General features: G+C 38.9%; 2 protein-coding genes and 2 long non-coding RNA genes across 6 annotated transcripts; 3 read left to right on the forward strand and 1 right to left on the reverse strand.

Moving 5' to 3' along the window:
• Window positions 1-10,440: 10,440 nt before the first annotated feature.
• On the forward strand, window positions 10,441-13,626 carry fxyd11 (FXYD domain containing ion transport regulator 11). The gene is made up of 7 exons (XM_067449543.1): window positions 10,441-10,526; window positions 12,321-12,365; window positions 12,730-12,762; window positions 12,867-12,881; window positions 13,000-13,074; window positions 13,178-13,202; window positions 13,307-13,626. The coding sequence occupies exons 2-7, from the start codon at window positions 12,332-12,334 to the stop codon at window positions 13,332-13,334; spliced, it is 210 nt and encodes a 69-aa protein (XP_067305644.1). The 5' UTR covers window positions 10,441-10,526; window positions 12,321-12,331; the 3' UTR covers window positions 13,335-13,626.
• Window positions 13,627-14,246: 620 nt separating this feature from the next.
• On the forward strand, window positions 14,247-30,139 carry fxyd3 (FXYD domain containing ion transport regulator 3). Its single transcript, XM_067447996.1, has 8 exons — window positions 14,247-14,406; window positions 24,487-24,537; window positions 24,765-24,800; window positions 24,908-24,940; window positions 25,046-25,120; window positions 28,081-28,117; window positions 28,230-28,273; window positions 29,446-30,139. The coding sequence occupies exons 2-8, from the start codon at window positions 24,504-24,506 to the stop codon at window positions 29,463-29,465; spliced, it is 279 nt and encodes a 92-aa protein (XP_067304097.1). The 5' UTR covers window positions 14,247-14,406; window positions 24,487-24,503; the 3' UTR covers window positions 29,466-30,139.
• LOC137082664 (uncharacterized) lies at window positions 14,982-21,243 on the reverse strand. 2 transcript variants are annotated; one of them, XR_010906386.1, is made up of 4 exons: window positions 20,957-21,243; window positions 20,457-20,542; window positions 19,737-19,856; window positions 14,982-15,189 (listed from the first exon to the last, which is right to left on the reverse strand). It is a non-coding gene; the product is annotated as an uncharacterized lncRNA (long non-coding RNA). The 2 variants fall into 2 exon arrangements; XR_010906385.1 differs by lacking the exon at window positions 20,457-20,542.
• Window positions 30,140-42,838: 12,699 nt separating the features above from the next.
• On the forward strand, window positions 42,839-45,191 carry LOC137083589 (uncharacterized). 2 transcript variants are annotated; one of them, XR_010906532.1, is made up of 4 exons: window positions 42,839-43,266; window positions 43,792-43,966; window positions 44,555-44,714; window positions 44,884-45,191. It is a non-coding gene; the product is annotated as an uncharacterized lncRNA (long non-coding RNA). The 2 variants fall into 2 exon arrangements; XR_010906531.1 differs by having other exon boundaries at window positions 42,839-43,966.
• Window positions 45,192-59,696: the final 14,505 nt, after the last annotated feature.

The following is a 59,696-nucleotide window of genomic DNA, read 5'->3' on the forward strand; positions in this document are numbered from 1 at the left end:
AATAAGTTACCTGGTTGCCTTAAAATTTTAAGTTCATTGAAATAAAAAAATTTAGTTAACACAATGAATTTTTTTTGAGAATCGACAACCTTTATTCAAATATTATTAAAAGATTTTGCAAGCATATTGGGTAATTGTGTGTGTTTTATTTGTGATGACAGTGAAACATGCCAAATTGTGCTATTTTCATGATTTATCATTTTTATGTGGTTCAGATCCAGTAATATTTTGAGTTTCTTTTTATTTACCCAATTTCCTTCATTGTCTCTAACTAAAAATTAAGGCAACTAGGTTACTTACTTTTTTAAACCAACAATAATTTTTTACAGTGCATGACCTGAAGTGAAGTGCAGCGTTTCAGCAAAGCGCCATCAACTGTTCCAGATATGAAAAATTGCTTTTTTTGCTTATAACTTCAGAACCGTTTGACCAAAAATCATAAAAGTGATCTCATTCGATTCAGGATGTCATGAGTTGAATGATATCCAGTTTTACCTTATCCACAATTTTGGCTGTCGGCCATTTTGAATTATGTGGTCAAACGCTGTATTTTATGAACACATGAACCACGATGCCCTGAATGATCCTGAGAAGTTTTGAAACAGCGCCACCTAGTGGATAATTATATAATTATATTAATATAAGACGAGGTTTGCGTCCTAAAAATAGGTTAAAAAATGGGGGCTCATCTTATATTCGCAATATAAATCACGGGGGAAAGTGAGAAATCAGGGGGAAACAGACGAGGGCGCCAACACCATAGGCTAAGTAATTAGTGACAGTGTAATGAATTAAATTAACAGTAAAGTTTTGCACTGCTGTTCTTATTGCAACCCTTATTGTTTCAAGACTTTAATGTCAGATGTGTTTGATTAAAAGCTGATGGTTATTCTCTATCTATTTTCACAGTACCACAATTACATACATACATAGGCCTGCATAATTATTGTATTTTTGTGAAAAGGTTATTCATTATTGCCACTTATTCATTTATTTCTGAACTCATTGACAGTGCACTTTATTTTGTGACAAATTCATCCAAATATTTAATGAATTATGTTCAAATGTTTTTTCAAATGTATTTTCTGTTGAAAACTAGATGGGGGGGGGGGGGGGGGGGGATGGGTGTCCAATAGGGACTTTTTATCTAACAATATTTTTTTTCTCTCAATTATGAGTTACAAAGTTATAATTGTTAGATATAAACTGAGAATTCAGAGAAATAAAGTCATAATTGTGAGAAAAAAAGTCAATTGTATGGAGCCCCTAAAAGGGGTCACAATTCCAACTTTTTTGTTGCAATTGCTAGTTTATGTTAGCCTGACAAGCCAGACCCACATCAAGATGTTTGGTCTGGAAACTCACCATTGACAGGGCTCAATCCGAGGGGCGGGATAAACGGTTGTCTTTCAAACTCCCTCTGCATGCAATAGGATAGCGCTACCACCAACCAGAGCAACAAAGGTGAAGGGGAGCTCGTTGACAGACTAAACTTTCGCCGTATCCGGTCGGCTAAACTCTGAACACATCTTCCCTTCTTAAGAATGACTTCAGTGCCGTTCTTTGTTCTTTTCTCAGAGAAAAGCTTAACTCCAAGTCTTCCAGAGTCGCGGTCAAAGCTGATTCGAAAGACCGCCGTTCGCCAGTTTCCGTATAAAAGTCAGGGCCCGTATTTAAGTGTCTCAGCGTCTTAAGTGCTGAGAATTCATGAAATTTACTGTTCGAAATGTTTGACGACAAGCAGTTAATCAAACAGTATCGTTTGGACAGAGCAGGCATCTTTTTCAGAGCTGGTTAATGTTGGGCTTTATAATAATAATAATAAATAAAAAAACGCTGTTTGACTAATTCAGCACGCAGTAGCGATCGCTTCTTCCTCCTGCCAGTTCGGTTTTCTTTTGGAATCCATAGTGGCTGATTATATTTAAAAAAAATCTATGCTAGGCAGGTTAGCACAGTTTAAAAATTGTAATTAAGACATGGATGAAAACATGTTTATCTTTCATTTCAAATGTGTATATTATAATGTATTCTCTTGAAAACTGTCAAATGTGTTTTGAAAGCAAACTCCTCTAAGAAACCACCATTCAATTAGCCTAGAAATCTAGACGCACCCTAGCGGCAGCAAATCTAATCTGCCCGCGAGTGTCGTCTAGCAACTCTCAATACCCTTCTGAGCTGTATTCGCCTAACTCTTGCCGGGCCAATCACATCGTGTATAGAGTCGGTGGGCGGGGCCATAATGACGACGGCCGAGTTGCGTTTGCGTGCTTCTAATAAACACAAAAAACTGGCGAACAGCGGTCTTTCGAATCAGCTTTGACTGTGACTCTGGAAGACTTGGAGTTGAGCTTTTCTCTGAGAAAAGGACAAAGAACGGCACTGAAGTCATTCTTAAAAAGGGAAGATGTGTTCAGAGTTTTGCCGTCCGGATACGGTGAATGTTTAAACTATCAACAAGCTCTGTTTCACCTTCGTTGCTCTGGTTGGTTTGTAGCGCTATCCTATCGCGTGCAGAGGGAGTTTGAAAGACAACCGTTTATCCCGCCCCTCGGATTGAGCCCTGTTTCCAGACCAAACATCTTGATGTGAATCTGGCTTGTCAGGCTAACATTCAATGTCAATTAATCTGAGAATATTCTTAAATATGAACATATATTCAGTCATTGGTTCATGCCTATGACATCATCCAAAATCCCGTTTGTGGCACAGCAAAGTGTCGTAAATCAACTCTAAGACTGACACTTAAGATTTAGTCCTACATTTTACTTAAAGTAAGATTGGGACGCTTGATAACTAACTTTTAAGCGCACATTTGAGCCAATAATTCTTTTACTCTGAAGTCAATTCTTAGCAGTGTTCTTGTGAGTAATTCTAAGATGTTTGATAAATACGGGCCCAGATTTGCCAGATAAAAAGTCATAATTACCTTTTGTATTTTTATTTTTCAGTGGCGGATAGCCTCTATAACCACTAAATGATCATAAATCTTTCTTCTTTTCTCAGTCAATGAAAGCGTACTGTTATAAAAAGTCCAGTGGAGATGTAGCTGTTTGGGAACTCGCAGGAACATCATTAGATGACAACGGCACTATTTTTTTGTGCAGGGCCAATGGTGCTGATGACAAAATTGGAACCCTTTATGTATACGGTATGTTACTAGCAATTAAAAGTGTGTGTAAGTAAACAGACAGTTGCCTTCATGTCTCTCTGTGTGTCTCTCAGCGAATGATTCTTTCTATGCAAAGCTGATCGGATACGTTATCGGAGGATTCTTAGCTGCCCTCATTACCATCGTTGTGGCTTATATCCTGTTGAAAAGATCCGAGAAAGTGCAGCGATGCTTCAGTAAGTTTCTTGTTACTCATGTAATTTGCACATTTGGTTCTAAATGTTTGACTTGAATTTATGTTAAGTTACAGACAGGTTTTTGCTAAACTTTGGTCTCGTTTTTCTGCGTTTTTAGGGTCGGTGGGTGGAATGCAAGAAGATGTGCAATCGCCGCAAACAAAGCAATACTGAAACCCCTCTCATGCTTCTTATAAACAACTGTGGATTTGAAGGGTTTGTAATAATATAGGACAAATATAATATATGTAATATACAACATACAGTACAAATATCTTCTGTACCATAGATTTGCCAGAAGGGCCTGTGTTTCTGCAGGTTTCATTCTTGTCCAGTTGGGGGCGTCTTTGTTATTCTGTTTGCAGCATTAATTTCCTAATAGGGCATGTTCCTGGTTCAACACCCTTTTTTTTTTTTTTTGGTCATGGAGGAACATTCTTATTAAACTATCATAATGGTGTTCCTATTTCTAACCCTAACTTTCCATAATGTTTATCTTACAAAGATCAGACTATTTAATCATGGATCTGCTGTTTAATAAGTAGTCAAGTACTTTATGTCATTGTCATACCTATACTGTTTACGACATGCACTCCCCCCCCCCCCCCTTATTGAATGTAAATGACACAATTTTAAGTTGTTAATTACATTTGTTTTATACTGCTTTAAGAGGCTAAATGACAACAATTTCAGGACACAAACTGAGCCTTTTGGATTGTACTGAGTAGATCAATAGTAGATGGGTCAATATTGACACAGGTGGTTCTCTGCACCCTGGAACGACTGTGCTTCTATTCTGCGACGTTTTCCATTGTTGATATCAGTCCATGAGCATTTTAGTTTAGTTTCTAAAGATTTTCCCAGAAACGTTGAATTTGAGCCTTTTAAAGCTTTGGGTATTTGCATATGTGCTCCAGCACACTCACAAAAGGTCACATTACAGCACACATCATAATCAACTGGTTTAGGTTATAGTCAGATTTAAATGTAATGCTATATGATATTTTCAGAATGCGTTCATAATTAAAAAAGTAAACATTATATGTAAATGAAAAAATATTCACAATTCTGCATTTCAAATCAGATTAGACAGTCAAATATAAAACACTTGTTATTTTTAATCTACATTTTTCTGAATTTGAATGCTTCTTGTTCTCTTGAGAATGACGTCACTTTCTCATTGGAGACTGATGCTGTTTGCAAAAAATAATTACAGTAATTTCTAAATTAACTTATTATCTTCTATTTAGATTTGTGTAATTCCATTAACCTCATCACAACCCAGTAGCATTATTAAGGCTTTATCAGCATTTGCTTTTCATAAAGGTGATTATCATGTATAGAGATGTTTGTGTGGGGTCAACCTGACCCCAGTAAGAATACATTTTAGAATAATACAATAAAACATATTAAAACCAACAAGTGGCAGATGTGTAGTGTATTACTACAGTGTGTACATCAATAAAATAAATTGCCATGTGAGAATTCATTGCATTTACTCATGTTTCCAAGATCCCCAACAGGTTATTATTATATTTTTTTTCAATGTTTGTAGAAAAAAAAAGTTCAAATTTAGTTTATAGACCGTCTTCAAAAGATTAGTTCTTATTTTGCCGGTCTTAGTTCATGTGACAGATTCACATTCACAGCACAAATACTGATGAAAGAGTCACGTAAGCCGTGGATTCACCGACAGTTTGTCCACATGAAATCTTTCAGATGACTGCGTTTGCTGGAGATGCCCTGGAGAGCAGCTCCTCCCTGCCTGCCTTCGCACTCTTAAATACTATGGTTAGGAAATATAATTTATTCTGCAATGGTGCAGTAGGGCAAATTTTTGTTCTTATTGTGCATGATTGAAACGGGTACTGTAAAAAAATAAAAGAATCCACCTATAGCTGGAGTTTATCAGAGCTTGTCGAGAGATGAGATGGAAGCCTACATAATTTTGTTGTTGTTTCGTTTGCAGTGATAAAGGTGATTCTTCAAGTGCACCCCCTAAAAATTAACATATACTTGCACGTTTGAGAGATTTTAGCATGTGAACTTCTGCAAATAAGCTCATCTCATTTCTCTATTTCAGAATAGAATGCATTGAAAAATCATGAAAACTTGTTATTATTTAAATTTGTTTAAATAATTGTCTATATTGTCAAAAGTTTTGGGACATCTGCCTTTACATATGGAACAATATTCCAGATAATATTCAAAAGGAATTGTAAATTGTACTTGCAATTGCATTTCCAATTTGTGCACGCATACATTGTGACATAATGGAAACATAATGGATTGCTCTTTCCGTGTATGTAGTAACATGTCTGCCAAATTTCAAATGGAAATGCATAGTCCGTTTGCAATTGCATCTCCAATGTCTTACGAGGTATGACCCTGCCATTTTGGAATAGCAATAGAAAATCACCCATTGGCTATTTCACTTCCTCCGCATCCTGCCACAACCTACACAATATATAAATGGAATCTAAATCCCCTTTGCACTTGCATTTCCGATGCCTAACACAGTCAACTGTCAGTCAGTCTTGAGGACAGGGTTTATTGATATAGTCGGAAAGTATGCCACACCCTTCTCAGTTCCCAGTTCTTAAAGTTCACAGTTCGTGTAAATTCACATTTACATTTAATCATTTAGCAGACGCTTTTATCCAAAGAGGAGAGCAATAGAAGCAACTAAACAAACAAGGGCAACAGCATGCAAGTGCTGTAAGGAAGTCTTAGTTAATCGAACAGTACACAAACAAAGGTTTTGTTTTTTTAAATAAACAGAAAATTAAATTGGCTAGGTAAGTGATAATCTTTATTGGTCAGATGCAGCTGGAAAAGATGTGTCTTAAGATGTTTTTTAAAAATGGCTACAGACTCAGCTGCTCGAATTGAGATCGACAGGGCAGGTCGTTCCACCAGGTGGGAACGGTCCAGGAAAAGGCTGTGAGAGTGATTTCATGCCTCTTTGGGATTGAACCACGAGGCGTCATTCAGTTGCAGAACGCAAGCTTCTGGAGAGTGTGTAAGTCCGAACAAGCGAGTCTAGGTATATTGGTGCAGAACCGGTGGTTGCTTTGTAGGCGAGCACCAGTGTCTTGAATTTGATGCGAGCGGCCATTGGCAGCCAGTGCAAACGGATGAAGAGAGGCGTGAGGTGCGATCTCTTTGGCTCGTTGAAGACCATTCTCGCCACTGCATTCTGGATTTGGGGTTTGATAGAGCATGCAGGAAGGCCAGCTAGAAGAGCATTACAATAGTCCATTCTGGAGAGAACAAGAGCTTGGACCAGGAGTTGAGCAGCCTGTTCTGTTAGGAAGGGTCTAATCTTCACATTTATATTTTCCCACATTAATTTCATATGTCTAGTTGGTACAATAACGTGTTGTTGTTTCATTAATACTAGGGCTATGCGCTATTGAAGAAAAATGCGGTATGCAATATTTTGTTAAATAATACGATATGCGATACGATATTGCTCTTAGTGTGTAAAATCTATTTGAATGATATAAAAACAATAATTTAAAAACTGAGAATGAAACCATTTGTTTCTCACATTCTTTCTGGGAAAAGAAAGCATCGCTACAACTTCTGAAAGTGACCAGATGTTTTTTAGCAAACATTTATGTCACAAATCGTTTACGTTTCGGTGTGTGTGTTTGTGTGTCAGACAGTGTAAGACTGCAAGTTATTGTTTTTCGCAAATTAATGCGTTTAATAACTCTATTTAACGTCAAGCAAGTCCCATAAGTAACAGTCGTGTGCCCAGTCTATTCTCTTCTCTATGCGCCGATCTAAAACGTACGCTTTTAACAATGTTAAAGTAGCCTATTAAAATCATTCAGATATTGCGTGCTGGTGCGATATGCATATTGCGATATGTACATTTGCGATATTTCTGTAATTTCAGTATATTGCACAGCCCTAATTAATACGGTGTATACTTTTTTTTCTTAATTTCCCCAAAAAGAATGGACGTAAACTATGACAACATGCCCCATAGGTGGGGTACATTGTAACACGTGAGGGGCACATTGTAACATGACGATATGACAGCTTAAAATGTTATCTGATTTAATACAAATATATATACAAGACAAACTAAAATATTTTGTTAATACAATTCAATGATCATTTTTTTATATAAAATAATGGCATTATTTAATAATTAAAAATAAACTCATTTTCATCAGGCTAGCATCTGTAGAAAGTTTTAAACCATGTGTGTCACAACTAGCCCCGCGTTAGGGTGTGCCTTACTAACCCCTACTACTGTTAGTCACTGAATGTACTTTTAATATTTTTTTTTAGGTGAGAATGTAGTTATTTAGACCTCAAATATGTGACTCCTACATAGTGTCTATTTGATAATTTTTTTAGATGCTTTCGAAGATAAAGCTGGCTCTAGGGCCAACCAGAGCTGCATTTCCCAAAAGCACTGTAAGCCTAAGTTGATCGTAGAGACCATTGGTGGCAATTGTTCTACGATCAAGTCCAGGACTCCTCCTAGAGCTGGCCTCCTGGGCAACCTAAGCAATCGATGGAGAAGGGCCTTGGTTCGAGTGGTGACCAAGAAGCTGATGGTCACTCTAGTTGAACTCCGTGATAATATATATGGCGATGGGAGAAAAATAACAGAAGAACACACATCACTGCAACACTCAGGCCTTAATGGCAGCGTGGCCAGAATCAAGCCTCTCCTCAGTGAAGACACAATAAAAACCCACTTGGAAATTGCAAAAAAGCACCTAAAGGACTCTTAGCCTGAGAAACAATACTCTCTGCTCTGATGAAACTCGGTTCCAAGCAATATGTATGAAGGAAACCAGGCACTGCTCATCACCTGCACAATACCATCCCAACAGTAAAGTGTGGTGGTAGCAGCATCATGCTGTGGGGGTGTTTTTCAACGGCAGGGTCTAGAAGGAAAACTCTTCTTCAGGGTAGAGGGAAAACTCAACACAGCAAAATATAGTTTGCCTTAATGAAACCGAAGTCTGGAGCATTCAGAACCTTGGACTGGGCAGAAGGTTCACCTTTCAACAGGACAATGACCCTAAGCTCACAGCTAAGACAATGTAAGAGTGGACTTATAGACAACTCTGTGAATGCTCTTGAATGGCCCAACCAGAGACTGGACTTGAACCCAATCAAACATCTCTGGAGAGACCTGACCACCAGCCCATTCCACCTGAAAGAGCTTGAGACGATACGAGGAGAAGAATGGCAGAAAATAGCCAAATGCAGATCTGTAAAGCTTATCACATCATACCAACAAAAATAAATGAGGCTGTAAAGGTGCAACTAAGTACTGAGTTAAAGGTACAAATACTTATGCAATGTACTTATTTCAGTTTTCCTTTTTTAATAAATTTGCAGAAAAAAAAGTAATTTAAAATAAAGTTAACATAAAGCAGAACCAAAACAAAAAGGGGTATTAATACTTTCACAAGGCACTGTATATGTAGTATATATTCAAATTCTTTATATTTTTATATATTTTCAGAATCTCCAATCTCATAAATATATAGGCTACATTTTCACAATAAACTAAATATATTTAAAATATTTAGATATTGTATATTTATTATATAAATATTATTAAACAGTAATATTCTTATATATTTAATGTTTTTGTTTAATATACTATACTACTATACTATAATATATTTAATAATATATTTATTACATATATATATATATATATATATATAAATATATATATATATATTAGGGCCGGGACTTTAACTCGTTAATTAAGATTAATTAATTACGTGACTTTAACGCGTTAATTAATTACGCAAAAAAATTAAAAATTTAACCGCATTTATTTTTGCACCGCGGAACGTTTTTCAATTAATCAGTTTCGACGGACTGATTATACTGGAACACCAACTAGCGCTCCGGAGTCAAGACAACAACAAACCTTGGGTGCGTCTCAATCAGCTCCCTAGTTCAGTAGTCAGGGCACTGATCAGGGAGTCAGCCCATTGACTTATGTCCTGATCAGTGCCCTGACTAGTGAACTAGGGAGCTGATTGAGACGCAAGGCATGAGTGAACATGAACGAAGAAGCTGATGAGACCGCTTTGCTCGGCCCCGTGGATGGGAAATTTTGTTTTAAAAAACGAAAGAATGGAAGCGTCGTCAAGAGCACGGTTGTGTGCAAGCTATACAACAAGGAATTTGCATATCACCGCAGTACATCGAGCCTCAAATATCACAAATATGCTTTTGCTACACTTAATGGCAAACATTGCGCTGGTCTGCTGGACTGAAATAAATAAACAATATTTTGTTGATTAAGCTTATGTATTCAGTCATTATTCAATGGTATACTAAAAATACATGTGATTACTATTATTACAAATTACTTCTCATTGTTCTCAGGTAAAATATTTATATGCGATTAAAATGCTATTAATTTCGATTAATTAATTACAAAGCCTCTAATTAATTTTTTTAATCGAGTCCCGGCCCTAATATATATATATATATATATATATATATATATATATATATATATATATATATATATATATATATATATATATATATATATATATATATATATATATATATATATATATATATATATATATATATATATATATATATATATATATATATATATATATATATATATAAGGGCCGGGACTCGATTAAAAAAATTAATCTAATTAATTAGAGGCTTTGTAATTAATATTACATATATATATATATATATATATCTTTTTACAATATATGTATAAGTATAACATACTTTGTTTAATTTAATTGAAGACCCCCAAACCCCACACACACTATTTGCCCACAGTGTCACATTACTGTTGACTGTGGGGTAAAGGAAATTAGCTTTAATACCTCTAGTAAAGAACGTTTAAAGGACACTGATTTGTCAGTGTACTCATGTTGCCCTCCATCTTAAACAACTTTTAAGCTGTGGATGTGTAATTCATCAACACACAGGTCATGTTTTGGGCTAAACAGGTGATAAGATGACGTGATGCACACACCCAAAATGCATCGATCTGATATGCTGTGCTTTGTTTATGTGTATACAGTGAGGAGGGGTTATCTTTAAAGGTTATAGAAAAGACAGAAAGGTTGTGAGTTTAGCCTACCTGAGGAGCCTCATCTAACATCTACCGCCTCGGAGAGCCATCAGTTCCTCTGCTAAGGTAAGATTATGGTCATGTTATATAATGGATTGTGCAAAATGTGACATGGGAATGATGCAATGAAGAACGACCCCCTGTAATATTATTGATTTAACTTGCATGCCAGTGATGATCTTTAGAAATTTTCATTAATGTTTGATTCATTGCCATTTGTGATTAAATACAAAATCCATGCTCCAAGTTATTAATTTAACAAAAAAATGAACGACGATTAGATAAAGATTCTCTCAGAATTAGGTTGAAAGTTGAAGGTGACCCCATGTCATTTTAGATATATAGACATTTAAATCATTATTTATTTGAAATTTATGTACATAAATCCCTGGAACACTTTAAAAAATAAAGGTTTTTGAGTGGGCTGACTGGACAATTCAGTCTGTGATAAGAGAACTGAATCAGTCTGATTCAAGAAAGATCTGAATCAACTGATTCAAGAAAGATCTGATTCAACTGATTCAAGAAAGATCTGAATCAACTGATTCATAGAAAAGACTTAAAAGAACAATTTGCACACATTAAGCATGGTTGTGCCATTGCTATGAAGTCCTTCTCTCTCAGGAACAGGCCGAAAGGTGAAGGTGACCCCATGGCATTTTAGATTTGTGGACATTTCAAGAATTATTTTAAAATGAAAAAATAACTCAAAATTAAAAGTTATTTATTGGCATTGATGGTTTCATGAAGAACCTCCATGGAACCTTTTCACTGCTAAGGTTTTTTACAGTGCAAAAAAGGTTCTGTAGATTTTTTAAATGTTCTTTTAACTAAGATACAAAATTCTTCTTTCAAGAGCAGTTAAACAAAAAAATGTTCTTCTATGGCATGACTGCGAAAAACCCCTTTTGGGACCTTAATTTTTAAGAGTAAAGGCTTAATTCAAAGGAATTATGTTTTAATAGATAATCATTTTTAGCCTTGCATTAATTCAACGTGTGATCAAGAAAGCGCGTAATTACTGCTCCAACGCTCTCCAAGATGATTCCATAACCAGAGGAGGTGGGAGGGCAAATTTTCCAAAACACCTCCAGGCGTTCAAGGGTACACCAGCAGTGTCCTGGAACGCGCTGCGTCCCGACTGCGTTGACCCGTCGTTTCTGTTTACTTTTAAAACACGAGGGCTGTTTTCTCTCAGCTGCGTTTACAGCTGGAGTTTCTTAACAAACATTCTTCGTCTCATAAGTCTGCGTCTCACCGCTGACCTGCACATGGGAAAGGAACATATTCCATCTAATTATAATACTGCAAGTAGCCGGTAATTTGTTAGTGATGTATGCTGATTTTTTTTTTTTTTTTATAAATCATGTTTTATCTTAAAGTGTTTTTGTAAAATAGTTTGTAATTTACTCACTCTCACGATGTTCAAACCAATATGACTTTTTCCGAGGAACATAAATGTTGGCCATTCTTTTCAATATAATTAAGCTGAATGAAAAAAGCCCCATAAAAGCATCATGAAGTCCAAACAACATGGGTCTTCTGAAGTCTTATCAAAGAAACAGATTTAAATCGTCATTCACGTGTAAATCTACCACTCCAGTGAATCAGTCCATTTCAAGAATGACCTAAATCAAATGACTCATAGAAAAGACTCAAAAGTACAATTCGATCACATGTCAAACTTCTGACATTGAAGTCATGCCTGTATCAGAGATCTAGTGCAGATTTAGAGTTGCACAATTTGTATGGATAATATAATTATATAATGTCTAATTTATTGTGTGTGTGCGTGTGCGTGTGCGTGTGTGTGTGTGTGTTTGTGTGTGTGTGTGTATGTATGTGTGTGTCCTTGATCAGGAGAGGTAAAAATGAAGCAGCTCACAGAACTAGTTCTCCTCACAGGTAAGTCATGACTATTTATGTACACAGTAAAGGTCACTGACAGATCTGTGCCCTTGGGCCTGAAGGTCAAACATTCAAAAGAGACTTTCCATCCACATTTATGCTTGGACTAATCGATTTAAATAGCTTTTAGTAAATTATGGTTAACAATACAGTCTTTTTATAGCATTAAGTTCTCATTACATATACAAAATATATTATATGATTTTAACATAAAATTTTAAATGTTGAAAAACCAATGCAATGTTTCAGTGTATAACCGTTGTCCATTTTGTCTAACCTGATACTTTATTAGCTTGTTAATGTCACTAATTATTTCCTTCTTTGTGTGTGATTTGTCTCAAATCTTTATTTTCTTCTTTAGTCTTCTTGGCACTCTTTAGTCAAGCTGAAGCAAGTAAGGCAGAAGTGTTTCTTTCTCACATCGCTATTCAACTTTTGAGCCTCTCAGTCTTATGCAATGAGTGATCTCATTTTTTCCTCTCTCTTTTGCCTTTGCAGATCCTTTTGTTTACAGTGAGTATTCTGAGGCAGATGTGCATGATTCCCTAATAAATAAAAACTTAATAAACATAATATATTTCATAATTTTTTAAGCTGTATTTGGCTAGCTGCTGACTGCTGCTCTTTTTAGACTATGAGGCGCTGAGGATCGGGGGTTTGGTCTTCACAGGCCTGCTTGTAGCGGGAGGGGTTACAGTTTTGTGTTGTAAGTAGCTCTGAATTTTTACACATGCATTTTCTACCTAACACAAACCTTATGTTTGACATTATACACTCACAGAAAGAGTAACAGATTGTTATCTTCACAGGGGGGCAGTGCAAACCAAAAAGAAAGTAGGTCACCTTATCTCAGCATCAAATACACTTTTTTTTTTTTTAAACCTAAATGTATTACTAAGGGGGGAAAACTAATAAAATGTATCTCATCTCTTTGACAGGGATGAAGAAGATGCAAGCAAAATCTAAGGATCAGGGACTTCATCTGCTGACACTTTTCATTGGATATTTGATCAAGAAGACTGTGTTTTTCTGTCTAAAAACTACAAATGGCTAGCTCCACTTCTTACTTGTACTTAAATTTCAATGTAGTTTTTCCAGTTTCAACATTTCACACCATTTAATTTATTAAATAATCACACTTCATGCCCAAAAAACTGAGCTGCTGTTATTTTGAATTTGTAGAATTATTCTATACATTTTCAGTAATCTCTTCAAGTGGCGCTTTAATAAAGATTCTCAGTTATAGGCCTGCAAAAAATGCATTTGGATTCATTTTTTTATGCCTGTGGTTATTTTGGCTGCTATACTGGCCTTGTGCAAGGTGAGCTTAAATATCTCAGGTGGTCTGGATAACTTGTGGAATCAAATGCTGAAATGCATTATTGAAGAATGTTAAGGGGAATGTTAAGATAGTAGCAATAATAATAGCTCTTAATTTTTATATTAGTTTTACCCGTTCATCAATGTTGTACACTCATAAAAATAAAGGTTCTTTAATTGCATCTATGGTTCCATGGAACCTTTGCACAAAAAGTTCTTTATGGTGGAAAACTGTTCTTTAAATTATTAATGTCCACTGAAAGGTTCTTTGGAATCACCAAAAAATGATTCTTCTATGACATCGCTGCAAAAATAAAAAATATTTTAAAGGGTGTTTACAGTGTAAATAATCCATAGAAAAATGTAAAATATCCTGGCAGAAAATTACCAGTACATCTTCCATTTACGAACATTTCTTTCAACCCTAAAACACAAGGCAATGCGTTTTTTAGAGCCTTTTTGAATGATTGTGTCCACCCAGCAGAATCATTTCAGCCTGAGCGTGCATGACAAACAAAAAACTATCAGAGTAGCTCTCCAAGAGAAAGGATCCTTCATTCAAAACTCAGCCCACTCAGGACTGAGCCAACCTGTTGAGCGGATTGTGTAGGGTGTTGGTTTCAGTCTGTCTAGATCAGATCTTTACATGTGTTAAGGGTGGTTCCTCCAAAAACACGTTTCAAACTTCAACGTTTCAGTTTCTTTCCCCTTCATAAAGGTGAGTAATCAATTCTAGACACCATTTTAATGTTTGTATACTGAAACATATGCTACGTCTGATGGATTTTGTCAAGTTCATTGTATTAAAATAGGATAATTATGCATTCAGAAACTTTTGAAAGAGCTTTTGTCGACGTGCTTAATATTTAATGGGATTTAACGGGAATATGGGATCTTTCTTTATATCCTTTGAAAGATCCTGTTGATCTGTTTGACACTTTATAGAAGAAAAACGTATACGTTCGTAATATTAAAAAGTACCTGCATATCTGAGACCACTACTAAAAATGTTTTGTTTGCGTTTTTCTCATTTAATTATAATATTATAAGCATAACAAAATAAGTGAAAAGTCGAACTGAAAAATATTTATGAATTTGGTTCCTCCCCCTTTTGCTACAGTGACAGTGGAGTTGTATGAGTAAAATATGACGGATCATGTTCTCTAGCATGATTTGAGTATGATACAGATAACATGCTGTGCTTCTATAAAAGTCTGTACAAAAGAGTTCACATGGTCAGTGTGGCAAAAAAAAAGTTCTTCATTTCATGCTATACCTTGGGGTGGGGGTGAACTGTTTATTTATTATTTACATTTTTTATACATTTATTTGGAGGCTTTAATAACAAAATAAGAAGAAAAAAGAAAAGAAAATGGGGCTCTTCAAGGTGGTCTCTGACTTTGGACCTCATTGTACGAGTTAGTTTTCTTTCACTGATTTGTAAACTGGAATGTCCTGCAGCTTCACGCTGGACAGCAGCTGCGTCCTGGATCACTGCAACCTTTAAAGATCACAGGCACATGGATTCTTTGTTGAACATACCAGCCTTTAAATAATCTCTTCATCATTGAATATTATTTGAACAAAATCTAGTTGTGTTTTGTATGACAGAAACCTATTGGTGCTGCAACAAGTAGAAATACTCTTTACAGTGTGTATAATTCTTGGTATTATTTTAGCTTTTTGGACATCTTTAGTGTTGCTACTGTACATTTGATTAATTTAGTTTAATGAGAGATTGTAACACATTTATATTTGTGAATGTAATGGAAGCCAGCTAGTAGTCGCTGTGCGAGTAAACCTCACTCCTCTGATCTCAAGAGACGCTCTAGCGACCAACGCTAGTGGTTGCAGCCTTTAGCCTCCTTGTTGAGCCCAATCACACAAAAATGCGTATTAATAATACGGAGTGTGCAATGTTGTGGAATGCATGCATGCCAAAATGAGTATTGCCGTATACATTCCACGACAATGCACACTCGTACTATTGATACGCATTCTCATGTGATCGTATTCCCTTGTCAGAGCGACCGACTCGAGTTCGAGTCCCGCTTGGAGCAGGCAGTTTGAACAGGAAGGGTTACATGAACATCTAAATAAGGAACATGGAGGCTGAATGATGAGCTGGCTGTAAATATCGAAAAGCGGATGAAATCCAGTCCTTCATGAAGTAAACAAGTTAAACGTGGTGTTTAAAGTTGGAGATGCATCATGAAGCCCAACATCTGTCTCAAAACACATTTTTGTGTGGTAAACCTCTTAGCTTTTATCAGCGTTCCAGTTCTCCATCACAAAGTAAGGGAACATGTAGTGTGAAAGGGTTACGTTTAGATGCTCATGGCCATATTTTCAGCGTGTTGGTTTTATTGCATGATCAGCTCATGGAAACAGAAGGGAGCACAAAGACAGCACTACATTAACCCCTGGAAAGGGCGTGATTGTGGTTTTTGGAACAGTGATTCATTTCAGCAGAATGTCTTGTTCCTTCCTGCCTCTCTCTGGACAGCAAAGAGCTTGAAAGCATCGTGAACATCAATACAAATCTAGTTTTATATTGATGACTTTTCTTGAGTGGTTTGTCTGCAAAAACACTGTTGAACTACATGGTTTTACTTCATCTCCATTTTCAACGGCCTGTGTTACTAAAGGGCATCTGTCAGCGTGTTTGTGCTGGAGTGTATAATCATACAATACTTCAAAGTTCACAGCGTGTTCACAGGGGTGGAATTTTGTTCCTAATATAGCTGTAGTCTGGATTCCTGTGTACATAGCGTGCATCCTTTGTGTGCCATGTGATTGTGTCAAGTTCTCTTATATGGAGTGTGGAGTGTTTGGGAAAAGTGTTTTGTGTTTGGAAAAAGTGACTCACTCACACACTTATACAACTAAGTAGTGTGTACTGCTTTCTTTTTCTTTTTCCTACTTGTAGTAAACATATTTTTATGCATGTCATTTCTCCACTATTATATGCCCATGTGCCTGCTTATTTGCCTATTTGTCTTCTGTTTGCCTAACCCCCTCATATATATATATATATGAGGAGGTTTACATGTCAGACAGGGGTGGGTCAGGGGGTTTGTTATTAACGTTTTAAAATGTCACATTTAAAGAAATCTAGTATTTGACCATGTCTAACATGTAAAACCTACAAATAAGTAAGCAGTTATGATCTGCAATACTTTAAGCAACTTGACTATTATTTATTAAAGAGCCATACAGGCACTTAGTGGGTAATGGCATTACAAATGAAAATTATTATTTTTTCGTCCACAACATCTCTTTGCTTTGGAATTCTCTATTTTAACCTTAATTAATTTACTTATTGTAATATAAATAACATAAATATGAGAAGAAAAATATTTTAAGTGGTCATTAATGAACAATAATTATTGAGAATGTCTTGTTCTCAATGAATAATTAATACAAAAATAGTATTTAGTACCAAAAGATCTCCTCAAAATATTCAATAAATATTACTAAACTAAAATATAGTTTATTTAATAACATTTATTTAATTAAAAAATGTACGGTCACATTTTGCTATGACAGTAGTGAATATCTCAGGGCTATATACAAGAGGAGCATAACATTACAATGTTGCATCTCCATCACTCTCCATTTTAAGATGATACTGTAAAAGCGGTTGATGTAATAATCAAGTTTACCAAAAATTGCTGCAAATACCAGTATAGTGAAGCTGTTGACTATTCAAATGTATTGACACAGCACTGGTTTGTTTAGAACTATTGAGAGCGGCGTGATCATGTGACCGCTCGCGCTGCCGCAAGATGAATGCATGTTAAGATGAACGCAGTTCTTGTTTGCTGCTTATTGCACTTCAACATTTAAATACACACAAAATAATGCTGGTCAAAATGCTGGTCTTCGCGAGTATTCGCATAAACACAGTCAGTTATGTTTTAAGTAGGGCTGTCAATAGATAAAAACATTTTATCGTGAATAATTGCAGGTGTTGTTGCTTGCTCGCATGCATATTATGAAATTAAGCTGTCGCCATTTATATTATTTAAAAATAATTTTGTCATAATTTGCTATAACCAAAGTAAACAATCAGATTGAAGGGGGATTGTCACAAAACTGTATTTTCTGCAAGCTTCAATGATCATTGGGAACTCCAAAAGGAAACCAAATAACCAAATATAAGGAGTCCATATCATTCTATTATATAATACATTTGTACAAACCTGAGCACCCATAAAACAAAAAAAAAAAAAAAAAACATTACAGAATTCATCACAGTGTATGTGTACAGAGCAACAACAACAAGATTGTTTTCATTTTAGACATTTCATGGAAAATGGACATTTAAATGTAGACCTCTCAAGCTGCGATACCGAACAGCAGCTCCTAAGGGCCCGATCACACAGAATGCATTTTTGCAGCGAGAGGCGCCTTTTTTGAATGGATTTCAGTTGGCAGAGAGCGTTGTGTGCGTGGCTTATGCGCCCTGGGCGCTTTGCGTTTTAACCGCCTAGTGCGCCTCGTGGTTTTGAAGTTGAAAAAAAATCAACACTGAGCGGAAAAGCGCCCGACTTCATCGCGTTTATTTTCTGTTGTCCAATCGAATGAATGGAGAGGCGGGCCTTCCAGTGTGTTGCAGCGCACTGCTCTTTTCTCAATAAAGGCCTTACGTTTTCGAACATGAAAAACGCATTCTTTGTGATCAGGGCCTTAGTCAACCGCTTTGACTGCAAAAACCTACGATTACTAAACATAACAATGCTCAGTATATCATCGGCTCTACTGCTCATGCTCATTTATCATCATCAGTTTTCTCTTAACAGTAGGTTAAGTCAGTGTACTGTTAACTGAATAACTCTGTGATGTTGGTTTATTTCAATTCAGAGGGAGAGTCAGACACATCAAAAAGTGAATAACTTTAGAAATGTGTGGATTAGTGCTTACTGGGGAATGATAACTGTTTGGAACGGTTCGGTCCGATTTGGTGAACTGGCTCACTAAGAACCGGTTCAAACGAACAATTCGTTCGCAAACCGGTCCTCACTAACGTTCACAAGTGACAAATCAAACATTATCCTTCCTGAGTGTGTGTGGAAACAACGTGAATGCACTGAAATGTACATGCTGCGTGAGATCAGTGATCGAGAGTGCGCACACGTTCTCAGTGCATCAATATAACAGACTCTCACACGCTACCTGTATGACACCAAAATTGTGCTTTTCAGAAACAATCGCAGAATACAACAGAGCTTGTGTTTTAAAGCAAAGCACACACTGACATAAACAATTCACTAAAACACACTGTGGGTCTCTATTCTCTCTGATGTAGCCTAATCAGCCTGGCCTTCTTGACATTAGCACTGTTTTGGACTGTTTGAATGAATCAGATTACACTGAACACTTTCCCAGAGTTTAATGCTTAAACTCACAAACAGAGAATCGCAGTTGTGATTGTAAAAGGCAGAATCGGGTTAAATAGTTAGATTGGAAATTTCCTCCTACCAGGGTTACAGGTGCAGATGCTCAGTGTGATTGTGATCAACTCCCGACTTCTATGATCGACTACGTGATGCAAATTATGTTAATGTCGCAGCTTCACGTACTTCTGTAATTTATTTGCGTTAATTGTGTAAAATTATTTTAACGACTTTAAATGAATCGCATGCGTTTAGGTCGACAGCCCTAGTTTTAAGTGAACGTAAACAGTGGAGAAAGAAAATGCAGGTGTAAAAGTAAAATGAATCTGTGCGTCAGGTCAAACGGATAGCTTGCTGCTCACACCAGTATTTACTGGTAAGATTAGATGCAACAATTAATCCGAAATAACCAAAATCATTCTGCGTTTAGCTACAGTATACAGCCTCAATACAGGTGCAGAACTGTAAATAACTGCTCTTAGACTGAGTTTGGTTAAAAAAAAAAAAATTGTAGACATAAATATAAAGTAGTGACCTAAATATAAAAACTGTAATTAGGAGAGAGAAGTGTAGGACTGAGTTTACTAATTTAGGTTTGCTAGTAAACTATCATCCAGACAGAGCCATTACTGCATTCTTTTTAACTCACCACCATGATGCTACGTGTGTGTTGGTTTCAAAGGTGGTTATGATGATTTTAAGCAGGTTACCATGTGGTTGCTACATCTCTAGCTTAGGGTGCTCTGGGTGGTTGGCTGCTCGTGGCTACCTATAAGTCAAAAGCACAAAATCATGAGTTAAATCACTTAAGAAACACCCCTTCACACTTCAAAAACAATATTCATTCTACCCCAATGAAAGAAAAAATATCTGTTAATGGGGTAAGATATTTGACCCGTTTTGTGTCTCAAGTTAATGTATCAGAAAACAAGCCACACCATTTTCAGTAGCACAAAATTGTGCTGGACGAGTTTTACAGCAAAATGTACCGGTAATCCTTCTAAGGTTAGGGGTTTGTTAAAATCACTAAACTATGACAAATTGTGGCAAACAATACAGGTATTCAGACTAAAGTACTGACATTCTCAGACACAGAGTGAGCAATATTCCTCAACTATCTTGTTTAAATTCCTTATTCCCTGAATGAAGCTTTAATGTTGCATATGAGGAGCAAAAAGGGTTGAGAGATATTATTGTTACTAGAATGAATAGACTATGGCAACTGCACAAAAAAAAGAAGAAGCAAGAAACAAGTCATTACATTGAAAGAGGGAAGGTTGGTTTGTAATGTGAGACAAGGAAGTGATGTTGGACACAATTCCTCATTCTTTCCCATGACTCACACACTGGCAAGCCAACGTGACCTTACCAGATCACAGGACTTTCATTATTGTCTCCGTGCACCCTGGGTGATTCTGCTGGCAGGAGGGTGCCAAAACCTCCAGACTGTCAAGCCTTAAACAAGAACATTGAGATGAAATGCTCTCTCCTTGTTCTCTCTTGTTCTTTGTACAGTAACATGATGAGCTTTAAGAAGATTGTGAAATTCCTAGAAACAGATTTTCTTGCCATTTTCTTGGGAGAATAATCTTTGCACTGCTTGGTACTGATAAAAGAACTATTTGTTGTTTTATATAGTTCTGGCATTAAATAAAGTTATGAGCATACTACTAAAGTAGCCTATAATTTTATTTATCTCCAGGAAAAAGATAACTTCAAATGAGATGTTAAAAATGAACATTCCATCAGTAATCAGTTTTTATATATTGTTCCTCCATGTCCTAATTTTAAGCAAGCACTGGGAATCGTGCTATTGAAAGAAATAATTTTAAGCAACATACACATAAACAAGAACGTTGAGTAACTTACATATGAAACATAACATTGACAATTGCGTTGTCTTGATCAAACGAATCCAAACCATACACAGAGGCAGAGCCATGGGTATAGCACGTGGCGTTATCTGAATGAATCAATGTTTCGAATGAATCGGTTCAGAATGATTCAGTGACTGGGGATTAGCGAGTCACTGAATCATTCTAAAACCGAATTATCAAAAAGGTCCGTCTCAAACGAGAAAATAAGGGCAAGTGATACAAAAAGCCTACGAAGCTGTTCTGTTAGGCCAACAGTGGAACTGTGATACTGCTCTTATAACATACACTACTTGTATTTAAATAAACAATAATTTTGGTTAAATTACTTTTTTTTTTTTTTTTTTTTTTTTTTTTTTTTAAACAGTCATGCGTTCTCTCTTTTTGATTCGCCAAAGTAAATAGTTCGGAGCAGAGCCATATAGAGATATATCTTTCTCTATGGCTCTGGTTCGGACAAAGCAACAAAGGATGTGTCGTCACAGCAACAGACAGCGGTGTCAGTATTATGGAGTGAAATATTGCAGGTATATGCATATTGTGTTAGTTTAGCAAAATCATCTACTGAAATCTATTGCAGAAAGAAGATATTCATGCAAACGTCTAACTTGCTCTCGAGTCCCACGGCCGGTGTTTTCACGTTTCGTTGGCGGACGGCGGTATCTATGTTTATGGTTTCAACCATATATTTTTGGGTTATTTATTTATGGTTACATTTTTTTTTACGGTCTATGGTTTCAACACAAAACTTGTTTATTTATATTTTTATTTATTAATTAATTAATAAATATTATTATTATTTTTTATTTTATTTTTTTTTTACAAATTTTACACAAAAAAGACTATCAGGTTGGAGCCATGGTTGGAGCACTGCCTGCACGTGTGCATGCTAGAAATAGAATCAACGTCTATATTGGAAGTGTTTACATACAAAATAGTATAGGAGAATGTGTTTATGTAATTTTGACACAAATACATATTAATAAATTACATTTTCATGTTTTAAAGTCTCTAGGTTAACATAAATGCAGATATAGGCCTAATTGTAATATTAAAAAACAACATACTTATCTATTTTGAAATATTGCACCTGTCAATACAGAACAAAATATTCTGTAGCCTATTTTGCCGTCAATACCATAGATATGTAGTCAACAGGCTGCTGCCGACATGTTTTTGCTGTATCAGTATGCTATATATTTATGTTTTAACATGAAGTAGGCCTTCCCTGTACATCAATAGCAGCTGCAGCGCCGTGTCAGACATGCTTCTGCTGTGCAAAGACAGAAAACGACTGGTCTCCGGCCTTAGAGCAGTCTAGCTACACATTGAATCTGTAAATGATTGAAAACAATAAACATACCCTGTCATGAAACATACAGTTGTACTGCAGTATTTTAAAAAGGTTAAATTAACATATTATATAGACACAAATGCAAATAAAAATGTTAACAATTAAGGGGTGAAATATCTCACTTTGCATGTAATGAGTCTATATAATATAAATGTTTAACCTTTTAAGTTGAATTACTGTTTGTGGTCGATGAAATGGTAAGAAACAGACATAAACTCTCTTTGGTGGATTTTTTAGCTTTAGAGCTGCTAACCAGTCTCGTGTTTTTGTCTCGTCGTTGGGCATTGAATGGAGTGTGTAGGGTGCTATGCAACATGTCAAACGGGTTCGTTTATGTTGGAAGCAGGTCCCATTCATAAAACCCTTAAGTTTTTTTGTGTTGTTTGTACACCCAACAGCAGCACATGTTGAGCCATTCTGTCTGTTGAGTTATTCTGTCTGTCAACAGCATATGCAATCAGTTTCACCGCCACGAGTAACTTTTATCTCTGTGTGCTAAACCAGAACTGAGATACCGTCAACAGGAAGTATCGGGTGTCATGGCGATCTCCAATAAGACTTGCAGGAAAGTTGTCGATAAAATTGCCACAAAAAGTTTAGATTAAAATGTAGTCGCCACAATTCTGCCAATCAACTAAAAGGACAAAAATGACATAAATGCAATACAATTTTGTAGTATATTTCGAAATGTATAGCCAACATTCAAGTTCTGAATTCTCAGTTGTATTTAAATGAGTTCATTGTGACAGAATGAGAGCACTATTCCTTTAATAGTGAAATCACCATCAGACTAGCACCTGTTTGCAAATTTCATGTTCTACAGCAGCTAATTTGGCTATATTTACATAAACAAATTGATCAGGCACCCATGCTTAAGAACATGAAAAGAAGAAGGCCTACTTTATAAATACATTTAATGCATGTTCATGATACCACTAATGTGGCATGTGTGTTTACATGAAGAAGGAAATGAGATAATTCATGTGTGCAAGAAAGGTATAAAAACAGACACAAGGGACATATTAAACCTCTTTGGAGACTCTCTGAAAAGCTCTAGATTAACTGCTGCACTGTTCGCTGCTCACGCTGACAAAGGCTTCTCTGATCAAAGGGCTAAAATACTGGACTTTATTTAGTCTCAGCACGTCTCTGGTGAACCCATTATTTCCCCCCTTCTCTGCCACCATGGTTGAAAGCTGAAGGTGGAGGTTGTTACATCATCTCGTGCTGGTAGGGATGGGCACAGCATTCCCTCTGGTCTCTCGGAGACGAAATGGAAAATCCCAGCTAAGCTCTGGATTGGTGCTCAGACGTGTTTCCACAGTGGACCTGTAGTTACGATGTAGACATAAATATGCATTTGCAGGATCACGTAAACCCCCTGCACAAAGGTCGTCTTTCATATGAAGGGGTTTCGCGTCTTGATGTGTGTATCCTAGCAGCTGTTTGGTTGGTGTATGAACGTTCGGTTGCTGAGATGTTTCAGGCCGTTGCTGACATTTGATCCAGGTCTGCTTTGTGTTCTCAAGAGCTGCTATTTGTTGCTCCAGTGTGTGTTTAATCAGATCAGATGCATTGGCAAGGATTGTGATCATTTGATTTAACCCCATTTTTGTTGATGTGAAGCTGGCAGAGGACAATAATTCAGGCATTCATGTTATATTTAGAGCATAAGTGGATTGCAAAGCATAATGGGAATTTGCTCTGATGTGCGCAGCGGATACATGATCTGCTTTTCAACACTAACTTTATTATTACACTTGTTTTAATGTGAAAATCTTCAGGTCACATCAACAATCCATTTGACTTTACTGCAATATGACTTATGTTTGAGAGAAAAAGGATAATCAATGAGAAAATGTAGGGAAGGGACTTTGAAGATGATTGGATCATAAGTCAGGTGGCTGGAGAGGAAGAAAAAAGATAAAGGGTTTGGTGACAGCAGCATTTTTTTTTAATTAAAAGACAATTTAATATATATAAAATAACTAATAAGCTAATATTGATGAATCATGCACAATAAAGCCTGCAACATGCCTTAAGGGTTAGTTCATCCAAAAATAAATATTCTGTCATGAACTACTCCATTTAAATTAGAGGTAATTTTAAGTAGAGTAGATGCATCTTTATTATATTTAATTTTTCATTACAAACCTAATTTTGTATTACAGGTTACAACCACACAATCATGATGAAGACTTTGGCACTAGTTTTCATGACACGTGAGTTTTTTAGGGGGGTTTTTTTGGTACCAAACTGACATGAATGTTTTTTGAAGCCTTTATGTTTAAAAATATTTGCTTGTTGTCTAGTGTCCATGTTTTTGAGAAACTATTTTAGGTGCATTTGTCTGTATAGACCACAAGTAATTATAAATAATAAACACACACACATGTGACTGTACAACCTTAGGATGTTATGTTGCTAATATACTGTATTACTTTTGTAGTTTTTTCCCTTGTGTTGGCAGAAGGTCAGCAAACAGGTAAGATATCTCACTTTTAATTTTTTTGTTTTGTTTCTCTTTTCATCCTTGTAATAAAATATTGTTACATAGAGTAATTCCATTTTTTCCCGGCTTGGGTTTTGCAGCGGAAAATGCAGCGGAAGATCCCTTCTCTTTTGGTTAGTTGCACACATCTTTTAGTTTGAGTTTATTCCAATGCTTAACGAGTTCTTAAAATCATCATAATATTTTCTTTGATTGTCATTCATTCTGTCTCTCACCAGATTATCACAGGCTTCGGGTCGGAGGTCTGATCTTGGCAGCAGTTCTGTGTCTGATTGGCATCACTATTCTCCTAAGTGAGTTTGTCAACTCAATTTTACAGATAACAAATTTTTATTTGAACAATGTTCAGACACGGTTTAAGATATAGAGGCCTACCATTTTGCATGTTACATAGCCTAGTTAAACCATTAGATGGCGACAAAAAAGATTGCCAGGTCTGCGCAACAAAACTGTTTGTTTGGGGACATTTTGAAAGCAGCCCAATTCCGCGGGAGGAAAGCAGACTTGGCAACACTGGCGACAAGAGACATTAAATCGGTCTAATGCTATTTTATGCATTCCGGCTTATTTAAACTGTTAAAGAGTTGGATTCTTATGCTAAACATGGCCAAAATATAAAATAAAATAAAAATGTTGGATGTATGATCCAAGTATGATCCAAGTTTTTTTTTTCCAAGTATGTCCATGTATTATGTCAAAATGTGTAGAATTCTTTGTATGGGGATTTCTCTTGTAAGAACGCTTGCGAGATTGAGATTGAGAGTGAGAGCGCGCCCAACAATGAGCTTCGTTCAGGTTACGGGAGCGGAGCTGTTCAGCCTAGAAATCTAGACGCACCCTAACGGCAGCAAATGTAATTTGCAGCCAGGGGCATCTAGCAACTCTCCGTTGGCTTGTGAGCTTGAGAAAAAAAAGTCAGGCCAATCACATCGTGTATGGAGTCGGTGGGTGGGCTTAACGTAATTACGCGATGGTTTCGTGTGAATTTCCTGCTACTTAAAAACAAAGAAGCTTGCAAACAGCAGTCTTTTGAATCGGCTTTGGCCACGACTCTGGAAGACTTGGAGTTTAGCTTTTCTTTGAGAAAAAGACAAAGAATAGCACTGAAGTCATTCTTAAAAAAGGAAGATATGTTCTGAGTTTTGCCGACTGGGTATGGGTCTGGTTGGTTGTAGCGCTATCCTATTGCGTGAAGAGGGAGTTTGAAAATCGGCCCTGCCAATGGTGTGTTCCCAGACATCATGATCTGGATCTGGCTTGTCAGGCTAGGAGCTGTCGGCAGTGCTTTGTTTTTAGACCACAACATCAACGATGTCACTAAAGGAGTGTGTTTTTTGTTGTAAGAGAAAGATAAAAGATCTTCCCAAAGCTTTCCAAATAACCCAGCGTTAAAGGTGCACTATGTAGTATTTTTACAGTAAAATATCCAAAAACCACTAGGCCAGCGTTATATATTTTATTCAGTTGAGTACTTACAATATCCCAAATGTTTCCAACTATTTGTAAATTGTGAGAAAATTGCTATTTTAACATAGGACCAGGACGTTTCAGCATTGCATTTGAGCGAGTCACCTGTCAACTGCGTCATATCTGCATTACCCTCAGTTTTATTCTACAGAAGCGCTTTTCTCTTAGCAGTGTGAACAAGTCACAGCAGTGCCGAGCGAACGCACAAAGTAACGTCATAACATAATTTTAAACAAACTCAAATGTATCTAATATGATAAACAGTGCTGCTGGCTTTACCTTATAATCATGACCAGAAAAAGTGGAAGTGCGCGCCCCCCAGCGACTGTGTCCCGTCCCATCATAATAAAAGTCCCGGTACTCGCGAGTTGGGTATTTGTTTAACAATTGCTCCAGCGGCCGTGCTCAGCTCCACAACACTCGGTCCTGCTCTGCTTTACACTACTGTAACGTTAATAACCGCATCCATCAACATGATTTCTGTCCGAGTCCTATTTTCCACCGGCTGTGAGGTGAAGACCACATTTCCCAAGATACTGCGCTCACACTTGCCGTCATCAAACTACACCTTTGTTTTGAATAGGCGCCCTCCAGTGGACGGAAAGTTGCATAGTGCATCTTTAAGGAAACATTGGATGCAGTTTTGTTTTTCCAGAGCAGTGTACGAACATTGTGGACCCGCTTATAGGTGCATATTACTAACGCTCTTTAAATAACAAAAAAAAAAAAAAAAATACTGGTCTAGAGGGATTCGCGCAGTATTTTTTAATTTTTCAGACATTTTCAGACCAGCCATGGGCGCACAAATGGGCATAAATGCATTTGCTATTTAAACAATGTGGCGCAGGATGTGGAAATGATAACTGGCTGAAAAAACACTTGTGCCGCACTTGGTGTCGCATTGCACCTGGTGTATGATAGGGTCCATTATGTTCATGATGTATTGTAAAAGACGTGTGCTGCTATTGAAGTGTGGTACAGTAAGCGCGAGTTAAGAGGACAGTACAAAAATTATTAAACAGCTGTGTTTTATGGGTAAGACTTTAAGATTATGTAGTTATGTACATGTACTTACTAAACTAATAACAATAAATTAGGCATAATTACAAGGAACTAACCTTAAACCAAACCCTAACTGTAACTCTATAGTAAGCACATGAAGTTAATATTACTCAGAATTTATTTGAGTAAGTACAATGTAACTATGTACAATAAGTGTGAGTTTGTATCAAATTATTAATTTAAAGTACATATTAGTTAAAGAGACTCAGTATGTAAAGTGGGACCTACTATTTAACTCATTTTGCAATATAATTATTTGGCTGAATTGGTAAGAGTATTCTGAATTTAGCATGAGTCAGTGACCTGATCACCAAATCTTTCAGAAACAAAACACCACTACATTAGATTGGTTCTGTTTTGGCGATTTTGTTTAGAACTGTTTAAGTATTTTTATTTTTATTGGCAATAACATATATAAAATGTAAGTTACTCAATATTAACTACTTTATTATTAAACTGTCTAATTAGTAACTGAGGCTTGGGTGCATATTTTGAGCTAGCAAAAGCAGCAGATTATGAATCCGGTATATAATAATAATCATTGGATTCATTTACATAGTCCACTGAACTGACAGTTTTCAGATGTGCTGATATACAGTTATAACACTCTTGCTTGTGTAATTTTATACATTTTTTCCCTTTGGATTTTGACAATAAAAGTGATCTGGACATATTTTTGATACACCCAGCAACCTTTTTAAACCATCCTTTGCCATTATTACAGGTGGCCACTGCAGATGCAAATTCAACCAGGACAAAAGGTATAAAATCAATAATATACCACTAGATAGTTTCACATTGTGGTGTTTTACTTGTATGTACATCAACGTATGTATATTGACTAGCTCTAAAAGTGCAGTTCTCTTTTGACAGGAGGAGGACAGGAAGTAACGCTCAAGCGATGCTCAATGACACAGGTATGACCGCCCTTATCCCCCTGTGCAACCAGTAACATGAAGCCAGTGCTAGTAACCTGGTATAAATTAGCACTCTCCCCCACAAGTTCCTTTATGAAACAGGCCACTTATAAACCTGTGTGGTCTGAAGGCCGTGTGTTCCACGCATGAACTCCATCTGCTAATTATTGCTGTGCCAGTGCTCCTGTGATGCAGTGGGATACAGTGCATGGGTCTGTGCTCAGCGGTGGGCCCGTATGGCCTGTCTCCACAACACCCGGCACATGGTTTCCAAGATGAGTCATAATATCTCCCTGGGGAATATTTTCTCTCCATGATCCCTGAGGGTGGGGTTGGGGAAACAGGATACAAAGATGTGCTATGTAAATGTTTTATTCAGTATCTAATTGTCTATAGTGAAGAATAAAAGAATTAGAATTGAATTGGAATTATTTAAAGGGGTCATGAGTGTCAAATTGTCTTGATCTGTTGAGATTAATTAGTTCATTGTGCAAATAAAACATGCTGTCATTTTAAAACCTCAACTTCCTGGTGAAAAGGAGCAATTAAAAAAAAATTAGGCTGCAAAAAATGTTGTGGAGGTCTGGAACTTTCTGATGTCAGACAGATAAATTGGCTTGAAAAAAGTTAATTAGGACATTGTCGACCCAAAGAAATATAAATAATAAATAACATATAATATTATAAGTAGTGCTAAGCATTCGATTAATTGCGATTAACCACATCCAAAATAAAAGTTAGTCTTTACATAATATGTGTGTGTGTGTGTGTGTACTATTATGCATATATAAATACACACACATGCATGCATATATTTAAGAATTATATTATATATATATATATATATATATATATATATATATATATATATATATATATATATATATATATATATATATATATATATATATATATATATGCATATATATGCAAATATGCCATAAATATATACATGAAGGAAACTTTTATTTTGGATGCAATTAATCACGATTAATTGATTTGACAGCACTTTTTATACGTTTATAAGTTGAACATTTTTCTTCCTCTAGGCAATTCGGTTTCCCCTGTGTTCTCATTGTAAGAGATTGATCTATAGATAAATATCCTGAACATGTAAAATCAGTTAAATATATAAATGTGATACTCATCTTTAATGCTTCTCTATTTATCAGCAAGGGCCAGTGAATGCTAAAAACCTACTGACCTGACCTGAACCAATCAGAGGAGACGTTCTGCCTTCCTTTATCCCATGTGCTGGTTTATCAGAGGAATCATTTCTCTTTAAGACGAGGAACCTGATACAAAGGTTTTCTGTGTTTTCACTGCTTATCTGCTCCAGATCATAGAGGAGGAAGGTGAAAATTCATATACAATTTTGTTTTTTTTGTTTTTTGTTTTTTTATGCCAGTTGTATCTTTGTAATGTCACTTAATATAAATCGATTACCAACAAATTAATGTAAATTGTTTTTTTATCCTGTCAGAAATTGTATTAAATTATGTTGGATGTAGGTTTGGAAGGGAAGTGTCCTGATTCAGTCTCACGTGAAAACCTTTAACCAAATATTACTGTAAGTTTTAGTGAGTCCATCCAATATTACACTGTTGCATTCTGTGTGAATTAGTTTACTGTTCAGACTTGCTTTGCATTTGGATGAGAAAAGAGCATGTTATCAAGAAAAAAACAACCTCTGTCATATTTACGTTCTGATATTGTCATGTGCTTGATATTATTTTCATTTCCAGCCTATTCATCACAAACATGATAGCTGTATTATGAGTTTGTCTGTTCATCTGTTGTGTGAAAAATTGTCAGTATCATTAAAACACAAACACTAAAATAAACTAAAAGATACTCAAACTTAAAGCACCTGTATCAATGTTTTCTGTTCTTTGTCTCCAGCTGTCCGACACCCTACTGTTTCTCAAAGCCTTCAGATGAGATTTGTGTGGATTCAGACAAGCATTTGACAATTTAGACTGACCTGTTATTATCATGTACAGCTCATGCATTTGAAATGTTTTAAATCAATTATTCAATTGAAGCTAGATAAACAAAATTGTGAAAATGATATGTGATTTGAAAAATAATGGTGGATAAACAGTATCAGAAGGGTTGGAAATTTACTCAACAACGCCCTCTACTCACTGACATGTGGCATTACATAGGCACTATTATACAAGTGTCAATCCTGACTGCAGTGTGGAACACAGTTTTACTTCCATTCATTCCAGACGGCAGAACACACACACACACACACACACACACACACACACACACACACACACACACTTGACCATATGTGTGACCTCAATGTCTTTCTGAAGTGTCTACCATTTAACATGCTTCGAATAGCAGAGGTTATGTGCAGTTAACAGAAGTGATTGGTTCATTAGGCCTGAAAGATGCATGCTACTACATTCTAATTGTGGCACATCACAGAACGTTTTTTAGTTTTCATGTCAATGGAGTGACATACCAATTCAGAGCCCTGGCTCCCAGAACTTTTACCAAATATGTGCGAGTTGCACTACAGCCTTTAAACCACTAAAGCATGCATATTCTTCCTTATCTCAACGCCTGGCTACTGTGCGGCCAGTCTTAGCACACGCGAGGGCAGAAAAAGTTGTTGCTATTGCACATAGAAGCATTAGGGCTGAAGATAGAGAAGAGCTGCCTAACACAAGAAGAGCTGCCTAATACCAACTCAAAATGTTCCGTTCATTGGCATGAGGCTGGACTCAAGCAAGATACTTTAACATTTGTCCGATCTCAGGGAATTGTAAAGACAGTGGCAAAGTTTCAAATGGGCAGGCACCTACCCTATGCATATTTCCTTAATCTAACTGAGATGTTGGTTGCAACAACACCAGCAGTGCGGCTGGCTTGGGATAATGTATTTTAGACCATTTCAATTCTGACAAAACGAACGCCTTTTGATGACAGTGACTGTAGCATGTGCTCACACTCTGAAACACTAACCCACATCTTTCCTGTAAAGGAGGGTATTTGTTATAAAAGATGCATCTCTGCGAGGTGTGTGGAGGCACTAGAAATTGAAGGGTGTGTGGCAGAGAACGTCTCAACACATCAGCATCCTCTAAATGAAGGCAGTGTGGCTAGCTCTGCAACATTTTCAACTTCAGCTAAAGGCTTGTCATGTCATGTCTTAGTAAGAACAGACAATACCACAGTGTTGTTTTAACATTAAACACCAAGGTGGGACAAGTTCTCACATCTCATACACCTTGAAAAGGAGTGTATGTCCATCTCATCTCTCTGAGAGCCATATGTTTCCGATCATTACAATCAGATTGCAAAAACGTGCCAATCCCAATGGGAGGGTGGTGGACTTATTTGCTGACAGACAGACAACTCACTGCCCAATGTGGTTTTCAGAAGAGGACGAGTCAGAAGCTCTGGGCCAGGATGCATTGGCACACAGCTAGCTGAAAGGTTGATTATATGCATTTCCACCCCTGTCATTACTTTGGAAGACATTGCGATGGATCCAGAAGACAAGGCAACCTTTTCTGCTAGTAGCCCCATTCCTAGAGTTAGTTATAACTATGTAACATACCCGCCTGAAGGCACAAATCCGGATGAGAGACGTAGATATGATCCAGGAGTGTGCGCTTTTTGATCGTTGCTGTGGTGATCAGTAAGTGCTATTCTGTATTGGTCAAGTGCAAATGGAAAAGATGTGTCTTAAGATGTTTTTTAAAAATGGCTACAGACTCGGCAGCACGAATTGAGATCGGCAGGTCATTCCACCAGGTGGGAACGGTCCAGGAAAATGTCCATGAGAGCGATTTCATGCCTTTTTGGGATGGAACCACGAGGTGCCGCTCGCTCGCAGAACACAAGCTTCTGGAGGGTGTGTAAGTCTGAACAAGTGAGTTTAGGTATATTGGTGCAGAGCCAGTGGTTGTTTTGTAGGAGATAACTAGTGCCTTGAATTTGATGCGAGCAGCCATTGGCAACCAGTGCAGTTTGATGAAGAGAGGCGTAACATGCGCTCTCTTCGGCTCATTAAAGACCACCCTCGCCGCTGCATTCTGGATCAGCTGCAAGGGTTTGATAGTGCATGCTGGAAGCCCAGCCAGAAGAGCATTACAATAATCCAGTCTGGAGAGAACAAGAGCTTGAACCAGGAGTTGTGCAGCCTGTTCTGATAGGAAGGGTCTGATCTTTCTAATGTTGTATAAAGCAAATCTGCAGGACCGAGCTGTTGCAGTAATGTGGTCAGTGAAGTTTAACTGGTCATCAATCACAACTCCAAGGTTTCTTGCTGTCCTTGATGGAGTTATGGTCGATGAACCAAGCTGAATTGAGAAATTTTGATGAAGTGCTGGGTTGGTTGAGAAAACAAGTAATTCTGTCTTTGCAAGATTGAGTTTAAGATGATGCTCTTTCATCCAGTCAGAAATGTCTGTCAGACAGGCAGCGATACGAACACTGACTGTAGGATCATCTGGTTGAAATGAGAAGTAGAGTTGAGTGTCATCAGCATAGCAGTGATAGGAGAAGCCGTGTTTCTGAATGACAGAACCTAATGATGACATGTAGATGGAGAAGAGAAGTGGTCCAAGGACTGAGCCCTGTGGAACCCCAGTAGCTAGATGATGTGACTCAGACACTTCACCTCTCCATGACAACCTGTAGGACCTACCAGAGAGGTAAGACCTGAACCACTGGAGAGCAGTTCCTGAGATCCCCGTCTTCTTAAGTGTTGACAGGATGATCTGGTGGTTAACTGTGTCAAATACAGCAGACAGATCCAGCAGAATGAGCACTGAGTATTTGGAAGCTGCTTTTGCCAGTCTCAGTGCCTCAGTTACCGAGAGCAAGGCAGTCTCAGTCGAATGGCCGCTTTTGAAGCCGGATTGGTTGTTGTCTAGGAGGTTGTCCCATTCAAGAAACATAGAGAGTTGATTGAACACAACTCGCTCAAGGGTCTTTGCAATGAAAGGCAGAAGGGATACCGGTCGGTAGTTTTCTAAAAGTGCTGGATTCAAGTTATATATAACATAGTTATAACTATCAGAATCCAGTGTTCTGTATTTTGCGTACGTGAGTTTTTGCTGTCGATGGCTATTGCTGCGCGTTTAGCTAGAATGCCATAAAAAACCAACCCATTGGGCCACTGAATCTGCATTAACGACAACAGCTGGGGCAACAGCCTTAGTCCTAATGGGTTGTTATCATAGCTATCAAAATCCAGTGTTCGGCACTTTACGTACGTGAGTTTTTGTTGTAGATGTCTTAAAAAAAAAAAAAAAAAAATTGTTGTGTACTGTGCTAATTAATTGAGATTTCTTACAGCTCTTACAGGTTGTTGGCCTTGTCTGTTTCGTTGCTTCTATTACTCTCCCCTTTTTTGTAAGTCGCTTTTGTTACAATCTTTCACCCCTGTCTAAGGGTGGAATTAGCAACATTGAAATTATGACCACTGTGTGTGCGTGGTGGCGGTAAAACAAAAACGCTGTCACACTACTAGTGAACAAACCCGATTTATTATGAATAAAATCAAGGTATTTCCCAGACGTGAGATAATAAATTATAATGATAATAGTAATAATGATAAGAAAGAACAATAAGGAATATAGACAATAAATATAACAAACCTAAACTTAAACCGGGGAAAACAAGACAAACAGTGGCACCAAATAAAAGAACAAAACAAAAAGGAAAACCCCAAGTCTAACTCAAGTTCAACCTCTAACCTAACTGATGAAAAGAAAATTAAGTAAAGCAAGTCTTCAGCGTTTCCACGCCCTAACTTACCTACTCTCACTAACCAAATCAAAACATACAGAAGTGGTGCTCACTTCTAAACTAGTGTGTCCATACATTGATCACTGGGTATTGCAAAATGTACGTCACGTGACATGCTACCTGTCCAGTTTTCCCACGGTCCACAAAGGTAGGCAGATGCACCCAAAAATAGCCCAGGAAAGAATTAACAGACCACGTCAAAACCTAAACCAAATACCTAACTTAACAAACATAATCAAACGGGCAGATACACAAAGAAACAGGAAAATCAAGCCGCCCTCGCGTCCGTCTCGGTCGCTCTTTTAAGCTCTGGCGCGGGACAGGATTCGCTGCGGAAGTCATGACGTCACACCCGTTTCGGACGACGAACGTTTCTTGAGCCAATCAGCCGTTCCGTGTATAAGGCTAGGTGTGTCTAAGAAATTGACAGGGAAAGAGAGAAAGAGAGAGAGAGAAAAAGAAGAGCACACACACAAGCACAAACAACTGGGGACGTAACACTTTGGATAAAAGCATCTGCTAAATGATTAAATGTAAATGTAGAGTTTTTTCTCAGTGGTAAGCAAAATAGAGAATTGTGGGAACCTGAATGTAAACGGGTAATGCTGTGGCCGAGCATTTCTTCTAAAGGTATTGTCACCACAATACATAAAAAGCCCATTATTTTATCTGCTTTTGCAGATGAACACAGGTAAGTCCTATGTCCAGTTTGGGCTCTTTGGCAGTATGTGGAAGTTACAGCCGCCTGGCAGGTCACTGATCAGCTGTTTTTGTGTTATGGATATCACCAAAAGGGTACAGCTGTGTCCAAGGATATATTATCACATTGGGTGACAGAGGTATTCTAATGCAGTTAAGGAACACCTGGCTTTTGTGAAATGCCATCCAGTACCTGCCGCTGCCACTTACTGGACAGCCCTGCATGCCATGCAACTATCAGACATCTGTGATGCAGTAATGTGGAAACTTACACTTATGTATTTTTGTACAATGAACAAATTTCCAATCATTATAAAATACAATGTAAATGATCTATGCAAAAAAAAAAAAAAAAAAAAAAAAGCAGAAACCAAACCATGTTAAGAACTAGGCCTACTGCATTTCAATATGGGCTATATATTGTACAAAAAATGATTGATTTGTGTTTGTAATCAGGTTTGTTTATAAGGGAAGGAGGAGAATGGAACTGGCGAATGTTCAACATAACTTTAATAATAAAATAAACGCAAATAAACTAAAGTAAAGCAGCAGCCCCTCAGGGACACCTGAAACCAAACAACTACAACAGCATAAAGTCCTAGTCCTTGTCCTGCTCTGTCACTTCTCCTTTTATCCTTTTGGAGCAATTCCATGGGACTCGAGACCTGTGTCAAGCTGGCGTAGTTCATTAAAGGGTTACTTCAGCGATTAGCATATGGCTTTCTATCAGTAGAAACCCTGGAGAATATTCGAATGATAGCCCGCAATCAATTTTCAGTTGTAGTGTCTGTTCTCTAACTGAACTGATTTTGTGAAAAAGAACACGGTGGGCAAAGTGATCCAGTCACAGTGATTCAGGAGCGGTGGCTTTGGGAGTGGCCTCTTAGGCTAGCAAAGCATTCTGGGAATTATTGTCTTTCATCCCATGAGTCTTATCTCCATCTAAAAAGCACCAAATTAAAAAATTATTTCACATTTCTACTACAGTAATGACCCAGTTTAAATACAGAATCATCTTCCCAGCGCTGAAGTACCCCTTTAATATTCGCTCTGTTCTCGCGGCTCTTGGTCCCACCCGTCTTCGTGCCGCAGTGAATTTTACTTCCTGATTTTTTTTTTATTATTTGTGAATTTACTACCAATTTCTGAGTGAAAACTGTTTCTACACCAAATGTAGTTTCAGTGCAGAGAGGATTATAAACCACTGAAAAAGTGTAAATGTTACTGCCACAGAGTTGCCTCTGAAATAGGCCGTTTCAGTTATTTACCGCAACCCTTTACTGCTCACACTGTTCACCATAAAAGGCTACGGTACTGAGGAAAGACTCACAATTTTTGATCGGAAAAACAGAGCCATATCTAAATAAGAAAGGCAATCAGTAATGGACCAGGCTTCATCTCCATATCCTCAGGGTGGAAATGCTGGATATCTTAATGTAGTCCATCCCAACAGGGTCCAGCTTAATGCCCAGCTCCTGAATCACCACAATGAGCCTGTGGTCATTGTTCAACCCCCTGTGTACCAGACCCACGCTCCACAGGCTGACCCTGTGCCGGATTACATGTGTTACTCCAAATTTACCACGCTGTGCTGCTGCATCTGTCTGGGAGTTGCTGCTGTTTATTACTCTAAGGCTGTAAGTATTCATTTAGTTACCTTTCAATGTATTTTTCTTTCACCCTTTAATTGAAGGATGATTTTTCATATTATGGAAATATACAGGTCCCTCTCACAAAATTAGCATATTGTGATAAAGCTCATTATTTTCCATAATGTAATAATAAAAATTAAACTTTCATATATTTTAGATTCACTGCACACCAACTGAAATATTCCAAGTCTTTTATTGTTTTAATACTGATGATTTTGGCATACAGCTCATGAAAACCCAAAAATCCTATCTCAAAAAATTGGCATTTTTCATCCGACCAATAAAAGAAAAGTGTTTTTAATACAAAAAAAGTCAACCTTCAAATAATTATGTTCAGTTATGCACTCAACACTTGGTCAGGAATCCTTTTGCAGAAATGACTGCTTCAATGCAGCGTGGCATGGAGGCGATCAGCCTGTGGCACTGCTGAGGTGCTGGAGGCCCAGGATGCTTTTACCAACACCAGCAGCTGACATGGCACCCCAGACCATCACTGACTGTGGGTACTTGACACTGGACTTCAGGCATTTTGGCATTTCCTTCTCCCCAGTCTTCCTCCAGACTCTGGCACTTTGATTTTCCAATGACATGCAAAATTTGCTTTCATCCGAAAAAAGTACTTTGGACCACTGAGCAACAGTCCAGTGCTGCTTCTCTGTAGCCCAAAAGTGGCTTGACCTGGGGATGCGGCACCTGTAGCCCATTTCCTGCACATGCCTGTGCACGGTGGCTCGGGATGTTTCTACTCCAGACTCAGTCCACTGCTTCCGCAGGTCCCCCAAGGTCTGGAACCGGTCCTTCTCCACAATCTTCCTCAGGGGCCGACCTCTTCTCGTTGTGCAGCGTTTTTTGCCACACTTTTTCCTTCCCAAAGACTTCCCACTGAGGTGCCTTGATACAGCACTCTGGGAACAGCCTATTCGTTCAGAAATTCCTTCTGTGTCTTACCCTCTCGCTTGAGGGTGTCAGTGATGGCCTTCTGGACAGCAGTCAGGTCGGCAGTCTTACCCATGATTGTGGTTTTGAGTAATGAACCAGGCTGGGAGTTTTTAAAAGCCTCAGGAATCTTTTGCAGGTCTTTAGAGTTAATTAGTTGATTCAGATGATTAGGTAATAGCTCGTTTAGAGAACCTTTTCATGATATGCTAATTTTTTGAGATAGGAATTTGGGGTTTTCATGAGCTGTATGCCAAAATCATCAGTATTAAAACAATAAAAGACCTGCAATATTTCAGTTGGTGTGCAATGAATCTAAAATATATGAAAGTTTAATTTTTATCATTACATTATGGAAAATAATGAACTTTATCACAATATGCTATTTTTTTAGAAGGACATGTAAATGCAAGATATTTTCATACCACTGTTCAAAAGTTTTTAAGATTGTAAGGTCTGAAAGATTTTTTGAAAGAAGTCTCTTATTCTCACCAAGGCTGCAATTCATTTTAAATACAGTACATTTCTTATCAGTATTACAGTTTTTCTCAGTCACATCCTTAACATTTGCAAACCAGTAAGTGCATTTCTGTAAACATTTCGTACAAACAGCACCATTGTAGATTGCCTACAAACACATATAAACATATCTCTCAGAGTCCTTAGTTGATCTCTCAAAAGTATATGTATGTCAATGAACGTACAGTATCATTAATGCCTTAATTCTATGTGGCATTGATTCAACAAGGTGCTGAAAGCATTCTTTAGAAATGTTGGCCCATATTGATAGGATAGCATCTTGCAGTTGATGGAGATTTGTGGGATGCACATCCAGGGCACGAAGCTCCCGTTCCACCACATCCCAAAGATGCTCTAATGGGTTGAGATCTGGTGACTGTGGGAGCCATTTTAGTACAGTGAACTCATTGTCATGTTCAAGAAACCAATTTGAACTGATTCAAGCTTTGTGACATGGTGCATTATCCTGCTGGAAGTAGCCATCAGAGGATGGGTACATGGTGGTCATAAAGGGATGGATATGAGTCAAGTCAAAGTTGCTCTTCTATTAGCTTGAATCAGTCCTCTGACCTCTAGCATCAACAAGGCATTTTTGCCCACAGGACTACTGGATGTTTTTCTCTTTTCACACCATTCTTTGTAAACCCTAGAAATCGTTGTGTGTGAAAATCCCAGTAACTGAGCAGATTGTGAAATACTCAGACCGGCCCATCTGGCACCAACAACCATGCCATGCTCAAAATTGCTTAAATCACCTTTCTTTCCCATTCTGACATTCAGTTTGGAGTTCAGGAGATTGTCTTGACCAGGACCACACCCCTAAATGTATTGAAGCATGTGCCATGTGATTGGTTTATTAGATAATTGCATTAATGAGAAATTGAACAGGTGTTCCTAATAATCCTTTAGGTGAGTTTATATCAATTTCCACAATACAAATTTAAAATGTAAAAATTATATTTGTGATACAGTTATGATTTTACAGGTGGTCTGACAACAAATTACAGTAGTAGGGCCTAAAATGTCTGATACAGAACAGAAAACACAACATATACAAAGGGATGGGCAGTATTTCAAATATGTATTTGTAATAAAAAATACTAATATTTGTATTTTAAAGCCTTTGAAAAAAATCTAATGTATGTTTATTTAAATACCTTTAAATTTAGTATTTTTTTTTTTTTTAAATACATAGAATACTTTGCGCCAGCAACCTCATTTTTAGGCTGCTGATTTCCTGTATCAACTAATTTAGGTCACCCAACCCCAACTTTGAGCATGAGCTGCAGCTGTATGACTTCATCTAGCATTGGGTGAACTCATTTTCTACATTAATAAGGAATAAGAGGTGAGGCTGTCATGATCGATTCTACAGATTAAAACATAACACCATTAAAATGAGTAAATACGTTTGCATATGACTGCTTCCAGAGCAAGACATCAACGAATAGATATTGGCTACACCATCGCATCATTTGCCTATAAACTGGATGAGAGTGTTATTGCATCAAAAGCAAATCAGATTGCTGCCCCCCCCCAAGGAACATATTAAAATAAGCATAAACATATCCTGACCCCATTAAAAGGTGTTTCTTAGCACTCTTGCTCACAGAATATGGTTACAAGATTGATTTTCTGTTGATATGTTTTTCAATGTGTACAATGAGTGTTTGACATTTCCGATTTTACCTTTACACAGACTAGCAAAGCTAACGGTGCTGGACAGAGGGCAGAAGCAGCAAGAAACTCTCAAACAGCACTCATCCTGAACCACATCGCAATTGTTGTGGGCTCCATCAGGTTCCTATTCATATACCAAATGTCTACTAATTTTCAAAATTAACAAATTCGGTAATTTAGTATATTTGTACTCTCACATGCAATGTTTTCATAATGTTGACTAAATGATTGTGTAATTATTTGTTTTTGTTCTGTTTGCAGATATGGATAGTTTCATCACTGCTTATAATATATAGTGTGTTTATGCAAAAATCTATTTTGATCACTCTTTTTTACATTTAAAATAAACAAGGAACGTTTTAATTGATAAATTAAATGCATTATGATTTTACATGTTGTATTTCACTTAGAAACTACTTGACAAGCTTTTGGTGATGGTCATTAAAAGAAAAACTCTACATTGCTTATAATTTTCTCTCAAATCTCAAAAATCTATGTCTGACCAGAGAATAACCGATATTGTGTTTGTCCTTTACAAAGAGCTGGAACTAACAAATTGATTATCAATGGAATTAACTGAAGGTATAATAAGTTATGAATAATGCTATAAAGTGTACATTTCGACTCAATTTAGCACAGCATTGATTATATGTAGAACCTAGAGTTTTGTCAGAGGAAATCACAGATAAAGGTTTTTCTGTTAACTTTGCCTGTTAGCTATATGCTTTTACATGTCTTTTGGAAGGTCACAATTCCTGTTTTTGAAGACGCATTATTAGTATTTCACTATGTTTTGTAAGCTAGTTAGTAATAATCAAGTTTTTGTCCAAAACGTGCTCTTTTTCATGTAAAAAGCCATTTTTGACTATAGGCAGAGCAAGATGTTCTTATTTACTATAGCTTTCTTTAGGTAAATTAAAACTTATTGCACTGCCAATTTAGGAAAACAAATGGGCCGGCTGTTAGCCTAGAAATCTAGACACACCCTAGCAGCAGCAAATCTAATCTGCTGTGAGTGTCATCTAGCAACTCTCTATACACTTCTGAGCAGTAAACGCTAAACTCTGGTCGGGCCAATCACATCGTGTATAGAGTCGGTGGGCGGGGCTTAACATAATGACGGCCGAGTTGCGTCCATACGTGCTTCTAGTAAACACAGAAACTGGCAAACGGCAGTCTTTCGAATCAGTTTTGACCGTGAATCTGGAAGACTTGGAGTTAAGCTTTTCTTTGAGAAAAGAACAAAGAACGGCACTGAAGTCATTCTTAAAAAGGGAAGATGCGTTCGGAGTTTTGCCGACTGGATACAGTTGTAGCGCTATCCTATCGCGTGCAGAGGGAGTTTGAAAGACAACCGTTTATCCCGCCCCTCGGATTGAGCCCTGTCAATGGTGAGTTTCCAGACCAAATATCTTGATGTTGGTCTGGCTTGTCAGTCTAGCCGGCTGTGAATTTGTATCCGCATGGAGGACCACTGACTCTCTTCAGCTGAATACTGACTTTAATTTCATTTATTTAATTCATTTATTTATATAGCACATGTAATGTAACAGCTTTTGCCCAAAGTGTTCCACGAACACTAAAAACATATAAATAAAATGAATACAAAGAAAAAATAAACAAAGAAAACTGCACCAGAGAAGGAACACAGAACACAGACAAGGTGAAGCACCCATCATGAAGAAGCCGTGTAACGTCTTAAAAACAAGCAATAAAGTCTTGCGATAGTATACTCAACTCCAAAGAACCTTTTATGCTAAAAAGGTTCTATAATAACAAGAAAGAACCCTTTTGGCACTTAAAAAAAGGTTCTATATAGAACCTTTTAGGGGTTCCAAATACATCGCACTTATAGAACCTTTTAAGGTTCTGGAACCTTTTCGTTTAAGAGTGTAAATTTTAAATAGTGTGCCACTTCCGGATTTATAGGGCCAAACGTAACAACCTCAGTTTTATTATCATTTAATTTTAAAAAGTTTGCAGCCATCCAGGATTTGATGTCCTGTAAACAGGCCAATAAGTTATCAATAATGTTCATGTTCGACTGGAGGCTAGATCTTAGTGTCGTCAGCATAGACGTACATACAGAACAGGATTTTGTGTTTTCGTGAAAATGGATTCTAAAGGCAACATATAAAGAGAGAATAATGTTGCAAAAATGGAACCCTGAGGTATCCACAAGGAAGAGTTGATCTGGATAAACTTCCTTTCCCTTTGAAGACAGAGAAGGATCGGTATGATTTAAACCACTCAAGCACTTTTCCATTAAGTCCAACCCAGTGTTTCAGAAAATCAATCAATATTGTGATCCATCATATCGAAAGCCACACTGAGGTGGAGTGAAATGAGAAAAGCATTATCACCATTGTCCAGTGCCAAAAAGATGTCATTCAAAATGTTCACCAGAACAATCATTGTTACTACTACTATTATTATCACTATTAATGGCTTTATCAATATCTACCATTATTAATATTATTATTACTATTACTACTATTGTTTTTATTTGTCCTCTTCCTGACCCTTTAACCTTCCCCTCATTCCGGATGAAATGAGTATATTTGTTAATATGTTTGTCATTACTACTACTGATAATACTATTAATACTATTTGTCATTTCTAATTAATTGGATTTATCATTATTATTGTTATTATTATTAATATTGCTATTACTATTGCTGTTGTCACCTTCTTCATACCCCATTTTATTTCCTTATTTATACACATGTATTTTTTGGTTATGTCTGTTGTACTTCCCTACATGATTCTTTATTCATACATTAACACTCCCACACCAGTTACACTCACAGTTACACACACACACAAACACACACACACACACACACACATACATACACACGCACACATCGTACTGGCATGTTATGTTTTGTTGGCCCTTGTATTTGTATTTTACAACTTCTCACGTTGAACACACGAGTATGTGTCAATTATTTTTAGTAGTGGAACACTGAGAGCAAAAGGCTCACAGAATGTCCTGACCTTCTTCTCATGCCATTTGCTGGCTGTATCGTAGGGGGTTGTACACAGGATTCAGCTCTAGGACCCTCAGAAAGTTCAGCCTGAGCTTGAAAAGGAGATGATGTAGTATCCCCTTCTTGAATCTGTTGAGGTGGCCTTACAAAATTGGGTACCGCAGATTCATGAAAACATAAGGCCTGGAGCCTAATAGTGCTGTAAGTGGAGGGCGCCCTCTTCGAGGGGATGTCAGAACGGGATGTGGATCAGGTGACCACACAGAGCGGTAAGGTTTCAGCAGATTATAATGAATAACTTTACACTGTAAGCAATTGCTGTAAATTTACAGCCAATTTTCAACACTAAAATGCCGTTTTCTTGTTAAACAGTTTAATACTGTAGTTAGCAATGCATTGTGGGCTGCTTAATTTGGAGGAACAGGAAAGAGGCCCTAAACAGTATGCTAATGTTTTAAATTACAGTACACGACAGTATTTTTTGGAAACTGAGTGTTGACTGTGGAGTTTGGAGTACGTTCAGAAGTTTGATACAACAAATCGAGGCTACTGCTTTTGGACAATTTTCTTTAATAAAACCTAGAAATAATTTGCCATTAACTCCTGGGGAGACTTCAGGAAACATTATTTGGATAGGAGATTTTCCAGAAGAGGACACACAGTTTAGAGGACGTGCTGCATATCATCGAGTGTTCTTCATCAACCTCTATCGGGTCTTGCATCTACAAAATAAACGGTAATTGAATTTTTTTTTCATTTCGCAAATAATTTTTGATATCAAACTGATGCTCAGGAGCTTATCTTGCTTGGTATTTGAACATTTCATTTAACAGTGAGGCTCAGATTTGAATAGCCAAAACAATATTACTTTTGGGTGTTTTTTTGTTTAAATTTGGTAACATTTGCAGTAGAACTCCCCCAATATCTGTAAAAAATAAAATTGCTACCCATAATTTTTTGATTGCCAAATCTATTTAGCAGTTTGACTGTAGGTACTTAGCCTACCTCATTTGCCTGTAGGTTGCTCTCACCTAGTGTTTACTAATTATTGACCTTTTATAATTTTTCTTCTTAAAAATCTTACCATGGTAAGAATAATGTATTTGTTCCCTACAGGTGTCTGCTACTTCAGCTGACATTGAGACAATTTAGTCTTCCTGCAAGTCCTAGTCTGATACTGCCTAGTATATTTCATTTAGATTCATTGATAGACACATTGTATATCATTTACACAAGGTAATATGTATGCTTTGACTTGAAGTTTCAGGTGCAACTGGGCAAGTCCCAGTTAAAGGTTGGATAATCATCTTTGAGGACCGTGTAATCTCTTAGGGCATCACACCAACATTTGCAATGGGGCTTGCTGCTGTATTTGCAACTACATTCAACCTTCAGTTTCAAGATGAGGGACCCTGCACTCTGGAATTCATTTAGAGGTAAAAACTCTTCATTACTTGTCATCATTATCTGGATACATACAATTAAATTAATTTGTTTGTATTTTTTTCCGCATAAAATGGTATTAGTACTGTACATTTCAAGCCACACATATGGTATTTTGCTTGACTATACAGGCTTTATATACTAAATTGTAATAATTAAAAAATATATATGTATGTATATAATTTTTTTAACTAAATATCCAAATAAATGTAATTACTAAATTAAATTAACTATTATAAACTAAATTACTGATCTGCCCACATTGTCGCTATATGATATTTGAAATGAGCTGATGACATCACTTTTTTTCTCCAGAGTGGCTGTACAGCCGAATCAAATTCTGTTGCATTATTTTCATGTTTAACACTGTGTAACTGCTTTGAAATAATCTGCATTGCAAAAAGCGCTATAGAAATAAATTGACTTGACTTTAATATAATTTAATTTGATGTCACTTTTATATGTCATTCAAGTCCACTCTATTTGTGCAATGAAGAAAGACAAAAAAACAAAACAATTCATTGCATTTAACTGAAAGCATGTTGTTGCAACACTCTGATCTTAGACTATTTTGATTTCAGGTGCTTTGTTGGTATAAATCCAGAGAAAGGGACAAAGGCCAAAAGGGGCAAGGTTGTCTCCAAGAAGAACGGTATGATCGTCCAGAAGAAGTCTTTTGAGACACGTCGCCATGCTACTGAAGAATCTCCTTGACTTTTAATGGAACTTTGATATAAACCGGTGAGCTCTTTAATCTCGCTCTCTTTATTTTGACAGTCTGGCATTACCACATTAAACCACAAGAGAACTGGTATTATTAACTTTTGTAAGCATTCGGTTGGAGTGTATACTGTACGTTCGTGATTTTACAGTTTATTTATTATTATGATTGTTTGTTGTTGTTTGACAGTGACAACACTGGAATAATACTGCAGAGAGGAACAGCGGCTACCAAAGTGATGGACATCTCTCCTGGATCCATATAAACTAAGATGTAAATACACAAGCTACCTCAAATGACTATTTTAAGCGGTAAAAATACAAGCCTACCTAACAGGACAATTTAAAGAGTAACCTGAAATGAAATTAACCCTAAAATGTTTTAATTGATGCATATTATTGATGCCTACTCTCAAAATGTTGTACTGTACTTTGTAGGTCTTCAAACTTATGTGTTAAATTAAACTAGGTTTTATTTAAAGGACAACTCTGGTGAGAAATGAACCTAGGGGCAATTAACAGATGGTTACAGAGTAGATCGTTCTCTGGGATGCGTTTTCTTGATAATCGAATGTAAAGAGTTTTATCTTTAAAAACAGATTAGCTTATAACACTAGTCTATGGGGCACAGAGTAGTGAAATTAAATCGCTAGTTAATACCACTAACAAGGCTCAAAATAGCCTCACACTAACACAGTAGCATAATGAGGGTCCCAACATGCAAACCGAAGCATTGAGAACTTTGTAAGAGTACAAACAGTTTAATAAGAAGACACTTTATAAACATAGTGCCTTTCGCGTTCATGGACAGGCGCCGTCTTGGAAAACAATCTCGACTCATCGAGCCCGAGCGCTCTGCTAAGTGATGAACTGTGACTTGGAATCTCATATGGTCCGTTGTTTCTGGAAGAAAACACTGAACACAACAGAGAAAATAAATAAATAAAACTAAAAATGTCCATGTTATTACATTTCACAAACTTAATTCCTATCGACCAGCTCACTTAAAACAGCGCTCGTGGATCGATTAGTCGAGCCTGTTTTCCAAGATGGTGCCTGTCCGTGAACGCGTAAGGCACTATGTTTATAACTTATCTTCTTATTAAACTGTTTGTACTCTTACAAAGTTCTCAATGCTTCGGTTTGCATGTAGGGACCCTTATTATGCTACCGTGTTAGTGTGAGGCTATTTTGAGCCTTGTTAGTGGTATTAACTAGCGATTTAATTTTACCACCCTGTGTCTACCCTGTGCCCCATAGACAAGCATTATAAGCTAATCTGTGTTTAGAGATAAAACTCTTTACATTCGATTATCAAGAAAACGCATCCCAGAGAACGATCTACTCGGTAACCATCTGTTAATTACCCCTAGGTTCATTTCTCACCGGAGTTGTCCTTTAACTAGGTTTTTCCCTTCATGTTTGGTAAGGGTTAGGGGCAGTCTCTGAGCAATTTAAGAATTTAAAGGGTTAGTTCACACAAAAATGAAAATTAGCCCATGATTTCCTACCCTCAAGTCATCCTATGTGTATATGACATTATTCTTTCAGACGAATACAGTCAGAGTTATATTAATAAATGTCCTAGCTCTTCCAAGCTTTATAACGGCAGTGATTGTTGTTCTGTTTTTTTAAGTCCATAAAAGTGCACATATACATCATATAACTGCTCCACACGGCTCCGGCGGATTAAAAAGGGCCTTCTTAAAGGGGGGGTCAAATGCTGTTTCATGCATACTGATCTTTTTACACTGTTAAAGACATGGAATCCCATACTAAACATAGACAAAGTTTCAAAAGTTAAGGTGGACGTTTGATGGGAGTATTTCTTTGTCAAAAATACTACTTCCGGTTAGTCATAAGTTTCGGCAAGTTTTTTGAGATCATGCGTTCCCATTGACGTTAGTGGGGGCGGAATTTCCTTGTATGGGCCTTACGGACAATTCTACCGGAAGCGCGTGAGAGAGAGCGAGGGAGAGAGCGAAAGCAACAGGCTACGCCCATCAAAGCGCTGGCTTGTAGGATGCTAAACAGGTGATATAACCAGTAGCTACTGACTTACCCACTGATAGGCCGGCGGTCGATCTGTATTAGCACTTTCCTCACGCGACGGGCGAATCACTTTCCTCACAGAGCGACTCACTTTCCTCACGCGGCAGGCGAATCACTTTCCTCACTGAGCGAATCACTTTCCTCACCGAGCGACTCACTTTCCTCACGCGGCGGGCGAATCACTTTCCTCACTGAGCGAATCACTTTCCTCACTGAGCGAATCACTTTCCTCACAGAGCGACTCACTTTCCTCACAGAGCGACTCACTTTCCTCACAGAGCGACTCACTTTCCTCACAGAGCGACTCACTTTCCTCACGCGGCGGGCGAATCACTTTCCTCACTGAGCGAATCACTTTCCTCACTGAGCGAATCACTTTCCTCACAGAGCGAATCACTTTCCTCACAGAGCGAATCACTTTCCTCACAGAGCGAATCACTTTCCTCACAGAGCGAATCACTTTCCTCACAGAGCGAATCACTTTCCTCACAGAGCGAATCACTTTCCTCACAGAGCGAATCACTTTCCTCACGCGGCGGGTGAATCACTTTCCTCACTGAGCGAATCACTTTCCTCACAGAGCGAATCACTTTCCTCACAGAGCGACTCACTTTCCTCACTGCAGCGCGCTGCTGCACACGTCATTATTTAGCTCCACTCACACGACACGCCCCCACCCGCTCGGCTTTTTTCGGAAAGACTCGGAACAGCGCATCTTTCTTATATAATTATAAAAAAAATAAAGACTTTTCGGAGATATGCAGGATGCAATGCTACTCTATAGGTACTCAAGATTGACATGACACTGACTGAAACTGAGTGTTTCACCCCCCCTTTAAGTGAATGATTGCGTTTGTGTCAGAAAAATATCCATATTTAAAATTTTATAAAGTAAATTATCTAGCATCAGGCTAATCACCGTTCTTATTCAGCTTATGAAAAAAGTGTAGCGCCTCTCGCAGTTCAAAACGCTTGCGCTACGTCTGACATTGCACACCAGTTATGCACGTCAGACGTAGTGTAAGCATTTTGAAATAAAAAGAAGAATCTAAAAGAAGAATGTCATATATACTGACTTGAAGGTTAGTAAATCATGGGCTGGGTAAACTAACTCTTCAAGTTTATTGCCATAGTCTAAAACAGATAGGCCTACTACTCTTTTTGCTACTAGAAATCTCGTAGAAATGCCCAACAGGATTTTGTTTTATTTTAGTTTTTTCCATTTTTTGTATTCATGCTAAAATTGACATTGCTCTTTGGAATAAAGGTATTTGATTTTGAAGTTATTGCTTATTTTCCATAATATTCACAATAATGCATATCTTAAGCAATTGCCTATAGCCCTGAGAATACTGAAGTTAATTGCAATTAATATTGATTGCAATGAAGACTGATATTTTAGGAAACTGCTAAATTTATTGTGTTTCTAATACAGTAAAAAATAAAAAACTTATTTAAAAAATGCAACATATTTCTGTGATTATTTGAAAATTATAATATATATTTATATATTGAAAATATATTGTTTAGGTTGTTACTTTAATTCTCACAGTTTACTGTATTAGACTGTGAAATCATTTAACAGTGTGACTACAGACATATACAGCATTTCTGGTTTACAGACTACTACTGTAAAGTCATTTTACATATGAATACCGTAAAAATAACGGTATACTGCTGGCGTCTCTGCTGCCAGCTCTTTACTGTAAATTATAAAAATACAGAAATATACCGTTTTTCTAGTTTACAGACTACTACCGTAAAATCATTTTACATATGAATACCGTAAAAATAACGGTATACTGCTGGCGTCTCTGCTGCCAGCTCTTTACTGTAAATTATAAAAATACAGAAATATACCGTTTTTCTAGTTTACAGACTACTACCGTAAAATCATTTTACATATGAATACCGTAAAAATAACGGTATACTGCTGGCGTCTCTGCTGCCAGCTCTTTACTGTTATTTTACAGGGAAATTTTTTACAGTGTAGGCTTTGACCTCGAGTCAAGCAGATCTTTCACTTCATATGTCACTCCAATGGCACCTTCTGGTAAATCTAATCTGTTCAAGACCTTGTATGGAGCCGTCCATATCGGAGAGAGTTTGTGTCTCGACATAGCAGGAAAATCAACCCATACGAGATCATCAGGCTGATAAGCTACATGACGGATGTGATGATCATAGTAACGCCTTAGCTGTTCTCCAGCTGTCTGAATGTTATCAGCAACGGTGATAAAAATGGAGCGTAGTCGTCCCAACATAGATTGTGCATATTCGGTTGGGGTTCCGGGTGTAGCCCTGGAAGTTGCTGGGGGTATGCCAAGGAGAAAATCAGCAGGTAGGTGCGCTTCTCTGCCATGTGCCAAGAAGAAAGGTGTATGTTTGGTTGAGGAATGAACACTCGTATTGTAGGCAAATTCAACTTGCTTTAAGTGGTCATCCCATTCCCCACCTTTGGCATACAGATATTTTGCAAGAAGATCTTTTATGGACCTATTTGCACATTTTACCATACCGTCTGACATGGCATGATATGGGGATGTCCGTGTTTTACGAATTCCAAGCTGGGAACATAGTTCTTTTACCAAATCAGAATCGAACTGTCGGCCTTGGTCAGTGTGCAAACTCTGGGGCACACCATGTTGGCTGACATAGTGTTCAAATAAGCACTTGGCGACAGTCGTTGCACGTTGATCGGAATAGAGATTGAGATATTTGGTGAAGTAATCCAAAGAACATACCGATTCCCTTTCTGTGTAATAGGCAACTCCGTTAGATCAGCAGCAACTTTTTCAAAAGGCATGGCTGTGAATATGTTTTGCATTGGAGCCTGCTGTTGAGGTGTTTGTGGTCTCCTTGCTTCACAAGCTTGACACTGGGCACACCGTTGTGTAATATCCCTAGACATTTGGGGCCAGTAGCATCTCACTAGAGCACGTTGCAAAGTCTTTTGGGCGCTGAAATGTCCAGAGAGGGAATGACTGTGCAAAGTCTTAAACACACTACGCTGTAACGCCGGAGGAACTACAACCTGCAGAATCTGTTCACCTGGCGGAGGTCTGACCCTACAACAAAGGACTGAATCTACAAAGGTAAGCCTCGGGAACTCTTTCCAAAACTGCCTAAATTCATTAGCAGTACCTTTGAGGGTTGCAAACAGGGGTCTCTTTTCAGTTAACACCCATTCAGAGACAATACTTAATACGGGGTCACCTTTCTGGGCCTGTAGTATATCTTCATTATCCATACTCAGGCATGCAACACTGGAAAAAGTAGAGAGAGTAGAGGTTTAAGGCTCAAAACTAAAAACTGCACAAGCAGAAACAGGCTGTGCAGAAGTAGGTTGTGATTCGGCTACCTCAGTCTGCGTCGAAGAAGCAACAAAATGGACAGTCTTGATCTCCAATGCTTCGGGAATTTTGCTCTCACTGTCAGGTCGACGAGACATGGCATCAGCATTGCCGTGTTTGTGACCATATCGGTGCTCTATGGTCCAGTCATAAAGATCAATTTCTAGAGCCCACCTTGCTTAGCTTGGATCACCATCCAAAACCAGTTGTCTCAGACTAAGCAGGGGCTTGTGATCCATGATGATTTGAAAAGAATGACCCATGAGATACTGACGGAAATGACGAATGGACCAAACAATAGCCCACAACTCCCTGTCGTATGTTGACCATCATTTTTCAGTAGGTGTCAGGATGTGACTGCCATAAGCAATGACACTCTCTTTGTCGTCAACATTCATCTGGGACAGAACACATCCAATAGCTACGTTGGAAGCATCAGTGAAGAGCAAAATCTCATTCGAAAAGTCTGGATAGGAAAGAATTGGAGCATTGGTAAGTGCATACCGCAGAGATTTGAAAGCTTCTTGTTCTACTTCGGTCCAAACAAACAATTTGCCTTTCTGAGTTAGAGCTTGCAGTGGCTGTGACATTTGAGCAAAGCAATGAATGAAACGCCTGTAATATGAGCACAGGCCTAAGAAGGCTCGAACTTCCGTAGGATTTCCAGGAGTAGGCCATTCCTTAACCTTCTGGATGTTTTTCTACTCAGGCTGAAGACCAACAGAAGATACAACATGGCCCAGAAATGTCACTTGCTGTTAAGCAAAAGATAGTTTAGCTGGTTTCAGCTTCAAATTTGCTGCTCTCAAATGCTGGAAGACTTCCCTCAAGTGTTGAATGTGTTCAGCAAAATTCTTGCTGTAGACAATGATGTTGTCTAAATACACAAGACATGTCTTCCAAGACAAACCCCGCAGTACCAGCTGCATCAAATGTTGAAAGGTGGGCGGAGCATTTACAAGACCCATTGCATCACTGTAAACTGATATAAAGAACGACCAGTAGTGAAGGCTGTTTTTGGTTTGTCTGCCTCATGAAGCTGCACTTGCCAACAACCAGATGAGAGATCCATGGTACTGAATATAGAGGAACCTTTAAGTGCGTCTGTAGCTGGTTCAATAAAAGTATATAAAATGTAATGAACTTCATCAAAACTTAATATCTTGTGCTTTTATATGTGTTTAAATATGTTCTGGGTCATAATGGTTCAGTGTACATAATTAACTTTAGTGGGAACCATTCATGCAGAAATTGTCTTGTACAGAGCACATATCGGTGACGCACGATACCTTTTGCGATGTGCGAACAGCGCCATCTTGAGACGCACATTTGTTCCAGACTGGGTCAAATGTGCTCTCTCTCGCTCTTCTAACGAGCGTGCTGCTTTTCCGTGCTGTACGAGCAGAGTGAAGGGGAGAGACGTGTATTCCAAAAAAATTTATTGTGCTCTATGTATTTCTGCAGAATAAATTATCCTGAGACCTCTTCCATACGCATTGTCTTCATTGAGCATAACCACAGTAAACACAACCAGAGTAAAACTGCTACACGTCCAAAGTGTCATCTGTTCTGGGTAAAGGATTGGCGTCCTTAGTGGTGACAGAATTAAGGCCTCTATAATCTACACAAAAGCGCCAAGTGCCATCTTTTTTTCGTACCATAACGACAGGTGCAGCCCAAGGGCTATGACTAACTTGCACAATACCTTTTGCCAACATATCATCCACTTGTGACTGAATCACTTCTTGCATCTGAGGAGAAGAAATAGGCTCATTTTCTAATGGGATTTGCATTGTCAGTATTGATTCTGTGTTCGACTATATTCGTTCTACCAAAATCTGTAGGGCTCTTACTTAACTGTTGTTGGATTCATGACCCGCATTACTATTTTCAGCTACTGTAATGGTGCGTGCAATTGCAATACCGTCCAATTTAGATGGGTATGGCTCAAGCAACCAACTGTAACCATCTGCTAAACCTGCATTAACTGCAAACGGGGTAAGTTGAGCCATACAGTGCATCTCACATTGGGGAGGAAAGGTAGTAGCCACAGTAATTTGAGCTGTGCAAAGTACAGGGGCAAGTTGAGATGTGCTTAACAACGGTAAAGACTGATCATGAAGGCAACACAGTCCCTTACCCACATTCAAGATTACCTCATGCTTCTGGAGAAAATCCCACCCAAGTATGATACCCTGACTCACATTCCTGATGACCTGCATTTCATGCTGTATTGTCAGTGCACCTTATCTCAGGTTAACTGTCACAGTTCCCAGAGTATCTAGATTTTGACCACTTACAGACTTTGACAGAATGAAATTACTTTCCAGTGGTCTTTTGCACAATGAAGGAATTGCCATGCGGGTGGTTTCATTAATGAATGAAATGCTAGAACCAGTGTCTATCATGATGTGCATGTCAGTACCTTCAACCATACCACCAATGTGTGCTGTGCAACTGTCTGTAGCAGGAAAGTGTGCAGTCTCTAGATGGCCAGTGTCTGTGGTTGTCATCCGTACAGTGCCGTTTAGGGCTGGAGGTGAAACAGCTGATGTGCGACCCGCCGCATCAGCTAGTGGAAGTTTCCCTGATGACGGCTGTGATGATCTGGGTAATCGCCACCAGGACCACTCTTACGATCAAGGCTGTGCTGCTGAAGTCTGTAATAGTAGTCTTTGTGCTCCTCAAAGGTGACATGCTTGCGATGAGGGCTTGGGCTGCGTCGTTGAAAAGACAAGCTGTTGTGAGACATGGCATCATTGCGTTGTCCACGTCTGTTGTCCTCGTAGTAATCAGTGCAGCGTGCAGTGGAGTATTTTGGAGAATAGCGATCCTTGAACCTCTCCCTGCAATGAGGCGAAAAATCCACTCTGTCCTTATGCTGGTATGTGTCGTCATGTCGTCTGCGAAGGTCTCTGTGATGGCTGGGAGATCTGCTGTAGGTGTCAGGTAAAGGAGAACGAGCATCTGAATGTCTGGTTGGTGAATATCCATACGGTGCACTCCATGCCATAGCATATCTCGTTGGGCTGCGCCAATGTGGTGATGGAGTCTGGCGAGATTGACTGCATTGATCATGTAACTGCAGTTTCAATGCCGACATATCTTTACTTAAGTCTTTAACGGTATTTCACGAGTTTGTTTACCCATATACTCTTTGGTTGATAAGGTTTAAACATAGTTGGCTTGCTGTCCACGGTGGAGGGGCTCGAGGGTGCTGCTTCAACTCGAGCTTGGATTTATTTTACCCCCCCCCCCCTAGTGACTTCTAGTGCTAGGAAGAAGAGAAAGGTAAACATGAATGTAAGTAGGTGGAGTTGGGGAGGTGGAGGGAGCAAAACGACTGATGCCTGAAAGAGGTAGGAGGCTGCTTATATGCTTTGCGGTTGATTGAAAGATTAGATGGGTTCACGCCTCTCGAACTTGCGTTTGTGTACGTTGCTAATTGAAAGATTAGATGGGTTCACTCCTCCCGAAATTATGTTGTGAACTTCACTTCACGAGTTCGTTTACCCATATACTCTTTAGCTGATAAGGTTTAAACATATTTGGCTTGCTGTCCACGGTGGAGGGGCTCGAGGGCACTGCTTCAACTCGAGCTTGGATTTACCCCCCAAAAAAGCAAATTAGATTTAGGACAGCAAGCTGGTAATATGCGAGTGGAATTGATGGCAGTGTTTGCTCTGGAGTTTCAGTTTGATTACGGAATGCGGCCCCCAAAAGAGTAAAAATTAAGTTACGAGAGGTGACGAGAAGCTGAGAATGTGTGGTATTGTATGAAGCAAGTCAAGTTTGATGTATCTCGCTGCTGCGTTTATCGACCTGGGTCGTGGGCGAGCACTGCTGCGGCAGCGACGCTCCTTGTTGCTCCTGCGGGAGCAGCTTTTGGACTGGAGGGGAAAAAGGGGGTGGAGGTTGGGTACGTCCTGCCTTAGCATTCGTGACATGGGACCCCCCGGGCTGGAATAACAGGGGGCCCTTGATGTCATGAGTGAGGAAGGAGGTCCTTGTCCTTGAAGAAGCAGGCCAAAACTGCTCCCAAGCGATAACCACTCCACCCGCCACAGAAAGAGAGAGCCTGCGATGGGGAATTTGACGCAGTGCTTCCCTCCCCCTGAGGCGAGGGCCCACACCGCATGAGAACATGATGGCACGCAACTACCCAAGGACGAATATTGAGTTCCTCCAGTCCACTGTTCGGATGGGAGAGCCCTCACTGTGATCTGAACGGGAGAGCCCTCAAGATAGAGAAAACTGAAGGATCACACTGGGGGGCCCTCACTGCAATTCGAATTGGGAGCCCACGGTAAACATAAGACATGAAAGCTCCTGTTTAAGCGAACGGGAGGGCCCACACTGCGATTCGAACGGGAGAGCCTGCGTTGCATCTGGTTGGGGGGGCCCACACTGCAATTCAAAAGGGAGAGCCCAAGCCATGCGTGGTGGCAAACCCGATTGAACGGGAGGGACCTCACTGCAACTAGATGTATGAAAGCCCTGCGGGGCTTGGCAAGCAGCAAGATTTATGAGGTTGTGAGAGTTTGGTGGGCTTGTCTAATGTGGAAGAGGTTTGATCTTACATAGGATTCGAAAGTGTGGGACGTCCAACGACCTAGCATTTTAATCTGGGTTTCCGATAGGCCTTTTTGTGCAGCTGTGGTAGCTGCTCCTATGCGAAACGAGTGGGAGGAAAAGTTTTTAATAGAAATTCCTGATCTGGCGAGGACGGTTTTTAGTTTTCTCTGGAACCAATGTCTGGATGCTGGGTAGTTGTTCTCGTCGAGGAATAAAGGTGCGAGCGGAAAATTGGTTTGTGAATGCCTTTGAGATAGGAATGCAGCAAGGGACTGATAGGGCTGGATGGGTGTTGGTAGATTGAAAATGAAGTCTGGATGACCTCGTTTTAGTTGGTTGGTTTTACTCTGTTTGATGTTGAATCGAATTGTGTCATGGTTTAAAATTTTGAGATCTGAGACGGTTGCATGATGAGCTGGATTGAAAGTGGAATTGGTTGTAAATTCTGAAACACGGAGAAAGCCAAAAAAGGCTAAAATGAACATGGCGTCCAGGGTTCGGGTTATGTTCGGAGGGAAAACCCCGGAGCGGATGGTAGTCAGGCATTTGCCTAGGAGGTCGATGGTAAGAGGTTGCCTGGTGTCGGATTTGGTTGGGTGAGTTTTTTGTAGGCCTTTAATGAGAAGAGATGTCTGGGGATTTGAGATGGCAGGGCACTCGTGACCATGGATGATTTTGAAAAAGAAATGTATGCCGCTGAGGTAGACTTTAATAGATCCTGGCTGAATGGACTTGGAACTGTTCATGTGGGAAATGAAAGAAGTTATAGAAAGGAGGGAAAAATCTGGGAAAGCTAAATTGTAAACTGTATGGAAGTTTTTAAAGGAATTCCAGGCTGTCCAGTAGGATCAAAGAGTTTTAGCAATATTAATTCCATAGAAAGGGTGTGCAGATGACTGAGGGGGTGGTCTATGGGAATATGAGTTCTGAATAGGGAGGAACTGGTGTCGGGTTGTAGTCTGATTCTGGAACCAATGTTCTGAATTTCTGCGAGAATTTGAGAGCGAAGTTGTGACGACACTGGTGGAGGTTCCTGGGCTACTGCATGGGGAGGAGGTGGTTGGAGTTCTGCTGACGAGAGGGTATGGGAACTACAGCGAGCTGGGGCTGTAGACATGAAGGGCTGAGCTTGGCGTATCCTTGCAAGCGTTTCTTGACTGGTATGGTTTGCTGCTGGAAAAGAGTGGGAGACAGAAGGAAAAGAAAGAAGTGGGAAAGACTGTGGAGGCATCCTTGCGCTGTCCCCACCACCTGAAGAGAAAGGAAAGTGTAGGGGGGGCGGAATATTCAGCGGAGGCAACCTCACGCTGGATTCTGCCCCTTGGTGAGAATTGAGATGGAAATTAGCAGCTGAAGGAAAAGACAATAATTGAGAAGGGGTTTCTGTCTCAAATCTGGAAGCTCTTAAGCCTGTGAAGGAAACCTGAGGGTTGTTTGGAGCGTGGTTCGCTGCGGAACTATTTTCGGCAGCCGCTGTTGCTGGCCGGAACGAGACGGGAGCGGACGCGGAAGTGTGAACGGTCGCTATGGCGGCGGACCCGGAAGTACGAGCGGTCGCTATGGGGATAGCGTGCTGCGTTTGGTAAAGATTTCCCTGCTGCGGCGGGGGAAAACTAATGTCTGCGGTGCATCGAGTTTTTCTCTTGGGGTTTTTTGGAAGAAGTTCAGGAGGACTGGGAGTGTTATTTGCACTTGCCAGTAGCTCGAAAAGTTGGATATTTGTTGATCTGCATGGAAAGTCGACACCTGCATTAGCGAGTGCTTGACGGAGACTGTTTACAGTCCATTTCGAAATGGGAGGAAATGACGGAACCTCTATGCCAGTAGGCAGAGATGAAGACTGGGGAGGCTGAGAAGGAGAGATGGAAGAAGCTGCGACTCTTGATGGAGGAGGAGAGAGCGGTCTTCTTGTACGTGGTTTGTACGAACGCTTGAGATGACGTCCTGGTCGCTTAAGCTGTGGATCGCTATCCTGGATGGAAATGACTGGTTGAGGTTGAGGAGGAGAGGTAGGCGTCTCTGGGACGCTGAGAAGTTCGTCTTCGTCTGATGTGAAAAGTTGTATTTCCAGATGATCGGATGACATGGCTTGTCCGGATGAAGCAAAACGACTGATGCCTGAAAGAGGTAGGAGGCTGCTTATATGCTTTGCGGTTGATTGAAAGATTAGATGGGTTCACGCCTCTCAAACTTGCGTTTGTGTACGTTGCTAATTGAAAGATTAGATGGGTTCACTCCTCCCGAAATTATGTTGTGAACTTCACTAGTTAAATCAACAACTGCTTGCTTCAGAAAAAAAGTGTCGGTGTCAGAAATAGCATTTACTGTCTGTGCAGCCAAATTGTCTCTCATCGCAGACGAAACCGGCTGTACCAGTCTGGTGGCCTGTCGTGCCCGTTCAGCTTGAGTGGTGACTTGGAAGGCATCTTTGAACGTTTTCACACCCCTCTCATGGCAATTAATCTGCAGTTCTTGATCTAAACCAGCCAGAAATCTTGACAGTTTCATGTATTCAGAGACGTTCTGTTTAAAATCTGGAAAAGCTTCTTTGACCAGTCTACATACGTCTGCTGCACACAGCACCGCCATCTTTATAGCCTCTTGAATTACCTTATAACGACGGGCCCACAGCTGAAAAGACTTGGAGCCATCATTGCGAAATGGCGGCGGTAAAGGAATGTCCTTTGGGGTGGTTTGTGCGCACACGCGAGGAATGAGCACCAATCTCCAATTGCGTTTCCTCCCGCAACGCTTGTGCTTCCTCATCTGACATCGTTGAAGCTTATTCAGAACGCAACGTCGTTCACTGCGTCACGCTAAAATCAATCACGTAAGTTACAGTAAAGACTGCATTCGCTCAAGGTGTCAGCAAGAGAAAAAAAATATAAGAAAAGAAACTCGAATATCCAATGAAAACCACCGCTGCCACCAGTGTAGTATTTGCTTGTGGGTGTTCTCAGGGCTTAAATCCAAAATAAAACCCACGGACACTGACGAGCTCTTTACTCAGCCTCCTGCTCTCTTTTATTCACATCCACCGCGTCATAATAAAAGTCCTCACAACAACATCCACTTTAACAGATAGATACTGCTGAATTAACATTCAAAATAACTTCAGTTTTCATCTGTCACATAACTTCAACTCTTATCATATTTTATATTTAGTCCGACAGCGTATCTAAGTGTATGCACACTACATTTACATTTACATTTATGCATTTAGCAGACGCTTTTATCCAAAGCAACTTACAACTCTTTTTTTATCACAAACAATTGGAAATACTCAACCCACACCTCTCTCTGTAATAACAACTCATTTTAATACCATGCTATTACAGTTACAGCTCCTGCTAAAATCCATCTTGTAGTCATTTACCGCCCTCCAGGTCAATTGGGCACCTTTGTTGAGGAACTAGATGTGCTGCTATCCTCATTCCCTGAGGATGGGAGCCCACTTGTAATCCTTGGTGATTTCAACATTCACCTGGACAAACCGTATGCTACAGATTTTCACTCCCTTCTATCCTCATTCGATCTCAAACTCCTTACTACCTCACACACACACACATCTGGCAACCAACTTGACCTCGTCTACATACGCAACTGCACTACAGAAAACCCTTTTGTCAAACCCTTACACTTCTCTGATCATTACTTCATCACATTTAATCTACATCTTACTACTCATACACTTCCACTTCCTCTACCAGTTAGTTTCAGACGAAACCTGCGTTCTCTTTCTCCCTCTCACCTCTCCTCCGTTGTGTCATCCTCTCTTCCATCACCCACACAATTCTCCTCTATGGATGTCAACACTGCAACAGACACTTTATGTTCCACTTTAACCTCTTGTCTAGATACTATCTGCCCTCTGTCTTCTAGGCCAGCTCGCGCTACTCCCTCTAACCCTTGGTTATCTGATGTTCTTCGTGAACACCGGACCAAACTTAGGGGAACAGCAGAGAGAAAATGGCGCAAATCAAACGGCCCATCTGACCTGAGTAAGTATCAATCTCTGCTCATTTCCTTCTCACAGGACGTCCATACAGCTAAATTCTCATATTTTCACAACAAAATCAACAGCACCTCAGACTCTCGCACACTTTTCAGAACTTTCAACACTCTGCTCTGTCCCCCTCCACCACCTCCCACCACCTCTCTATCTGCAGACGATCTTGCCCATTTTTTCACAGATAAAACCACACTCATCAGCAGTCAGTTCACACCTCCACACACACACAATTTTGAATCAGCCACATCCACAGCCAAACATCTTCTCTCCTCCTTCTCTACACTCACTGAGGATGAAGTATCTAAGCTTCTCCTCTCCAGCCATCCCACTACCTGCCCTCTAGATCCCATCCCCTCACATCTCCTACAAGCCATCTCCCCTACACTCTTACCAGCACTCACACACATCATCAACACATCTCTCTGCACCGGCATCTTCCCTACCACATTCAAGCAGGCTCGGGTAACCCCACTGCTTAAAAAACCCACATTAGACACATCACTTGTAGAGAACTACAGACCTGTTTCTCTCCTACCATTCATTGCGAAAACACTTGAAAGAGTTGTGTTCAACCATGTCTCATCTTTCCTCTCACAGTCTAATCAACTGGAAGTAAACCAGTCAGGCTTCAAAAAGGGCCACTCAACTGAGACGGCATTATTGTCAGTTACTGAAGCCCTGCGGCTGGCTAAAGCTGCATCCAAATCATCAGTCCTCATCCTCCTTGATCTATCTGCTGCCTTTGACACTGTGAATCATCAGATTCTTCTGTCCACCCTCTCATCACTGGGCCTCACAGGGACTCCTCTCCACTGGTTTGAGTCCTATCTCACAGGTAGGTCTTTTAAGGTTGCCTGGAGAGGAGAGGTATCCAAAACACATCAACTGACCACGGGGGTTCCTCAGGGCTCAGTGCTTGGACCTCTCCTCTTCTCCATTTACACTACATCATTGGGACCCATCATTCAGGCACATGGCCTCTCATATCATTGCTATGCTGATGACACACAG

This window comes from Pseudorasbora parva, chromosome 7 (genome assembly GCF_024679245.1).
Source record: "Pseudorasbora parva isolate DD20220531a chromosome 7, ASM2467924v1, whole genome shotgun sequence".
In the NCBI taxonomy this organism is placed as follows: Eukaryota; Metazoa; Chordata; class Actinopteri; order Cypriniformes; family Gobionidae; genus Pseudorasbora; species Pseudorasbora parva.

Coding starts and splice junctions, on each gene's coding strand:
- fxyd3 (XM_067447996.1), top strand. CDS start 24,504: ATGATGAAGACTTTGGCACTAGTTTTCATGACAC. Junction 24,941..25,045: donor GGAAGATCCCTTCTCTTTTG/GTTAGTTGCACA, acceptor GTCTCTCACCAG/ATTATCACAGGCTTCGGGTC. Junction 28,118..28,229: donor AAATTCAACCAGGACAAAAG/GTATAAAATCAA, acceptor CTCTTTTGACAG/GAGGAGGACAGGAAGTAACG.
- fxyd11 (XM_067449543.1), top strand. CDS start 12,332: ATGAAGCAGCTCACAGAACTAGTTCTCCTCACAG. Junction 12,366..12,729: donor AGAACTAGTTCTCCTCACAG/GTAAGTCATGAC, acceptor TTTCTTCTTTAG/TCTTCTTGGCACTCTTTAGT. Junction 13,075..13,177: donor AGGGGTTACAGTTTTGTGTT/GTAAGTAGCTCT, acceptor TTATCTTCACAG/GGGGGCAGTGCAAACCAAAA.